Source organism: Carassius gibelio, chromosome B19 (assembly GCF_023724105.1).
Source record: "Carassius gibelio isolate Cgi1373 ecotype wild population from Czech Republic chromosome B19, carGib1.2-hapl.c, whole genome shotgun sequence".
In the NCBI taxonomy this organism is placed as follows: Eukaryota; Metazoa; Chordata; class Actinopteri; order Cypriniformes; family Cyprinidae; genus Carassius; species Carassius gibelio.
The window spans coordinates 29,776,721-29,844,204 of NC_068414.1; the positions used below are offsets into that span (position 1 = coordinate 29,776,721).

General features: G+C 35.5%; 1 protein-coding gene and 3 long non-coding RNA genes across 4 annotated transcripts; 2 read left to right on the forward strand and 2 right to left on the reverse strand.

Moving 5' to 3' along the window:
• The first annotated feature begins 9,632 nt into the window (after positions 1–9,632).
• Positions 9,633–23,558, forward strand: LOC127978934 (E3 ubiquitin-protein ligase TRIM39-like). The gene is made up of 8 exons (XM_052583953.1): positions 9,633–9,782; positions 10,683–10,772; positions 10,898–11,058; positions 11,170–11,265; positions 18,218–18,451; positions 20,066–20,213; positions 20,804–20,830; positions 21,225–23,558. Exons 2-8 carry the CDS (start codon positions 10,706–10,708, stop codon positions 21,734–21,736), a joined length of 1,245 nt encoding a protein of 414 aa, XP_052439913.1. The 5' UTR covers positions 9,633–9,782; positions 10,683–10,705; the 3' UTR covers positions 21,737–23,558.
• A 1,111-nt stretch (positions 23,559–24,669) lies between these two features.
• Positions 24,670–26,790, reverse strand: LOC127978940 (uncharacterized). Its single transcript, XR_008158676.1, has 4 exons — positions 26,737–26,790; positions 26,429–26,455; positions 25,936–26,019; positions 24,670–25,342 (listed from the first exon to the last, which is right to left on the reverse strand). It is a non-coding gene; the product is annotated as an uncharacterized LOC127978940 (long non-coding RNA).
• A 9,127-nt stretch (positions 26,791–35,917) lies between these two features.
• LOC127978938 (uncharacterized) lies at positions 35,918–38,225 on the forward strand. Its single transcript, XR_008158674.1, has 5 exons — positions 35,918–36,006; positions 37,006–37,121; positions 37,264–37,348; positions 37,619–37,746; positions 37,867–38,225. It is a non-coding gene; the product is annotated as an uncharacterized LOC127978938 (long non-coding RNA).
• Positions 38,226–50,319: 12,094 nt separating this feature from the next.
• On the reverse strand, positions 50,320–52,652 carry LOC127978937 (uncharacterized). The gene is made up of 5 exons (XR_008158673.1): positions 52,554–52,652; positions 51,439–51,554; positions 51,212–51,296; positions 50,814–50,941; positions 50,320–50,693 (listed from the first exon to the last, which is right to left on the reverse strand). It is a non-coding gene; the product is annotated as an uncharacterized LOC127978937 (long non-coding RNA).
• Positions 52,653–67,484: the final 14,832 nt, after the last annotated feature.

Sequence of the window (67,484 nt, forward strand, 5' to 3'; positions counted from 1 at the left end):
TAAACCTTCATAATCATCGGGAAGAAGGAGGCGGGAACCGGCGGACAATCAAATAAGATTTAATAATGACAAAATAAAGACAAAACAACTAAAACCCAGGCCTGGTCCTCTCTCATCCGTCACTGTCGTCGCTCCAGTTTTATATCCCTCCATCTCCTCCGTGGGACTCGAGACCAGTGGGTTGAGCAGGTATCACTCATTTCCAATCACTCCACCGGCCTCACTCCTGTTCCCACGGCTCTCGGCCCCGCCCCACTTGTCACAATCCCCTTAACCATTGAGAAGATATTGAAACAGATTTATAGATGATTGACCTGAAAAATGAAAGTTGTATAATATACTTAATATCATGCTCATAGCCATGTGAAAAAGCTCTTTATCTCAGATGGGCTGCGGTGTTAACTGTGTAAAATTTTGATATTGAAATCATATATATTATTAATACCTTTAATTAGGGATGCACCGATACCACATTTTGCAGAACAAGTCTGATACTGTCATTTTTGGTTCTAAACAATACCGATACCGTAAATGTAACCAGTCCCTGAATTTTCACTGCATTTGTAATTTTTAAATGTATTAGTAGATAAACCAAAAGAATATAAATCATATTAGTTGGCTTAATTTGTTCATCAAATATATATTTCTTTCAGTTATTTGCATGCTTAATTAATTGTTACTTTCACTATTCATTGTATTGCGAGATTATATTTTATCTTTCAATTCATAGTACATCACTATGTAGAGCTGCTCCAGAAGGTCAGTGATACTATTGTTTAGACAAGAGTGAAATATCAATTGTTTAATCCAATTTTGATACTACAACAATTAATGTGAATTTATTTTAATTATGTAGCTTTTTTACACTTTAGATTAGGGGATGCACATCATCTACGACATACAAAAAAAACAACTAACATCATTTATGAACGCAAAGTCACGTTTAAGGCTGCCCTAACATTTACAAACTATTGACTTTGAATGCATTTAATATTACTTTGAATTATATACTTACTGAAAAACAAGGTCTTCGTTGCCATCCTACTGAAGGGCTTTTTGTTATTAACACCCTTCCAGTTGATCTGATGAAACACCTCATCTGTGAAGAGCTGGCCCAGAATCTTCTATGTCACCCTCTTCACATCCTGGCCTCCAATGGTGGCTAAAGAAGAAATCTAAAAGGCAAAGACATCTTTTTTAAATAGTCAGGAAGGTAAACATTTCTGAGCTCAAGTTGAATTTAAAGGTGCATTTAAAATGTTTTGTTCCTTTTGAAAGCATCCAGAAATGTAGAAAGACATTTCTGTTCTATGTTTCTACTTTTATCTGTAAAGAAAAAAAGATGTTTTCTTCTAAATTATTAAGTTTGGGAGGACCACGTTCAGATAATTAAAATGAGTTGAGAGGTGGTTATAAAGTATAAAGATTTAGCAGTCTCACCTCAATCCACCGAGTTTGACAGCATCCCTCCTCCACCCCTTCTCCACACTTCTAGTCCTAACCACTTACATACGAGGGGGGAGGAAACTCTGGGTTTGGGCCGAACTCCGAGCCCTCCCCCCGGACAGCATGCCATATACACATTAACCTGTACCCCCTCTGATTGTATGCAAGTGTGAACTCGTGAAACATGTACCATATTTTCTGCACTATAAGGCGCACTTAAAAGCCTTTAATTTTCTCCAAAAACGACAGTGCGCTCTGTCAAAATGTTGACATTCCCTTTAGCACAGCTCCATCTAGTGGATGCATAACTGTCCGTGACACTAGGCTTATCTACATTCATTTTATGGTCAAAACCTAATTTAATGGTTTATACTGTAGGCCTCAGTCGGTGCAAACATAAAAAATATTTTATCTATTAGACCACAACTTCAATGAAATGTTGCACTGCGCAGCATCAGAAAATGAATAACTGGTGAACGACAAGAGGTTCAATAAAAAGATGGTTTATTGTTTAAACATTTCTTTTACTCTGTGTGGATGGAGGCGGGACACGTCTCCTCGTTGCCCGATCTGATGCCAGGTTGAACCACCTGATTGCATGCTTGGTGACCTCTGCATCTGTGGCTGACCGGGTCACGGTGTTTTTCCTCACAGCACCTGTAATCAAACAGACAGATATGTTTATGTTTATGATATGTAGCGTCCAAAGCCAAGTATGCTTACACAATACAATATTTGAGATAGGTATGAAGGAGATTAAATGAAAAAGAAATGTGGCTTATAAAAGTTATAAACGGTTGCTGAGGTTAAAATAAGAGGTGGTTAAACTATGAATTCATGATCCAGGTAAGGTGTGCCGAGCCTTTCGCTATCGGTCATTAAAAAACACATCCAAAATGTTCAAACAATATCAGTGGTATTAAACGGTCCCTTGATTAGAGCACATATTGTATGTGGATAAATCAATGTGGTTTTGTAATATTTTTAAGTTTGTTAAGGTCCTATAACAATCTATTTTGAGGTAAATTCTTAACATTACATTTCATAAACCGGTGGATAAATTCTATTTTTGACATTTGAGCTGTGGGTAAACTCCATTTACTTGCATTTAGTCTTGGTTTACATTACATTACATTTAGTCATTTAACTGATGCTTTTATTTAAAGTGACTTAACTATACTTAACTGCAACTATGCAAGCTATATGTTGCAGCAGAGACCTTAGGTGTTTAGGTTAACCATTCCAAAATCAACACTAAATTAAAATGCAACTCACATGGTAATTTACAACCCACACAACTCAAACAAAACGGCATTCCATCAGTGTGTATTATTATTATTATTATTATTATTATTATGGAGATCCAAGATAAATGTACACGAGCAAAGTTATCAGAACCACCAGGCAGCCAATACTTTTGCATGCATTTACTTTGATAACATGATGGGCCTGTTGCCCACACCTGGGGTGCGTTTCTCTTGACATGACAACCCACTGTGATTCCAATCCCTAAACTTCGACCGTAGTTGCATTTTTATGCACAAGTGCAGGTGCGCCACTGTTTCACCCCAAGACTGTGCCAGAAGTTGGCATCTCCACTTTCTAGAAGTGCACCTATGGTCAACACCGTTTACAGTGATGGCGAGAAACTGAAGGAATCAGACCGAGGGAGTCTCACAGCAATTTTGAAGATTTACTGCATGTCAAAAAGGTAGACTTTTTATTATTATTATTATTGCACTGCTTGATAGTTAACAGGAATATTTTTAGTAGCCTACTTTTTCCTACTAAATAAGTGACCGTGTCCATCCGTTTTCACTGATGCACGAACTAATGCACTGTGTTAAACATAACATCAGGCATAGGCCTACCCGATTGAACAATTTGTGTATGTAAAGTAGCCATCAGCTGCTCAGGGAGTTATGGTCATACCATGTTTGATTTTGAGTTGCCAAAGAGGTTAACACTTTATAATAACGTTCAGTTTTAAGTCATTTATAAGTCAGTGGTTAAATAATGATGAACTAATCATTTACAAAACATTCATAAATTATTAGCAAGTGATATACTATCATTTTAAGAATGTTTTGTAGATTCTGTTACAAGTCATTTGCAAATGGCTTGTACTTTATTAACTATTAGGGTTAGTACAGATTCTGTAATACAAAATTCCAGGACTTTCAAGGACCTTTCAAGCACTATTTGTTTGGATTTCGATCAGCACCTATCAAACATCTAACAAATATCTTAATTTTTTTTTTTTAACTCAAATTACATATACAGTATGTCATAGTATCTGATGTTTCACTGTCAGGCATGGGGAATCCCTGTAACAAATTAAACCTTCATAATCATCGGGAAGAAGGAGGCGGGAACCGGCGGACAATCAAATAAGATTTAATAATGACAAAATAAAGACAAAACAACTAAAACCCAGGCCTGGTCCTCTCTCGTCCGTCACTGTCGTCGCTCCAGTTTTATATCCCTCCATCTCCTCCGTGGGACTCGAGACCAGTGGGTTGAGCAGGTATCACTCATTTCCAATCACTCCACCGGCCTCACTCCTGTTCCCACGGCTCTCGGCCCCGCCCCACTTGTCACAATCCCCTTAACCATTGAGAAGATATTGAAACAGATTTATAGATGATTGACCTGAAAAATGAAAGTTGTATAATATACTTAATATCATGCTCATAGCCATGTGAAAAAGCTCTTAATCTCAGATGGGCTGCGGTGTTAACTGTGTAAAATTTTGATATTGAAATCATATATATTATTAATACCTTTAATTAAGGATGCACCGATACCACATTTTGCAGAACAAGTCTGATACTGTCATTTTTGGTTCTAAACAATACCGATACCGTAAATGTAACCAGTCCCTGAATTTTCACTGCATTTGTAATTTTTAAATGTATTAGTAGATAAACCAAAAGAATATAAATCATATTAGTTGGCTTAATTTGTTCATCAAATATATATTTCTTTCAGTTATTTGCATGCTTAATTAATTGTTACTTTCACTATTCATTGTATTGCGAGATTATATTTTATCTTTCAATTCATAGTACATCACTATGTAGAGCTGCTCCAGAAGGTCAGTGATACTATTGTTTAGACAAGAGTGAAATATCAATTGTTTAATCCAATTTTGATACTACAACAATTAATGTGAATTTATTTTAATTATGTAACTTTTTTACACTTTAGATTAGGGGATGCACATCATCTACGACATACAAAAAAACCAACTAACATCATTTATGAACGCAAAGTCACGTTTAAGGCTGCCCTAACATTTACAAACTATTGACTTTGAATGCATTTAATATTACTTTGAATTATATACTTACTGAAAAACAAGGTCTTCGTTGCCATCCTACTGAAGGGCTTTTTGTTATTAACACCCTTCCAGTTGATCTGATGAAACACCTCATCTGTGAAGAGCTGGCCCAGAATCTTCTATGTCACCCTCTTCACATCCTGGCCTCCAATGGTGGCTAAAGAAGAAATCTAAAAGGCAAAGACATCTTTTTTAAATAGTCAGGAAGGTAAACATTTCTGAGCTCAAGTTGAATTTAAAGGTGCATTTAAAATGTTTTGTTCCTTTTGAAAGCATCCAGAAATGTAGAAAGACATTTCTGTTCTATGTTTCTACTTTTATCTGTAAAGAAAAAAAGATGTTTTCTTCTAAATTATTAAGTTTGGGAGGACCACGTTCAGATAATTAAAATGAGTTGAGAGGTGGTTATAAAGTATAAAGATTTAGCAGTCTCACCTCAATCCACCGAGTTTGACAGCATCCCTCCTCCACCCCTTCTCCACACTTCTAGTCCTAACCACTTACATACGAGGGGGGAGGAAACTCTGGGTTTGGGCCGAACTCCGAGCCCTCCCCCCGGACAGCATGCCATATACACATTAACCTGTACCCCCTCTGATTGTATGCAAGTGTGAACTCGTGAAACATGTACCATATTTTCTGCACTATAAGGCGCACTTAAAAGCCTTTAATTTTCTCCAAAAACGACAGTGCGCTCTGTCAAAATGTTGACATTCCCTTTAGCACAGCTCCATCTAGTGGATGCATAACACAAACCCAGTCAAACGTTTGACTGCAGTATCTTCTGTTCTATGTGCCTTATAATCCGGTGCGCCCTATATATGAAAACAGTTCTAAAATAGGCCATTCATTGAAGGTGCGCTTTATAATCCGGTGCGCCTTACAGTGCGGAAAATACGGTACTTGGATCACACCCTCATGGACCTGTGCCACCTTTACAATAATAATGATGGACAATCAATTAACCTAATGGCACCATCCAGTAAGAAAACTCACCAATCTCTGTCGAGCTGGGCCATTTGATGGTTCCTTTAGAAACATTTCAAATGCCTCCACGGCCTCCAATTGTTCCAGGGGAAACTGGATATTTTCAGGCATCTCAACATCTGGCCCTGAGGTGCTGTTCAGCCTGCTGCTGAGGTAGTTCACCTTTGCCACAAGCTGGTCTTGTTGCTGTTTAATGGTTTCCAGCAGGCTAAGGATGTTATATTGGGTGGTTGTTCTGCACGCTAAGTTAACAAACTACAGCTAGTCCAAAATGCAGCAGCAAGAGTTCTTACTAGAACCAGGAAGTATGACCATATTAGCCCGGTCCTGTCAACACTGCACTGGCTCCCTATCAAACATCGTATAGATTTTAAAATATTGCTTATTACTTATAAAGCCCTGAATGTTTTTGCACTTCAGTATTTGAATGAGCTCATTTTACATTATAATCCTCTATTTAATAATACCTAGAATATCAAAATCAACTGCGGGCGGCAGATCCTTTTCCTATTTGGCGCCTAAACTCTGGAATAACCTACCTAACATTGTTCGGGAGGCAGACACACTCTTGCAGTTTAAATCTAGATTAAAGACCCATCTCTTTAACCTGGTTTACACATAACATACTAATATGCTTTTAATATCCAAATCCGTTAAAGGATTTTTAGGCTGCATTAATTAGATAAACTGGAACCGGGAACACTTCCCATAACACCCTTTGTACTTGCTACATCATTAGAAGAATGGCATCTACGCTAATATTTGTCTGTTTCTCTCGTTCCGAGGTCACCGTGGCCACGAGATCCAGTCTGTGTCCAGATCAGAGGGTCACTGCAGTCGCCCGGATCCAGTACGTATCCAGACATGATGGTGGATCAGCACCTAGAAAGGACCTCTACTGCCCTGAAAGACAGCGGAGACCAGGACAACTAGAGCCCCAGATACAGATCCCCTGTAAAGACCTTGTCTCAGAGGACCACCAGGACAAGACCACAGGAAACAGATGATTCTTCTACACAATCTGACTTTGCTGCAGCCTGGAATTGAACTACTGGTTTCGTCTGGTCAGAGGAGAACTGGCCCCCCAACTGAGCCTGGTTTCTCCCAAGGTTTTTTTCTCCATTCTGTCACTGATGAGGTTCGGTTCCTTGCCGCTGTCGCCTCTGGCTTGCTTAGTTGGGGTCACTTCATCTACAGCGATACCGTTGACTTGATTGCAAATAAATGCACATACACTATTTAAACTGAACAGAGATGACATAACTGAATTCAGTGATGAACTGCCTTTAACTATCATTTTGCATCATGGAGACGCAGTTTTCCAAATGAATGTTGTTCAGTGCTTTGACGCAATGTATTTTGTTTAAAGCGCTATATAAATAAAGGTGATTGAATAATTGATAAACAACCTACTTCAACCCCATGAATGGATTGAAATTGAAAATCTGAGATGGTACTGCAGATGCAGTCTATTGATTTGAAAAAAAGGGGCCATTGCTGTGTTAATATAGATGGGGCCACTGTAGTCAATATTATTTCGGAGACAAGTTTTACCTAGACAGTTTTCTCCAGGTTGAGGAGTAGTTACTCTGCTGCCTGGCACTCTGCAAGATGATGGAGCTGAAGGAATAGGTTACAAGGAGAGGGGAATATCTTTAGCACTAGGAATGTTAACCATATCTCTAATATTAATATTATGATTTGTTTTTTCGATGTTAAGATATTATTCTTTACTCTTCCAGTGCAATTGGCTTGAGGATGAAGCTTCAAATGCACCAGGCAAGTTGGAAGGTCGTGGCATCCTCAGAGATGCAAAGTCACCATTTTCTGGCTCTTCTTCACTCTCATCAGAGTCCCAAAATGAGTAACCATTATGGTTATTGCAATCCCAAAATTTAATTCATCTTAAAATATAATTTCCCCTGCAATTGAGGGATAATATGTCATCATCCAGAGTAATATAAGTCATAATCAGAAGTCAGTAGACAAATATATTTTTAGAGTTTTTAACTTGAACTGATTGTTTAAACTGATTGATTTTATTTTTATTTTATTTTATTTTTCATTTAGTGGAGGAGGGGTGTGGCCACAAAACCATCCTGGTATGGCAAGGCTACACATTTTTGTCGCAGCGCTGAAACCTCAACTGACTTCAGCTCATCAGATGCATAATTTACAACAAATATGTTCATTCTGTCAGAGATGAAGGGGTAGGTATCGAATGGAAAATTGCCGGGAAAATTCAGTGTAAATAGCGTACACAACATTATCATTTTGGATAAGCTGAAGAGGGTGGGGCAGTGTTCTCAGAAATTCAATTCAATTCAATTCAAGTTTATTTGTATAGCGCTTTTTACAATACAATCGTTACAAAGCAACTTTACAGAAAATTATGTTTCTACAATATTTAGTAGTAGCTTATGGTGGTGACTGTCAGTTTGTGCACAAAAAATTAATACAAGATGTAGTCAGCTAGACAATGAACATTATTAATATGATTATTTAATAATTATTATATGATGCAGTCACACTTGTAGCAATATTTGTTAGTTCTGTTTGTTGATTCAAGGTTAGCATCATCTGAGGTCCTCCATCATCTCTTCTCAGGTGTTCTGGATCCAGACTGGAGCTTGTGTAAATCCTAGTGCAAAACATAGAAACAAAATAGAGACATCATTAGCATAGCTGCTGATCCAACAAACTAAAATTAGTTTAACCCAAGCTAATGAATAAAAATGCACATTTGATCAGTTGCAACTACCCTCACAATTTAAAAGATACATTATTCGTATGCTTGGCGAAATAGATGTGTTTTTAATCTAGATTTAAACAGAGAGAGTGTGTCTGAACCAGGAACATTATCAGGAAGGCTATTCCAGAGTTTGGGAGCCAAATGTGAAAAAGCTCTACCTCCTTTAGTGGACTTTGCTATCCTAGGAACGACCAAAAGTCCAGCGTTTTGTGACCTTAGGGAGCGTGATGGGTTGTAGTGTGGTAGAAGGCTAGTTAGGTACGCTGGAGCTAAACCATTTAGGGCCTTATAGGTAAGTAATGATAATTTGTAACTGATACGGAACATAAGTAGCCTATTGTATTTTTTTTCTAAATTTTTCTAAACTAAACTATAACCCTATTGTTGAAGTTAAAAGTAACAACTGATTATATTATTTTAAAAAATATAAGTTATATCGTTACATTATTAATTACAATAAACAGTTTTATTTACATAAATGCTATTTTAAATGTTTAATTAAACATATTTTTTGCAAAATTCTTCTCTCTAGTGTACATTTTCCTCACTAGTTTATAGACATTTAATGGTGGTGTTTTTTTTTTTAGGTCCAGGGATGAGATGGAGTGGACGGGGTTCCAGAGACAGGACAATCCAACGACGAGAATCACAAACACAAAAATGGCAGAACATGACATGAGAAACACTGAGAATGACTAACAACACTCTGACAAACACAAAACGCCAGACAGGGTAATATAAGGGGAAGGGTAATGAGTGGCAGCTGGTGATAATGAACAATTAGCAGAGACGCCCACATGAAACAATCAGTGCTGACGCAAAACATACACAACTCCACACACATAGCGCAAAACCCGAGATCACAGTTTACCAACCGTGACACCGACACTGCTTGCTGTCTGGAGACTGACTGACATCTGTATGTTATGAGATTTGTAATAATATTTATTAAATCTTAATAAATTATGCCAGTCTTTTATAAGTCTGCTGATATCTCTTCTTCAGGGGCTGATAGAAACATTAGTCCCAATAAAAACATAAACACATAAAGCCAACTCACCGAAGACAGGGACAAAGTCAAACTTGTCCATATACAGGAGGAGCTCTGACCTCACTGTAGTTTAGTGAGAGACTCAAAGTGAAACTCAGTCAACAACAATACGAACGTGTGAATCGACACGATCAACCTCCTTAAGCAAAATAATATTTATTGAGCCATTCAGAGACCCTTGAGGACACATTTTATGATCACTGGTAAGTGATGGAAATAATAAGAGAGATTTACCTTAACAGGTTTCTAGTATAATGGAAATGAAATACGTTGAACAGAACCAGGCGCTGTTTGCATAAACTGCTCAAAGTAGTCTTAAGTTGGTACATTTTATTTATCTTTAAGACTGCTCATAACCTTTTTTTTCATGTCAGTTACAGAGATACGTACATTGGTCTAACATGACACTGAAAAGTAAGATTGTTTACCCCTAGCTAACTGCTAGTTGGTCATATCAGTTCTTAAGACACTCTTAACATGGGTTTATGTAACATGCCCCAGGGTTTGATCATGTCACATATTTAACAACTTCAGTTGTTTACAGCACTGAAATGGCAACTACAGCAACTATAGACTATAGCGTGACTTAAACACTAGGGAAACATCAAGGACATATGACCTTTACTTCAACACAAACAAACCTGACCCTGCTATAGCGTATTAAAACAGGTCTGTCAACTCTCAGATGTTCATCCCCAAGAGGTGACTCAGGGTGTGACAGATGAAGAGACATGAATTAGACATGCTTAACAAGATTAAATAAAACTTGACCTTGCTTCAGTTTATTTTGTGGGAAGACATTTTGTCAGAAATTACAAAAAATATATTACAAAATTATTTAATATAAAAAGCAAATGTTTCCGGTGTTTGGTTTGGAAATGATTTTTTTATCCCACAAAACAAAGTATTTACTACAATTAAATACAATTAAAAGGATTACATTTGTAGCAAAAATAAATAAATAAATAAAAAATCACATTTCAACAAAATTAAATATCCATTTGCTCATTTTAAATAAACAGCATTAATTAATTAAAAAATCTGTTTGTTAGTTTGTTTGCTGATTATTTATTTATTTATTTAATTTCCCAATCCTTGCAAAGGCATGAGGCATAAGTGAAGAACAATGGCAGAATCTTCCTCAACACCACCGTACAGACGAGGAAGGAGAGGAAGTATAGAAGAACGTCCATGTAAGTCAATAACTTCCTCACTATTTATACTTTATCTTCTTGAAATCAGCAACTTTACATTCAAGCTCTACACATGTTGACTTTACACTAGAGCAGGTTATTATTGTCATAATTTCTCCATCCAGCATTCTCAGATCAGCCTGTGAGAAATCTATGTCAGAAACATGAGAGACCTCTGGAGATGTTCTGTAGAGATGATCAGCTGACTGTGTGTATAGAGTGTGCTGTGAAAAGCCACATGTACCACAACACTGTTTACATAAAAGAAGAGAGTAAAAAGAAGAAGGTAGATGTTACTAACAAAACCATTTTTAAAAGCCTCATATCATGTGAAATCACTTTTTTTATTTTGTGAAATAAAGGAATCAATTATTATTGTGTGTTGTACTTTTTCTAGACTCAACTGATGGAGACACAGAAAACAAACAAACAGATGATCCAGGACAGAGTCAAGAAGATTGAAGACATCAAACACTCAGCAGAAGTCAGAAAAGTGAGCAAATTTAATACAAAGTTAAATATTTATTATAGATCATTTAGTTCTGGTCCTCCAGGACTTCTGATATACAGTCAGCACTGGGGTTTTCACTGTTTTGTATCACTCTGCTTGTCAGTGTTTGTTCAGTCAGACTACCAGCCTGTGTCTTTGTCAGATGACATCAAACTACTGATTACCAGATTACATTGTGGATAGTAGCATTTTTTGTGATGTTCTGTGGTTGTGGTGTTGCAGTTGCTGCCTTTTATCTGTAAAATGGTATGCTCGAGTTATGTAAAAAGCTGCAATAATAAGTCACATGATGGGAAAGGCTGACAACTTGAACACAAAGCAAGATTTTTCAGGCTTCCCAACTGTAAAAAAAAAAAATGAATGGACTATCAGTGTCCAATCAACAAAAAGGCCTGGGTTTTAAACATAGTTAAAGTCACCTCCCATAATCAGCTGGTAAAGATTCAAATCAGAGAGTTTAGAGAAAAGTTTAATAGAAAAATTCTGGATTATCCCAGTTAGGTGCATAAACACTTGCCAAGGTGACTTGATTATTATATAGGGTGCCTAAGAAGATCACACACCTACCATTAAGGTCTAATTAACATTTTCATAAAGGTAAGTAAAGGATTTACAGATGTGCTTGTTTTCTATTTTCTAAAGTAGCTAACATTATACCCATGTGTAGTTTTAGAATATCCATGCTATTAAACAGAACACAACCAGGAAGCAGGGGAGCAGAGATGGGTTAACATGGTCTTGCTAATACCATAAAATATAATCTATTCATCTGATACAGCGGTGTACAGTACTTGAGGTTTACTGACTAAGGGAAGTCGTGGCCTAATGGTTAGAGAGTCGGACTCCCAATCGAAAGGTTGTGAGTTCGAGTCCCGGGCCGGCAGGAATTGTGGGTGGGGGGAGTCCATGTACAGTTCTCTCTCCACCTTCAATAACAGGACTGAGGTGCCCTTGAGCAAGGCACCAAACCCCCAACTGCTCCCCGGGCGCCGTATTTATGCTTTTATGGAGTGCTCTGGGCTTTTATGGAGTTCACTGTGTGTGTGTGTGTGTGTGTGTGTGTGTGTGTGTGTGTGTGTGTGTGTGTGTGTGTGTGTGTGTGTGTGTTCACTGCTCTGTGTATGTGTGCACTTCGGATGGGTTAAATGCAGAGCACAAATTCTGAGTATGGGTCACCATACTTGGCTGTATGGCACGTCACTTTAAATTTCACTTTCACTACGTCTTTGAATTAGACGTTAATACTGACTAGAGGTGAATACTGACTACGTTTTTGTACATAATTTCTTTTTCATATTCTTGTGAATAACAGTAAGTGGGAGCAGTTAAGGAAAACCCACTGCAGCCAGCTGAGATGATGGGGACCTGGAGAAAGTGGTCAGATTCACACTAAGTAGACATCGAAAACGGCTCTTTTACCGCCGCACGTACCGCGGCGGCGGCGGTATAAAGTGAATTTGCAGCCTTTGACCGCTGAGTGGCGCTTTAACCACAAGTTATCAAACAAGCGCATCAAAGCACATTTTCGCAAATAGACGTCAGTTTTGCCACACTGATGTGTTACATTTAACTGCTTCAGTCACGGAAAATGAAAGAAAAACACTATAGTTTAAATATTTAATATATTTAATATTTAAAATTCACAGATGAAAGTTTGGTATTTATGAAGTTATGTGCATTTCTTTGAACGAATTCAAGCAGGATAAATGTCAAGCCTGTGCCTGAGTCTGTGCTTATATTTTCTAAGCGACATGGTATTAAACCATATTTTAGATTTGACACATTTAAAAGGTGTGCAGTATTATTTATATTATATTAATTATGTGTTATATTATTCAAAAGAAATTGTGGTTTACTTTGCATCGGAGCATTAAAAGTAGTAGACTATTTTAGGGGGGGTAGGCTACATGGATTAATATGCAAAATGTCAATATTTTAATATGTCATGCCTATATTTGAATTCATATTTTAAAAATATATATATTTTTTCCTTTAATAAAACAAAATGCATTTTTGTTATTCGTTACCTGTCCTTTATTTTGACATTTGTTTTGACAAATGTCTTTTTCGGAAAAAGACATTTGTCTGTAAACTGATTAAGAAATTGTTGCATGTTTAAATGTGAAGCACTGTATAATTTCATTCCCATTATTTAGGCCTAATTTGCCTAAAACAATAAACGAATAAAATTAAACCGGCACGATCAAATCTTTGAAACTCTAAAGAATTAATAAAACGTCCTCATGATTAAACTCAAGTTCTCTCATTATAATCAACAACATTCACACGATGTAAAAAAAAGCTTTAGTAATTGACAACTTAAGTGATTTTAAAGGGAACCTTCTTTACTTGCTTTTAAAGTAGGGTAATATCATAGGGCCTAAAAAAAAATCCCTTTTTTTTTTTTTTAGAAAAAAAAATCAGATTTATGATTTAAACCGATTTTTAAATCAACATTCAAATGACGAAGAAATTTTACAAAACAAGTTTTAATATAGTTCTTTATCATTCATCTAGCAGTCAAATTTATAACTGCAACAAGATGATTTAAAAAAACAGTACTGTTATACCTAAATGCTGGAAAGACCTTTATTTTTTATTTATTTTTTTTTTTTTAATACTAGCCCATCATGCATCTAACCATCCACTCAGCTTTAAGAGCTGTTCAGATTAAAACTGGCAGCTCAGCAGTGAGTCAGCGTCATGGACGGAGGACCTGTTAATATATTTTTTAGTTTATATTTCCATCTCGTTATGCCACTGGTTTAGATTTTTTTTTTTTTTTTTTTTTTTTAGAACTTGTTTGTAAATGGAGCAGAAACTTTCTGTGTGTCTACACTGGACGCCAAAGTTGTCATCTGTGCCCCACAGCGAAAAGTGTGTCTAAACTCGATGACATCACACTATAGTGTAAAAATGACTGAACACAGTGTCAGAACATTTCATCATAAATAGAACGAGCATCATTTCACTGATGGGGATCGTGTCCAGTGTATCCATCACTGGTTTCTGCTGTCTTTTGTTGGATCGTTCAACTTGTGTCCGGTGTAGATCTGGCGTGCGTTTTTTTATTGTTTTATTTTACAGTCCTGCTTGTTTTAATGCTTTTATTAAATATCTGTATTGACTGCATGGTCATATTATCGAATTATTTACTGCCATACGACCTACAAAAGTAAAGCTTGGCGAGTCGATGAATGAGCATTGCTGCAGGTTGATTTTTGGCGGATGTGCTGTGCTTGTGTTCCCACGGTCGTCTTCATTTCGTCAGGTGAAACGTCTCTCTCACTGGCAGCAGAGTCTGTGAGAAGCAACAACTTCCCCTCCACGTGCACTGATACCAGAAACACGCTCCGCCTTCACTCCGTGAACAAAGTATTTCAGTATGTTTGAAATGTTATGTTAGCAGATCGATTAACTTCTTCAAGATTTCAAAATCAGATAGCATGCTGATAATGTAGTAGCACTGTAAGATTACATTTGTTTGAACGCATTATTGCGAAAGTGATTGAGTGTGAATCTGTTTAAATCATGCTTTAACCCGAAAATAATCAGTAAAAGAAACAGACAAACTCTTAACATCCCGCTCGACTCTTGCAGTCATTGTAACCTTCTGATCAAGCTAAATATGTTTAACATGAATTCTTGCTGAATATGCAGTTATATGGCTGTTGGCATGAATTGTACTCATGATGGAGCACTCTTGGAGCGGGTGAAAACCACGACACTCATATTCAAGTGTTTGTGCAAAAATTATTAATGTGCATTAATGACAGGGAGGCGCCATCTCATCACTTTAATTTTTACATGATAATGAATGTTTAATTTTTTAATTAACATAATATCGTGGTGTCACACATACATTAAAAATATATCTACAGAAAGCTTGAAATGTTTTAAATGAAAAGGAATAGTGTAATGTTTGAATGTCGGAGAGAGCCAGCACTGTGAATATAACCAAAACAACAGTCCTATATAAACCGGTTCAGCAAGTGAAAGCCACTGTCCATATGAAAGAGCAATTCACACCTTTATCTCAACCCCCACAAGCCATACATAACTATCCAAAACCCAACAACCTCCAGCTGAACAGAATTCGGTCTGTGTTTTGGCTCTGAGGAATGGTGTGTTACTGGGCTGAAACATGCCTGCACTCAGCAGCACTACTCTTTGTATTCATAATTTTCTCGCAGCCCATATTATTATTTTCACAAGACCATAATGATAATAACAAATCATCATCATTATTTTATGAAAGTCATTGTTATTTGTGATCGTGGTTGTTTGCGGAATGCTTTAAGACCAAGCGGAATCCTCTGTTCCCGCCTCACAGTGCACGGGTCTCCGAGGCTTCACTGTCTGTGGTTTGACTTTACTGAATCAGATTGAGGCGAATACAACTTATTGTTCATGAGCCCAACATTTAGCAAGGCAGGAAAACATTCATTCTAATGGAAGGAAGACGTATTTCACTGAGCTAATGCTGTTAGAGAGAGAGAGAGAGAGAGAGAGAGAGAGAGAGAGAGAGAGAGAGAGAGAGAGAGAGAAAGAAACGAGTCTAGGGCTATTCTTAAACTAGGAGCTCATTATATTGAAGTACAAATCTATTTTGTGTTTCTATTTGCCTGAACTTCTTCAAGTGAGTTGCGTGACAAAAAAAATGAAAATCCAGCACTTCTCCATACTGATACTGCGACTATTCACAGTTTGTAGCTACATGTTCATTCGCTGGCATTTTTTGAATTTCTTTTTTTTCTCCCTTAAAAAACCAATGTGTCCATTCTGATGCGCAATTTTACCTTAAAGGCAATTTACCTAAAGGCTGTTGATGACTATTTGAATTGAATTCTGCCAAAGTGCGTGCTTGTATGTGTATGTTAAATGCTAATGCGAGTACGTCTGCTCATGTCTGAAAATAATATAGGAAGAAAAAAAAAATCACATAAAAACATTAGGAGATAGCGTATATTTCATTAGTAGCGTATTTTTTTTTAATTGATGTAAAAAATAAAATTTTACAAACTGATAAAGTTTTTATTTTATTTTATTTTTTTAATTCAGCATGTGGTGCGGGCCGCATTTGAATTTGTGACGGCCGCGGGTTGAGAACCACTGCTGTATATCAAACATTTTTAAATAGTCCACAGCTGAGCATCGTGGGAGGCTGATCTGCGCCAGAGCACGTGAAGTGAATGTAATGAACAAAGTCATTTTCAGATGCAATGAAAAAAAAAAAAAAAAAAAACCTTGGTTAGCCTAGATTAGTCCCAAGCTCTCTGTTCTGAAGTAAAATAATTATAATTACTGTTAACCAAGAGTAACAAATTTTAACTGATTAATCGCCTATTTTCATTTGCTGAATGTTTTCTTTATTTTTTATTTTTTAAACAGCTAAAAATAAATTAAGTTTGTCAGAGGAAAAAAATATTTGAGTCATGTATACGTTTCATTTTAACGGATTAATCACCTATTTTCGTTTGCTACATGTTTTTTTTTTTTAAACACGCTTAAAAATAAATATATATTTATGGCTATAAGAAAATATTTTACAACAAATCCTTTAAATTTAACAAATTTATCAGAACAAAACAATAATTAAAAATATATAATTCTAATGGATAAATACAATTGCAGTATATAATAATATAGGCTTAGTAATAAAAAAATAAATAATAATAATTTAAAGCTAAGCATAAGGTAAGCTTGGACTCTCAGTCAGGAGAAATCCAAACGTTTCCATATTCGTGATGTTGCCCATTTGAAGCTTAATTATTATTCATGAGGTAAATAGGCTGTGTGCATTTCAGTATCAAAGGAAAAAAAAAATATGTCAAAGTGCTCACGCCAAATGTCTGGTGAATGACTGCTTTTTCCAGTGAATATGTGCGCGAGGCACCAGCGGTCAAACAGCTGAAACAAATAATGCTTAATTTTTGGTCACACATAAGGCATAATTCAAAAATGCAAAGTGTTGGTAGTTTGAAAAATCAAGAATAATAACAGAGTTAATACTAATTATTGCTAAATGCTGGACCGTTCCCAATTCGCTCTGCATATGGAGCCTGAAGATTTTTTTAAACCAAGAATGAACCGAAATGAAAATGAAATTAAAACATTTAGCTTTAAATTTAGCTATACATTTAGCTTTAAATATAAGGCCTATGTATATATATATATATATATATATATATATATATATATATATATATATATATATATATATATATATATATATATATATATATATATATATATACACATAGGCCTTATATTTATTTACTGTTTAATAAAAATAAGCCTAAGACTATCCTACATTTTAAAAATTAACAAATTGTAAAAAATGTTATGTTCTTTTTTTAAAAATGTTACAATGTTATATCATAATGTTAATGTTGTTTTACTTACTGCTATCTCATTTTATAATTACATTCATTTTGCAATCCATCCCTTTGCGCCACCTGGCGGTAGTTTCGCGAATGATTTCAACATGCGACTGAATTATGCGGCGGTAAGGCCCAGATAGGCTGGCCACCTACTGTAGGAGGCTAGAGGAAGGGGTCAGGGACACACTAGAGGAAGGGGTCAGGGACACACTGAAGACACACTTTTTGCAGTTGGAGCACATACAGACAAGGCAACTGAAAAGACACAAAAAGTCTAAAATTCAAGTTAATTTATAGTAACTTCACAATAGGAGTCCTGCTGTTGGTCTGAATATTGACATGGCTGTGATTAACTGCTCACTAAAGAAATAGCACATCTGTTTTCACTAAGACACATGATTTGAGGAATCGTTGAGTGTTAACAATGCAGGATCAAGTTTAAGTTTGGTTTTTGAAAACCCCCTAAATAAACTTTGGTATGGACAATAATAACACAAATTCTTGCCTTAGCAAACACGGCTAATAATTTGTTGATTGATTTGATTGAATAGAGAAAAACAGAGAAGAAGAAAGCTGCCAGTGTTGAGCTCTTTACTGATCTCATCCGCTCCATTGAGAGATGTCAGACTGAACTACTGGAGATGATGGAGGAGCAGCAGAAAGCAGCAGAGAAACAGGAGCAAGAGATCATTAAAGATCTGGAGAAGGAGATCACTGATCTAAAAATGAGAAACACTGAGCTGGAGAAGCTCTCACACACTGAAGATCACCTCCACCTCCTACAGGTCTGTCAACATCTCTCTGATTCAATTCAGTACATTTCAATTCAATTCAGTTCTGTTTATTTTGGTCCTTATAGACAACTCTTCACAAAAAATAAATAAAAAAATATATAACATAATTTCCAAAAAAAGGTATAAGCAGAAGCTTTTTTTAAATTAAGCCTACCCTTTGTACATATTTAATTGATGCACGTCACTTTGTCACTAAATTTGATAATACAAGATAAAAAAAGTTACATAATACAATTCCAAAAATATACATACTTAATTACAAACATACATAATTACAGAAATACACATTCCAACCATTACTTCAATATGCTAAATAACTTACAAGTTACAATTACTTACACAATTTATTGATAAAGAGTCATATAAATAATTAACACCATGTTTTTATACATTTTCTTAAATTTACAAAGTGAATTGCATAATTCCTTATCACAGTTATTCCATATACTTAACCCTTTGACAGATATACACATATTTTAGCATTAGTTCTTGCACTTACTTTTTTAAACATATAAATTCCTCTTAGTTTATTCTGACTTTCTCTTATTTTGAACTGCCTCTGAATACAATTTGGAAGTAAATTATTGTAAACTTGGTACATTACATGTGCTGTATATAATTATATATAATTATAGATATATATAAAATACAATTTGCTTGTTGGTTCTTAATAATCAACCTGTTTATAAGTGTTTTCTAATCATTAATACCTTCATGAGCAGTCATCTCAATTGCAAAAAGAGTTTCAAAAGACCTGAACTGACCCTATTTACACATCTTTACTATTCATTTATTTATCATTTGTTTCATGTTTTTGCAGTAGCCAATATAAAGTAGAAACTATTCATAATTTATAAATGTTTATAAATGATTCCTAATCATTGGTGATTTTTAACTAATGTAATAAAATTTATGTAAAGGGTGGCTGGTTAAGATGCTTGCTAAATACATAACAGATTGTAATTTTGGTGCAAAAAAATGTTTTTGTTGCCTCAAAAAAAAATCTTATTAGTATACTACTGTGCTTTAAATCATTAAACATGATATTTTTTGAATCATACATAAACAGGGAGAAACATTTTTTTTTAAACAAAATACTTGTTCATTTATCAGAACAATGTAATCAAAACAGACTGAACTGTTCCCTTATAATACTCAAATTGACTCCTGTACACTGTTAACCCTTTAACCAACCCTTAAACCTCCCCAAACCACCAAACCTGTCCCTAACCTTATCCGCATCACACCTCAATAACAGCTAAAGTGTTGTGCATTAACACAAGTTTTTTTTATCATTTTATCTGTTAAAATCATTTGTAGATTTTCAATAATTGCTTGATCATATGGAATTGAAAGTTTAATGACATTCATAAGCATTTCACTTACATGAAATAATGTTTGTTTAAAACATGATATAATGTTTAATACGTTTATTAACAAACACATTATCTCACGTTTATATATTTATATATTAAATAATGATCCACAAAAAATTATTTGTTAATGTTTTATTAATGAAAGTTATTATTAAGCGTTATCATTAATGTCGTATAAGACACCATAACACTCCCCATGCTGAAGGATTTTTCCTCTCTCCTGCTGTAGATTTCCTCATCCCTGGACAGCTTTACAAAAACTAGGAGTGACAGGAACTTGCCAGAGATCAGAATGAAGGCAGATGAGAGTCTGGAGCCTCTGAGCAGAACTCTGACTCAACTGCACGATACTCTTCATGAGAAACTCACGGAAACTGGTGTGTCAATACATGATAAGATAAATACACAATGTTGTACACAATTATTTAAACTTAAATGGGTTATGACACAAGAAATATATATATATATATATTTTTTTTAACGAGAGAGGAGTTAATTAAGTCAAGTGCAGAGAGGTTTTCAGATCACGTCAGACATTTCAGTAACACTTCTAAACTATAGCGGTTTGATAGTGAAACTGAAGGACTGGCCATTATAGTGTAGGAGGATTCATGATTTTATATGCACAGCCTGCCGGCCAATCAACACTCATCTGACATCATCAGTAAGAGCAGAGTGTGAAGACTGAATTAGCAGAAGAGTAACTCAACTATACAAAAAATATTGAAATCCATTCAACAAAGTGAGACATTTCAAAAGATGACCAATTGTTGGTGCACGTCCTGCCCAACTAAAGGACAGCAATTCTTTGTGATCGACAGCCATGCTAGGGTAATGTCAGCATACAAACTTGATGGATGAACCATATCCAATAGGATTTAACAATGCAAGAGAAATACAAAGCTTGTCTAATTCCACACACAAAACATCTCAAAGATCTAATAATGTGTTATTGTCTTGTTTCTAGAAGTGAAGCTAAAGCAGCAGTTTGCAGGTACAGTGTGCTGTCTGCACTCATTTACATTCAATTACTCAGAGCTTTATCACTGCACTTTCATTAAAACATAACTAACTATTAAAACGACATCACAAAACATCAAAACGTTTTTTCAGTTTTGATAATCACTGTGACTGTATTGTCTACATTTGTTTATTCTTATGAATTTTTTTTTTTTTTTTTTTATGAAGTGAAACCAGATTTGGCTTGAATTATTATTAAATTACCTTTTTTATTTTGTTGTTTTATATTTCTCTTTGCTCTTTTCCTCACCATGAATATAGCTGTGGTAGTTGACATTAAATTATAAACAATTAATCAATCAATCAATAGATCAGTCATTACAAAATATCTATTTTAAGGTGGTGATTCATATTCTCTGTTTTCTCAGTGGATGTGACTCTGGATCCTGACACAGCTCATCCAAACCTCATCCTGTCTGATGATGGAAAACAAGTGAGACATGGAAACACTGAGCAGAAACTAGCAGACAACCCAGAGAGATTTGATACATGTCCTTGTGTCCTGGGAAAGGAGGGATTCTCCTCAGGGAAGTTTTATTTTGAGGTGCAGGTGAAAGGAAAGACTGACTGGACTTTAGGAGTGGCCAGAGAATCTGTTTACAGGAAGGGAAAGATCACACTGAATCCTGGGGATGGATACTGGACTGTGGACCCCTCCATCTCCCGGTGTCTGAGTGACACAACGCAGCGGATCGGTGTGTTTGTGAATTATGAGGAAGGTCTGGTCTCCTTTCATGATGTGGAGTCCGGCTCTCTCATCCACTCTTTCACTCATCAGGCATTCACTGACAAACTCTATCCATATTTTAACCCAGGCTTCAATAATGGAGGTCAGAACTCAGGCCCACTGATCATCACATCAGTCAGTTACAATAAATAAATTTCCACCACTTGTATAAAATACTGGATAAATATTTTTTTATAATTAAAAATCAAAATGTATTAATTATGCATGTTAATGGGTCTGGTGTGCTTTAAAAACAACATATATGAACAGTTAATCCTTTGAATAGTAGCGCTATAATCTTTTATATTTTTACGTACAAATATTGCTTACTTTCGAATATTCAATAAATTATTTTATTGCACAAAATGTTCTGTGATAGTGGTAGGGCCTTTCGTCTGAGATTAGATAAAAATACCTTAATATATTATAAAACTTTGATTTCCATATTTGTGGTATATACCACAGTACTTCAAGGTACCAAAAAAATACCAAATCACAGTTTTTGTTTGAAGTGTCAAATCCAATGATGTGCCCACTGACTTTGAGAGTCATGGTAAATAATCCTGACGTGTGTTATGCGTTTATTTTTTGGTTCACTATAGGTTATATATAAACACTGAGATTAATCTGATAGAAACATCAGGCTCAATACAAACTGATACACATGAACCCAAGTATCTGTATTTTACTGGAGTAGTTTTAATTTGAGTAATTTACTTCACTACATTCCAAACTATAAGATTATACTTTTTACTTCACTGCATTTCATATTGTTTCTCCTTATAGTACTGTAATATATCATGTGCTCTGACAAGCAGAAGCGGTTTCTGATTCATGAACGAACTGGGTCTTTTCAATTAACCTTTTAAATCAGTTTGCAAATCGCACCAAACGACTCGTTTACGAATTAGAATGATCAGCCCAGAGTGCAGTCTGGACGATGGGGTGGGGCGACACGTTGGGGTGGAGCGACACGTGTCGCCCCGCCCACCTCAGCGGTAATTGGTTTATGATTAAGATAAGCTTATTGGTGTACAGATGAGTGACGATTTTACAGCTTATTGGTATAGAGAATTATGACGCTGTGAGCAGGATTGGAAAGCGGAAGTAGACACTCAGATGAATAAACTTTTTATATAAATTAAAAAGCGAATATAAATGTTGTGTTTTTGCATTTATTGTTGCGTTTCCACAACACCCCGTATAAATACAAAGAGTTTTGGATTACGACGAACAGAATAGAAATAAATGGTCCACTCCCTCAATGGCTGTAGACGCTACCTAGGCATTACTTGCTGGTTTGAAAATGACACAGCATTATAATCAGGGTTCTAAATTATCACCAGCCAATGTGGCTAGTAACTTTCTAAAGTTACCAGCCAATCAGAATTTCCACTAGCCATTTTTTTTTTCCGGTAAAAATAACAAATTATGAGTGCCTCTAAATGCATTTGATCATTTTATTAACATTGTTGGCATGAAAAACATCAGTTTATAAACCGTACTCACGAATTCATAAACTGTTACCTTGGTTTAACAAATTGTGCCCACGAATTTCCAATCCGTGCGCTCAGTTTTTGTAAACTGTACCCCTGGTTTTTGAATCCGTACCCACAAATTCATAATCCGTGCGCACACTTTCGCAAAACGTTCCCACGGATCTGTGAACCGTAGGCTACTCACGGATTCATGCAGCAAGCTCCTGTTAACATACAGTTTTATTGACTATTATTATGTGGAATAGGTTTAATAATAATAAAGGAATAATCTTATAATAGCAACTGATTATTATTGTAAAATAAACCTGGCATTGTGACTAACTCTGGAGTAAATTTTTCCAGTTTTTTCCTGTTCCTGTTGTAAATTGTTTTGGATAAAAGATTCTTATGCATAACCTGTATAATAATATATAATAATGATAAAAATAAAAATAAAGTTATTTTTATCATTTTAATTTGTATCATTTTAATTCATGAATTGCTTTATTTTTAAATAAACTTTGACAGTTTTGTAAATGCTTGTCTACAATTCTTTCTTAACATGCATGAAGACTTATTTTTCTGATTTTATTATACTAAGCTCCATCCACCCCACCTGCCTGAGTTAGATGCATGTTTCACTGTTAATGTTATTAATAAATAATGAGGCCGAAAATAACATTGCATTCAGTTAGAGAGAAAAGGAATGAAAACATAACCGGCATATTATTTGTTTTGTATTGCTTTTTACCCTTATTTTCTTTTTAGCGTTTTTTTTTTTTTTTTGGTCATAAAACAGTGCGGCTGTGTCTTATCCTATAGACGGTTTCAACGGCATCAACATAAACAAACGTTAATGCGCGTGAGCGCTTTTGTTGACCTAACTTAACTTCCGGTAGACTCCAAATAGAATCAATAACAACCAAGTAGGTATCGCTGCAGCCCGGAGACCTCCAAGTGGGAGGAGCTTTTGCCGCAAGTGGGCTGGACTTCACGGAGAGCTCCAAGTGGGAGGGACTTTTGCCGCTAGTGGGCGGGATTTTACAAATGGGCGGGGTTTAAGCGGAAATTTCACATTGCGTCTTTGCCGGGGTGCGCGCGAATGAGGATGGCATAAAGAAGCGATACTAATGAAAAACAGATTTATTGTTCTTCATTGTAGTTTAAATTTTATTAACAAGGGGTTATATAATTTTGTGACAACTGCAAACATACAAGTATATTAAATTATATTAATTTTATAATTATATCAGTATCAAGAAAATGAATGAGTAATTTAGAGCAATAAAATGTTTACTGTATGTGAATGTTTTTCTTTAATGCAAGTTTGAAATCTGAGGGAGAATTATATTGTTTAGATTGTTACAACCCCCTTGGCTCTAGGTGAAACAACATTACAAAAGGCCACACCTGGAAGTACATTTTACAAATAAACATTTAATTTAAAAAAAGAAAACAAATCTAAATAGTAATACAAGAGTTAATAATAATAATAAAAAAACATTCCAAGACTTAAGAGGAAAATATTATTGGTACCAAAGTCCAATTTAAGACACTCATTTCCCCATCTCCTTTTTATCACCAACTCAATCACAGGTAACGCTCCAAACCATTAAAAATTCAAGTTTTATTTGTTATATGACATGCAAAAAGCAGTGAAATGTAGGTCTGGCATACTCTTTTTAGACCGTGCAAAAAAAATAAATAAGAGAAAATTAAATACAAATAATGAAACAACAGGAAAAAAAATACGTTTTTTTTTTTTTTTGGAGATAATTAAATACAAATAATGAAATATTCACAATATACTGTATTACTACACAGATGATTTGTAGAGGTGCTACACAGAAACTGCTACACAGATAATGTGCAGAGATGTACACAATGTGCAGTGAGGATGAAATACCTAGTTAGGTTGTCAAAAAAGCGCAGTGTGCAGAGAGTTATTGGGTAGCCCTGAACAACCAGTCTATAAAGTGCAGTGTGTTTAATGTCCATGTTTAGTAGTCTGATAACATGAGGGAAGAAACTCCTCCTGAGCCTCTCCGTCTTTGCCATCAGACTGCAGAAGCGTCTGCCTGACTGTAGCAGATGGGTTGGTGGGGTCTTTAAGGATCTTAACAGCCCTAGATTTACATCTCCTGGTTTGGATGTCTTGCAGAGAGGGGAGAGATGTTCTGGACATGTGCTCAGCTACTCTTTGCAGGGCATTTGAAGGTATTTGAAGCTGCTCACTCTCTCCACTGTGGTCCCGTTAATGATGATTGGGGCAGATCCGCTGCTGCCTCAAATAGAAAAGAGTTATTGTAAAATATTATTACAATTTACAATATGAATGTTTCTACTGCATTTCTGAACAAATAAATGAAGGGCTGGTGAGCATCAGACTTCAAAACCATAACAAAATCTGTCCAACCCAAAAAAGTCCTGTAGAACAGATATTTAAGGAACCTGAGGTTTTAACCTGCTTGAATTTTATCAGCATTGGAACACTTTGCTGCTGCTTTCACTCCAAGGCTATGGATTATATTTTTAATGGAATGAAGTGTCATTAGTCACTAAACATTCAGTCCAATGACATCGTAAAATAATTCACTGTTGACAAGTTAACATTAACTAAAGTACAATGCACATTTATGTAAGATGTCCACAGAATGTAATGTCATTTACATTCCAACATTTGTCCTTTAGGACAGTCTCTGACCATACCCCTGGAGCAATTTTAGGGACAAGCGCTGTTGCAAATGTCCACCTTTAAAGTATGAACATAATTTATCCACACAAAGACCCACATACACACACACATCAGTCAAAAATCTTCAGAAAAAATAAATTACACATCTTGATGCATAGAAAGAACAAAAACAAGTTTACAGGAAAGTGATCCTTTGGGTTTGCAGAGAGAGGCGGTAACTAGATCACTGAAATGTAACTTTTGGCCACCCAGACTTGAACTTTCTGTAACACAAAGTTTACACATAATGTTTTTGTTTGTTTGTGTTTCCTACAATGTCAAAATTAATTCTACACCTGTTGATATGTAATGCATGGTAGTGGACACTGCAGTTATCCTCATATATCCACTCTGTTATGATTATTAAATTGAAAAATGAATTTGGTAATTAAACCAAATGTTTCAATTGCATTACATTATTTGGATTAACGTTACACGTAAAAATAGATAACATTTTAAAATTGTTTTGAAACAATGACCAGCTTTGTTAAAGTCAAGCATTATCAGTTAGGAGTTTTAACTATTATAGAACACTGTACTAAATCTATTAATAGTTATTGATCGCTTAAATATCAGTGCAGTTATAATACATAGGTCTGCATATTTTACGTAACGTTAGTAACAATAGCCTACCTGCTTAAAGTCTTCAGTGTCCGTAATCTGCAGCGTAAATGTATTGCAGAAATATTTAGCACAAAAGGGTAACAGACAAAATAAAGATGTAATTTACCTGTGCTGCTAATGCTGTCTTAACGTGCTCTTGGAATAATCGTAAATATGAGTTTTGAAGGTAAAAAATTGCACATGAATGTCCTCCCATTTTCAAACTTGAATGCAATGAGCTTGTAATCATGATTTAACTACGTCAAGACTATAACATCAACCGCCAAGATACTGCACTTTTTCGCAACTTGTAATACGTTGTACAAGTCTAAACTTACCCCTTCAAACTCCTCTTTCTTGACGCTGAAAAGCCTTGGGAAGTTGACGTCGTCTTTTTTTCTCTTTTTTTTGGTGGTGGTGGGGGGGGGGGGGATTCGCAGCGTGCATTAACCCCATGACATTAAATAAACCAATCAAAAGGCTCTGGAGGTTTGTACAGCCCACTTGGAGCTGAGGTCCCACCCATTTGGAGCTGACCCGCCCATTTGGAGCTGGCTCCGACCTCCGTTTATACCTATCTCATAACAACAGCCAAGTCCCTCTAGAGTAGACATTTTTTGATAACAAACAAAATGTGTTTTCTGTGTGGATCAGGCGGACTTAATGAAAATGCTAATTCATTATTTGCCAGCAGGAGATGTTTTAAAGCATAGACATAAACCGCGAGAAATAGAGGTTTCCCCAGTAACAGCTGTAAACAAAGCAGAGCTGGTACGCTCACACGCTGCTTTATCACGCATATAACATGCACGTCTTCTTTCAGAAATACAGCGATATAAAAACACCCGTGCCTTGTTTTGATATTTCAACATAAATGTAAGGAATTATTATTATTAAACGTGCAGTACGTTACGTAACGTTACGTTACTCATGTTTATTTAACGAAGCCTTTTTGAAAATCGATCAGTTTTAAAATTGTGGCGAGTCTCCAAAAATAAATAAATGTATGGGAAACACATCCCGCAGCACAACCACCTAAGCCCAACTTCAGTCTACTCATCACCTTGGCTTTAACTGCGTTTGTAGATGGCACCGCAGCCAGACCGATATACACAACACAGACCGGAAGTTAACTTAGGTCCAGGCGCGTGCGCCCGATGAAACCGTCTATTGGTGATTAATATAATAATCACTATTAAAATAAACGCTAAAAAGAAGACTATTTGTGAATGCTGATCGTAGACTCATTGGATACTAAGAAAAATAATGTTTAATAAACAGAAATGAATCTGCCGGTGGGGGCGGAGCTAAATGCGTGTCAGTTTACAAATACAAATCCGAGGGAACGGATTGTGAAAGTGTGCGCACGGATTATGAATTCTTGGGTACAGATTTAAAAAACCGAGGGTACGGTTTACAAAATCTGAGCGCACGGATTGGGAATTCGTGGGCACGGTTTGTTAATCCGTGGGTACAATTTGTTAAACCGAGGGAACAGTTTATGAATTTGTGAGTACGGTTTATAAACTGAGGGGACGGATTGCAAAACCGTCGTCACGGATTGATTTTTTTTCTCCTACAGGTGACGTGCGGGGCTCTCCAATATCCTCATCCCCTGCCTCGTTCCTCTTTTCGCCCCCAGAAATCTGTCCCAACCACCGCCACATTTAGTTTAATCTTATTTTTTTTCTTTAATAGCTAACTCCCTCCTCTTTCAGTCTATGCTCCCTGCTCTGGCTCCATTCATTCTTCTTCCTTGTGTTTTCTGATGGACGCTATTCGTTTCCATGTTTTTTCGCGCTGGTTTCACAGCAAACTGCGTGCAGCCAATGAGCATATGAAACGTCATCACGTAGCATTACAGCACAGTGTTCGTGGGAAATGTAGGAAGTGCTGCCAGGGGGATAAATGACCAAGAACAGAACCTCATGTCATGCATCACCAGCCAAACTGGCTAGTAAGTTTTAACACCTGCCAAAATGAATTTTAACCCGCATTTTGCGGGTTGGCGGGTGTTAATTTAGAACCCTGATTATAATGCGAAGCATGGTTATGTATATAGTCATGGAGTACCTTGATTTATATATTCAAATTATATATACACATGTGTGTAACAAATTTTCACCAGTCTCTAAAATATGGTTTTTATAATTACAGCACATGGTAATTAATATGCCAACAAATATTTTTACTACAATTAATCCATGGTTACTTTTGGCAAGGAAGGAACTATACAGATTCTAAAGCACGTGCCCAAAAACACTCGTCACTGTTAATTGTTTTCTGAACTGCACTACTGAAAACCTCATTAATCCTGAATTTTAGTTACCCTTTTCTGTATAAAAACATAATACATTTAATCACCCCTTTAAACACTTTATAAAATCATTGGTAATTGAAATAAATATTGCACCGAATTGTCACAACTAAATTAAAAATTCATTATGAGCAATGCGTAGCAAATGATGTCACCATCAAGTATGAGAAACCTTAAAGAATGGTAGACTGATGTAAATGACTGAAACCTGTTGTCATGCACGTGACACGTGAGCTTGCCATAGCTTTTTTATTAAAACATTATACACTGCAAAGTTTAACTTTAAATGACATCAATTAATACATCAAAACCAGTTCATTTCAGTTCATTCTCTATTTCCCTTCAATTAACTTAACACACAAATGTGTTTCATGCCGCCAAAAAAAAAAAAAAAAAAAAAAACCCATCCTTGGAACAAAATCCTGTGTACACAAAAGCCCAGAAGATCACCATGCCGGCCTCTTCCCTGTACCCTGGTGGGTTCAACTTGAAAAGGGCTCTGCACTGCAAGCATTCCCTGATGCAGTACATCCGTCTGAACTCGTTAGACAGGAGGACAATTCTTCCAGTTGGCCACAACTTATAGTGTAAAGACAAAATACAGGAAAGATAATTAAAAAAAAAAAAAAAGTTTAACAGCCTCGTACTACGAAATTCAATTGAAGAATGAGCATTAAACAGGGGGAAATCTTACTGTCTAGCCAGGCAAAGTGTGCCGCTTTCCGAAAAACTTCTTGAGTGAGCACATCCCTAAACCATCTGCAAACCTGAGAAAGTGTCAAATATGCAGAGTCACCCGCCGACAAAATAACTTCCCTGAGGATTTCCAGGGGAAGATGTTGAATCAAAAAACATACATAGGTTTATTTATACATGTATATAAAAGTTATTAAACATTATATAAACACTGACTACAGACAACCCTGCTTTAAACAAACTCTATAGATTGTTGTCACAACTGCATACTCATTTTATAATACCACTAATAAAATGTTAATATATACAGTACTGTCCAGAAGTATTAGGCATGTTAGTATTTTCACATTGAAAAAAATAGTTTTAAGCCAATTATTTATATCTTTTGCTGTAGTGTGTCAGTAGGATATATTAGTTTACATTTCCACACATTCATTTTGCCATTAATTGTAATAATCCAGTGAGATATTTGTATATATTTTTATGCATGATCCACATTAAGATCTTTTACATTTAATATAAATATTTCTGTCTTATATGGTGAACAAAATCCACATTAGATCGCAAACAGAAGTTATTTCAAACACTCGCTGCTGTCTGAAAATGAATTAAGCTGAAATGTTTTTAAATGTCTTTGATGCTGATGTTAACTGATAGCTATATATGAAATAATCCACGGTGCTGACCAATATAGTAATTGTACATAATCCCAATTTCATATCTGAACAACTATGTAGCTGTAATAACTAAAATACCTCTGCATGTACACACATGTAATTATTAGTTCTTAATGAATGTCCTGTATGTGCACAAATAACCTGCTTTGCTGGACTCTGCCTGAAGACATTGTCTTTTGAATGGTGAAGTTCCTCCCCTCAGTGGTTGAGCTCTAAAAGAACAAATGTCAAGAGGTAGGTATATTGCTAGATATAGTACAGAGTAATGTTTCATGTAGCAACATTCAAACAGCTACATACATCTGCGGAGTGAAGCTGTCCAGGAGAACAGAACACCACCACCTCCTGATCATGTCATCCTGAAAAATAATAATAAACACAATAATCATGCATGTCTATTCAAATAACTTGACAGTGTAATGGCATACCTCTGTAAAATCAAACCGAAGAACTAAAGCCATGTACAGAGTGTACCGTTACAATCCACAAAGAACAATAAAATGAGCAATTTCTAACAATTATTAACAATAATTATTCAAATTGAACGTACCATGGATAAATAAATGATCGAAAATGGCATTTAATATTATAAAGATATTTACACAACCACTTTTACTCACCTCATGCAGTCAACGTGGAATAGCGTTATTACTCTGCTGCAGTTGCCACAGTTTTGTTTGTTTCAACGCAAACTGCCACCTGCTGGCTCGGAGCAAAATGTCAAAGGCGGGGAAAACAAATATGGGCGGGGCGACACCCCATCGTCCAGACTGCACTCTAGGGTTACTCGAATGATCTGATTGCAGGTATTTTGGAGTTGACAACTAACGGATTTAAATGAACCGTTTATCTAGGATAAGAAAGATAAAATAAGTAGAAACAGACAATTAACAAAGCGGTGGCTCTCACTCACCTTCTCCAGTTATTTTTTGTAGAAATTTTGAGTGGTAAATATGTAATTTACTTTTTCCAACTTCATTTAAAGGGCTACTGTTTGGATATATTGGGTTAGACAATATTTTGAGGGACAAAAACCTTTATTAGAATTATTTTTTATAAATACACGTAAATATTGCTGATATACCAGAAAACTTACATATAACGCATATGTGCACACAAATATAGCTATAGTCACGGGGTGAAGAATCACTCGACAAGAGGTGTGTGAATTAAATGCCCCATAAGGTGGATTTATTGATAAGTATAGGGTGCCTGGTGAAGTGTGCTGACCATCTCACGGGCCGGTACTTGGCGAGTGTCTCCATGCACACAAGTAATTGGTAGGAAGTTTTTCTGGCCGCTTCGAGGGGCGCATGGCCCGACTGGATGAGGGTGACCGCAATGCCTGAGAACAGTCTTCCATCCACCTTCACCTCTGCTTCGGGGGCTCCCGCCGGCACTCGTTGGTGAAGGATGCAGCTCTCGGTGGGCAGTGTTTTCAAAGACCTGAAGGAAGGCTTCCACATCGTCATCGGCCGTCATCTTAGGTAACAGACGGGTGGCTTGTGCTCGAGGCTCAGGTAGCGGAACGCGCTGGGCTGCAGCCACCCGACGGCGGCGAGCTCATCCTCTGTCCTGCCCAGGTGAGTGGCGAGGCATTTTGCTATTTACTGCTGGCGGATGCCTACTTCGGCAAGGCGTTGTAAGACGTCCTCCATTGCGGGGACACGCACCTTCCGTGGTGCTGGTGAAAGAAACAGGGGGAAAAAAAATAAAATAAATAAATAGATATATAGCGTTGGGGCGGTGATTCTTCACTGTTCTGCCCGCATTCTCCACCACTGTCACGGGGTGAAGAATCACTCGACAAAAGGTGCGTGAATTAAATGCCCCGGAGGGTGGATTTATTGATAAGTGTAGGGTGCCTGGTGAAGTGTGCTCTCCGTGCCCTTCAGTGCCAATCAAGGTGAAAGTGGGTGTCCTGACGTGCTCCAAAGTGGGTGGGCTGTCGGCAGGGGCGGCATTAGGGGTGGGCTAAGGGGGCTGGAGCCCCGAATGTTTTTATTACTACCATGCCATCAATGAGTTTTCATGCCCAATAAAGTGATTTATATTAGAATTTAAATAAATATCTCTCGACTCGTCCACAGTGTCTGTAAATTTACCCAAGTAAGTTACGCGTTGTCATTCACACCCAACGAAAACCGCCCACTGAGTCTAGTGCTTCTGACTGACATGTAAACTGGCCAACCATCGAGGAGCATCTGTACGATCCAGCCAATGAAATGAGCAGGCGGTTTGTTGGCGTGTAGTATTTTACTAGATCAATTTATTTGAAAATGGAAATCGCAAAATTCATCTTAAAAAAAAAAACCCCAGCCAAAACACTTGAACGCCAAGATACAACAGCTTCAGGTATCTGTAACTTTTAATCTTAGTATTATTTCTTTTCGGTTTTAAATTGTGTCTGATTTAACGTTACATTTTGAACATCTAACGGTTGCGCAACACAGTCTTTAGGAAACACACACCGCTCCGAACTCCCGAACTGACTCAAATGATTCACGAACCCGCTATGAACTCCCGAGCTGATTCAAATGATTTGCGATTCCCAAACTGACTCAAATGATTCGCGATCCCGCTCCAACTCCCAAACTGGAGTCAGATGACTCAAATGATTTGCAAACCAGCTACGAACTCCCGAACTGACTCAAATGATTTGCAATCCCCAAATTCACTCAAATGATTCGCGATCCCGCTACGAACTCCCGAACTGACTCAAATGATTCGCGAACGAGCTACGAACTCCCGAACTGACTCAAATGATTTGCGATCCCACACAATGCTATAAAAGTGTGCACATCGAGAGAAACAAACAGCAGATGTTCATGTTAACAACTTCTTTAACTTGAGCAAACGCTGCTAATACATATACATTTGTTAATAAAGTAAATAAAACGAAAACCTGAAGGTTTTAATGCTACTGAATAAAAATAAACGATCCACTCGAAAGTCTCTGCTCATCATGACAGCACCTGGATCAGTGAGCTGCGTCTAGGGCCGATGACGTCACTTCCATTGAGGCATGTTGTACACGCCCCCGTCCATTGACTCCGCCCCCACGTCAAAACAGTGCCACAAAGAGAGACGTGTAGAAAAGTGAAGCGCAAAGGAAAAATGGCATCGCAAGCTCAAACTAGACTGACAATAAAAGCAGCGTTGCAAATAAATTAATAGATATGACCATGGAAAATATGTATTGCAAAATCATTGCTTTCGCGCGGTTTCATTTGTTTTGCAGTTCTTAATTTTTGTTTGCATAAGGCAAGTGTATTTTCCTCAATACTTTAAATAAAACGTTTTAAGTTGGTTTTTGTATATTTTAAACAAGGTAAATCGTTCTGATTTATTAAAATAAAAAAGTCACATACATGAATTTTTCTGGGCTAAGCCCCGGATCTCCAATCACCCTAGAACCACTCCTGGCTGACGGTCACTCGCTGCTTTCTGCGAAGAAATGAGAGAGGAATTAGACCAGCGTTGCATTCTGTTCGAGACCGTCATTTGAGGGCAGCGTGTGCTGCTTAAGAGCGTGTAGGCTGATGGGGAGCATCTGTGACCGATCAGCCTGTGACGAGGACTTGCAGGTGTTCTCTGTTGGTTTCCAGGGCGACGCTGTGCTCGTCACATTATATATATATATATGCACACACACACACACGTGCATCTAAAACATTTTTGAATATTGTAAAAAAGTTATAAGATTAAATTAAAAAAAGTATTTGCAATAAAGGAAAGATCAGTGCCCGGTTGCATGAAACTCCTTTAGTGAGGGTTTCCCTGAGGGAGAAAAAATTCCTGAGGTAAGGGATTACATTAAGAGCGTTGCAAGAAACCTCTTAACGGTCACCCTTAAGTGTTTATACTAAGTGTTTCACAGTAGTTTCTGACAACATACGGCAAAGATCACAACGGTTGCTATAGTTACTACCTCTATGTTACGCTCCACGTGTATTCTGTTTTCATTTATCTGTGCACGCTGGTGTATTGAGCACGTGTCGGTTGTTGTGCTCATTATCTTCTCTGTCTCTAGTTTACTCTCTCTGCTCACAGGTTGCTGTGATTGGCCGAGTTGGACGTCAATCATCATTAAGGCGCCGCTTCAGAGCCAATCGGAGGCTGCCCAGCTGGTTAAAAGGGGTTACGTGTTCATTCATGCTTTCTCTCCGGAGTACATTGATAACTTCTCTGTAGTAAATCGAGCGCTTTGCAGTGGAATGAGTTTATCTGCTGTAAACTGAGGTTTTGACTGTTTCTGTCCGCGAATTAAGTTGTGTGCCTTGTGTTTCTAAGTATTTGTTACGCCTTAACATGGGCGAGATTAGTTTGTGTCTAGCTTTTTATTCGCTCGGAGATATCTGTTAAAAACTGCCATTCTGGGAAGAGAACGCAGGTTAGTATATCTCGATATACACTGCACCTGTAGCCAGACATGGGGACTTGTGACTTGGTGACTTGGACTCGAGCCGTTATTTTTATGACTTGAGACTTGACTCGGACTTGGAAGTTAAAGACTCGGGACTTGACTTGAGACACGATGACTTGAATGACTTGAGTGTTAATCAAATCATGTTTTCAGTTTGAATATAAAATATATAAATTATTTTTTTAAATAAAGTTGATTACTCAGCTGGAGCGCAGGCTGAGAATAGCGTCGTGACTGGATCAGGACAATCATCAGTCATGCCCTCTCTACCTTACACACACCACGCCCACTTAAATCAGATATCACATCAACATGTCAGCCTGAGAGGTACGGAGGGTCATCGCTTTTGTCTTCAATAGTTCGCGACTGAAAACGCAACCCATTCTCACTCCAAAGGCGTCAAAAACCGAAGCATGGTCAAGCGCCCCTAGCGTCACTTTTATGACGCCAAATGTGCCTCTCGGCGTCGAATATCGAAGCACTACGACCTTCATTGCTTTCAATGGGAAACTTTTGGCGTCAGAATTCGACACGAGGACATGAGATGTTTATCGCTATGAAATCACGTTCAAGAAGTCTCATTCAGCACACATCGCGATACTTGCTATCAGTGACAGTTCCACAGTTTGGGTGAGTAGTCGTATATACGCTCTTTTAATGCCTTTTATAAAATGTATTCTGTCTTATTTATTAATCAAATTAGTGCCATATGTTTAATCGCTGTATTATATCGGTCATCCGCGGCTGTCTTTGAGTTTCATTGCGTTTAAATAAATGAACACAGCTGCTAATTAGTCTGATTAAACTCTATCTGTCACGTGACGTGCCATAGACCTTCGATCCGTTTTATATTATTATTAATTTCAGGATCAATGATGTAAGTTGTATTTGTAGTAAAATCATGGTAATCACGACACTTACAATAGTAATAAATGAAATGTGAAGTTAAAACACAGTAAACAGGACATTAGTAACTGTAACTGTAGTTTTACTATAGTATATTAATAATCAATACAACAATACAATAATCACCAAACCAGCTATGTTTGTATCACTGTAATGTTAGTGTTTTTATGTGCTTTTATATGACAGATATCACAGTAATCATATGTTCTGTACCATGCTTTTAATACCTTTTAATGTAAATCCAAAAAAAAAAAAAAAAATCCAATTAAAAATAAATAATAAAACATGCATTTTTCCATCTTGCAGTTCTTTCATATCAGTTTATATATATATATATATATATATATATATATATATATATATATATATATATATATATATATATATTATATCTAAATATTTTGCTCACAGATCATTATTAACATTCTGTATATAATTCAATTTTATTTACTCTCCCCTTTTTATTATTTTTATTTTTATTTTTTGCTGAAAAGACGTAAAGGCAGTCAGCCCAGTGGTGTTTCTGGAGAGGGATTCCTTCAGAAATGGAGAAGACAGAAAGCTGCGGAGGCAGATATTTGCAGCAGTAAGTCTGTGATAGTTTGTCCCTTTTATCAAACGTTCCTGCTGTTATAATTTGTACAGCATTTGTTGTTTCTTAAACTGTTGCACTGTCCAAATACCCACACTTGCCATCTTTGCACTTGACCACTTGATTACTTATTTGAAGTCTTTCCTGTATTTGGCCTAGTGTTCGAGTGAGCATGATAACCACAAGTGTGTGTCGAACTTTTCATGACCTGATGACTGTGTTTCCCAATCCTGATCCTGGAGAACCCCAGCACTACACGGTTAAGGTGTCTCTCTTATCTGCCTTGGAGTCTTCACTGATGAGCTGATGAGTTGAATCAGGTGTGTTTGATCAGGGAGACATCTCAAATGTGCAGTGTTGGGGTTCTCCAGGACCAGGATTGGGAGCCACTGCCTTATGGGACACTTATGTGTTTACAGAGATTTTTAATAACTAATTATCAATATTTCACATACTGTACATTGGACAGCTTCCCATGACCTCTTGTGAGATCTCGGCAAAAAGTCTGACGATTTATTCCAAAACATGATGCATGATGGGATACACTAAGCTTGGTATAGCGCTCCGGAGCAGTATTGGAGAGGTTTAGTGTGTGTTAAGGACGCTGTGCTTTGGCATTATTAAGACAGTCTCGTTCACACACTGTCACGTACACACACTCTCAAGTGGCCAAGACTGCAAGTGTGGGTATCTGGACAGGGTCAAAGTCTTAAAAATGATCCCTAAACACATCACAGTCTTAATAATCCAGTTTAACACTTGTATGATATTGTACAAGCCCCAGGACGGTCTCATCTGACACTATCAAAAGAATTCATATGACTATAGCTTGCTATTAATTACTTGCTTTCAATAATGGATGCATTTAACTTTTAATTATACAGCATCTTTACAGAGGTGTAATGTACAAGTTGCACGTAATTAATAATATTTCCTTCTTTCTGTCTTACAGGATTTTTTGCAGATAATCCTAATGCTGTTCTTCTTTTTCAGGTCTAAAATATCAAGCTCAACAACTCACTCAAGAGCCAACCCTCACAAACCTTCCTAAAAACTAAAAGAGCTATTACTGAGTCTCAGCGAATCTTGCCATGATCAGCTCTTCCCAGGTACATTTGTTTAGAATATTTTTTTAATCAACATTTACTCCTCAAATGCTCTGGTCTGAATCTTACTTTAAATTAACTTAATTATGTTTAATGAGCAATATTATTTGCACACAGAGTAAGTAGAGATTATCTTGTTTCACAGAAGAGAAGGAAGACCAAGGAAATGATTTGCTCAGGATGAGGAATGAAGATGGCCATCTTGTGCTCAAACAAACAGAAGTCCTCTGGTATGTGTGTGTTGAAGCAATGCTGTGTTATACAACATTTTATGATGATCTCTCACAGAACTGTACACTGCACAGACTAAAACACATTTGTGAGAGAAGTCAGGAACTTTGGAGAAAGATTCTAGAGGAAGAAAACACATTTACTGCAACAATAGATGAATTCTAGAGTCTCTGAGAACTACACATGCTAATGTCTCATGAGCAAGACCTTTGCTTCTGTAACTTTTTCTTAATTCTTTAATTTTTATTGCAGTATTTTAATTTGTACAGATGATCTCATCAGCCAAATGAGGGGTTTTGACCAAGTGATGCTCTTGAAAGGAGTGAAAGAAGAGGATGTGGTAAATTGTCTTCAGAGAAAAAGCTTCTCAAAAGGTCTCAAAACAGCTTGAAGAATGGTAAGTGTACAGTACTACAAGGGTCATAGTTGCTCACACTGCTAAAATCACACAGAACATAAGCTGAGCTCTCTGTCCATTAAACAACTTCATCTGGATTGTTTGTTTCACTTTGACCAGGTCTGGGATGTTAGGACTGAGAGATCCTCTGGGCTGAGAACAAGCTACACCACATCAGTGCTGGATATCAACCACAAACTGTTTCCAGACACGAGAGAAGAAGATCACGATGGGGAGATGAAACCAGTTTAGATGTGATGATGGGAATCATTATTTTCTGGAACAGTACCACATGTCTTATATGTATCACATGATCTGTATCACAGTTGACTGGATGGGACTGTGTGACTTTTAAGGACATTTCATCACTCATCTGTGTGAACTGATTTATATATGAAGTTAATGTATTTTTGATGATAATTATTTTCATTGAATCTTATTCGTCTTGATGCTACTTTATCAACTTTATAGTCTATGCTTCAATAAAATGAAAATGGTGAATATTGTGTTCTGAAGATTCTTGTTAAATACATAATTTTACTAGGTAGGCTGATATGTGTTTATTTTAGACTTGGAAAAACTACATATTAATTATTGGGATTATTTTTTTATTTAAGACATAAACATTTTTGATCAGATTAATAACATCTGGGACATCAGTACACCAGAAAGTAATTTTTTTATATTTTAGTAACAAATATGCAAATTTTTTAGTGAAATAAAGGGAGTTACGAGATTAACTATTCTGCATTACAAGATGGTGCCATGGGCTTTATTGTTACAAACACTTGATGGATAACTGAGAATGTAGCAGGAATGATCAATGGGATCTTGTACTGCATTAAAACCAAGAGCACGCACATGATGTCCAGCACCTGAGGAGCAAGATACGGGGGTGAGGAGGACATTTTTACACTGATTTTTGCTAAATAGTTATATATATATATATATAAATTAATATTCTTAGCACTGCATGAATTTGTCCTTGTGTAATAGTGAAGTATCACAATGTGTATACATTGTCCTTGATTACTGCTTTACAGGTGGGGAATAGATAAAGGCAAGTTGTTGCAGGTTCATCCATTATATTTCTTGCCATATACTTCAAAAATCAAATAAATAATCTATTATTTTCATTATTAAATCATTTCTTTCTAATTTTTCAATGTTTCATCAGATGGCCTCACAATGTCCTGTCAAAAGGTATAATAGTCATGATGAATAGAATAAAAAACAGAGGACTGTGAAAACTGTCAGATATAAATGTGACTCAGCTCAGTTTGTTGTCCATGATGAGTAGAATACATATATGTAGGTTTTACTGCCCTTCTACCCCCAGGGGCCCAGTAGCACCCCCCGGAAGAGCCCAAAACTGTACTTTTCAAATGGCTGTAAATCAGAGTCCAATTAACATATCAAAGAGAAAATGGGCAGGATTATTACTTATGCTATGCTGATAAAATAATGTTGAGCTCAGTTTTCAGAAATAAATGGAAAGCTGACATAAAGGCATTTTAAATATTGCTCACTGTAAAATACCACATTTCAGTCTGCCTCTCAAATATATCATAGAGGTTTGCACAATAAACATATTTAGATATCCAGTTTTCCTTAAAATAAATAATTTATTTCGTTTCGTTAATAAAAAGTTTTAAACTACATTACCCACAAGCCTCCGTCGTTCTATCTATGCAAAGGCAACACTAGGGGGCTGTTTTTTGTAGTTCATTGAAGTTATGCTTAGGGTTAGGATTAGGATCTCGCTAAAGATGTCATTTTTGTCAAGATAGCAACACTCCATTGTTGACTTAATATATTACTAATGTGATGATAGCAACAAAACATATTTTTTTACATGATGCGCTGTTTAATATGGGTTAAAAGATAGTCCAACCACAGACTGTCCTGAAAATTCATAGCCAATGACATCAAAGCTGAGCAGCAGCGACACACTTCCTTATCCATGTATGACCGACGTCTTTCGTTTTTCGGCTGAAGGGATAGATTCGGTTAACAATAGATTAAGCTTGCTACTTATTAGATTCTGTTTTATTAACGTCTTCACCTTCCTCCGTTGTTCAGCTTGACAAACATTGGGCAATATTGATGTGCACATGCCCAGCAGTCGCAGACAGACAGACAGATTCCTCTATAATAAATATAAGACACATTTTTAAGATTTGTATTTTTTTTTTTGACCAAAGACAAATATATTTACTAATCAAATGACGTGCTTCTAAAATTTACATTGTATATTACATTGTGTTTTAAAGTTAAAATTGTTCACATTTGTGTTTCTGTGATTTACCATTCTCTACCATTTGAACTCTAGGAATAAAAACTGAAATTATAAATGAATGAATGAATGAACAAATAAATACATAAAGCATAATAAACATGCATATTTTTGTAAGGATCTTCCATTATTTATTTAAATGTCAAACTCATTTAAAGACAACATGCCCAAATTACTACACTGCATCCTCTGTCACCAAGCTCGTTTTTGCCACCATAAAGAATAAAAAGGCAGTTATGTTGTAAACATTAACTATTTTCAGTATGCAAATGAAAATGCTTTTATTAAAAAACAAAACAGTAAATACAGTATGTCTTTCAGAGAACACTGGAAAAAGTGTTGTGACCAAAATGTTATACAACACAATGTAAATGTTTCAAACTCACAAAAAAACACCATGAAGACATGCATGTCAAGTGTGCAATATATTTTTAATATGGAGCACTTTTTTTAACTATTGTTTTCATCACTGGTTCTGTAATGTATTCATTATGAGCTTATAATTAAAACAAAGTTACATCTTCTGCAAAAATCAAACCACTGCAAAGTCTAATCACTGATCCAGGGACCATTTCTGTGTGTGTGGGTGATAAAGAGTAAACGAGGTGAGTCCTTGTGCATGATGGAGCTACAGCGTTATCCTCAAACAATCCTGTAAGACAGAAAGGAAGGAAATATTAAATTACATTCAACTTATACATTACACTGTGTTTTGTTTAGACCATAAAAGCAGCCTCTGTAAAAACTTGAGAGTGTGTGTATGTGACAGTGTGTGAACGAGACTGTCCCCGGTCTTAATAATGCCAAAGCACAGCGTCCTTAACACACACTAAACCTCTCCAATAATGCTCCGGAGCGCTATACAAAGCTTAGTGTATCCCATCATGCATCATGTTTTGGAATAAATCGTCAGACTTTTTGCCGAGATCTCACAAGAGGTCATGGGAAGCTGTCCAATGTACAGTATGTGAAATATTGATAATTAGTTATTAAAAATCTCTGTAAACACATAAGTGTCCCATAAGGCAGTGGCTCCCAATCCTGGTCCTGGAGAACCCCAACACTGCACATTTGAGATGTCTCCCTGATCAAACACACCTGATTCAACTCATCAGCTCATCAGTGAAGACTCCAAGGCAGATAAGAGAGACACCTTAACCGTGTAGTGCTGGGGTTCTCCAGGATCAGGATTGGGAAACACAGTCATCAGGTCATGAAAAGTTCGACACACACTTGTGGTTATCATGCTCACTCGAACACTAGGCCAAATACAGGAAAGACTTCAAATAAGTAATCAAGTGGTCAAGTGCAAAGATGGCAAGTGTGGGTATTTGGACAGTGCAACAGTTTAAGAAACAACAAATGCTGTACAAATTATAACAGCAGGAACGTTTGATAAAAGGGACAAACTATCACAGACTTACTGCTGCAAATATCTGCCTCCGCAGCTTTCTGTCTTCTCCATTTCTGAAGGAATCCCTCTCCAGAAACACCACTGGGCTGACTGCCTTTACGTCTTTTCAGCTAAAAATAAAAATAAAAATAATAAAAAGGGGAGAGTAAATAAAATTGAATTATATACAGAATGTTAATAATGATCTGTGAGCAAAATATTTAGATATTATATATATATATATATATATATATATATATATATATATATATATATATATATATATATATATATATATAAACTGATATGAAAGAACTGCAAGATGGAAAAATGCATGTTTTATTATTTATTTTTAATTGGATTTTTTTTTTTTTGGATTTACATTAAAAGGTATTAAAAGCATGGTACAGAACATATGATTACTGTGATATCTGTCATATAAAAGCACATAAAAACACTAACATTACAGTGATACAAACATAGCTGGTTTGGTGATTATTGTATTGTTGTATTGATTATTAATATACTATAGTAAAACTACAGTTACAGTTACTAATGTCCTGTTTACTGTGTTTTAACTTCACATTTCATTTATTACTATTGTAAGTGTCGTGATTACCATGATTTTACTACAAATACAACTTACATCATTGATCCTGAAATTAATAATAATATAAAACGGATCGAAGGTCTATGGCACGTCACGTGACAGATAGAGTTTAATCAGACTAATTAGCAGCTGTGTTCATTTATTTAAACGCAATGAAACTCAAAGACAGCCGCGGATGACCGATATAATACAGCGATTAAACATATGGCACTAATTTGATTAATAAATAAGACAGAATACATTTTATAAAAGGCATTAAAAGAGCGTATATACGACTACTCACCCAAACAGTGGAACTGTCACTGATAGCAAGTATCGCGATGTGTGCTGAATGAGACTTCTTGAACGTGATTTCATAGCGATAAACATCTCATGTCCTTGTGTCGAATTCTGACGCCAAAAGTTTCCCATTGAAAGCAATGAAGGTCGTAGTGCTTCGATATTCGACGCCGAGAGGCACATTTGGCGTCATAAAAGTGACGCTAGGGGCGCTTGACCATGCTTCGGTTTTTGACGCCTTTGGAGTGAGAATGGGTTGAAATACAGCTGCACATCACATGAATAAATTACACCCTCATGTATATTAAAATAGAAAAATGTTAATAATATTTCACAATATTACATGTTTTCCAGTATTTTTGATCAAATAAATGCTGTCTTGATGAGTAAAATAAATTCCTGTAAAAAAAACATTAAAAATCATTCTGATCCTAAACTCTGACCGGTAGTATGAGTATGTGTGTGTGTTTATATATATATATATATATATATATATATATATATATATATATATATATATATATATATATATAAAAGCCCACTAACACACTGGGCAAGTTTATTTATATAGCACATTTCATACACAATGGTAATTCAAAGTGCTTTACATAAAAGAAAGTAAAAATAATCATAAAGAAAAATTATAACAAAAATAAAACAAGCAATTTTAAAACTTTTATAATGATTAAAAAATGTACTTAATTAAAATGAATTTAAAAACAGTTACAAAATTATTTTACATTAAAAAAAACTGTGAAAATATAGTGCAATCAGTTCGGACATTGCACAGTGCTCATTCAATAAATGCACAGCTAAACAGATGAGTTTCAAGTCTAGATTTAAATGTACTAGTGTTATAGCACATCTGATCTCTTCTGGAAGCTGATTCCAACTGCGAGCGGCATAGAAACTAAAAGCAGATTCCCCTTGTTTTGTGTGAACCCTTGGTATTTCTAACTGTATTACTTGAGGATGTGCTAATCGCCTTCTTGATATTGATGATCTTCTCAGAAAAAAAGGATGCAAACTCATTGCATTTGCTGTCTGAGAGCATTTCACTGGGAATCTGACTTCAGTCTATGTCTCGTAACTTTGAACGCTCCTCTGGTTTCAGTTGTGTTTTTGTTTATTTTGGTGACGTATAAATAAAGTCTTCCCATCTGCCTGCTCTTGAGTCTTCGCCTCTTGCGATCCGTGACACTACGTCGTTAATAACAATGGATGAAAAGTTTAGAGCCCTACTGATGATTAAGTCTAGAGTGTGTCCACCTTTGTGTGTGGGTCCATGTACATACTGAATCGACAGGTAAAAAAAAGCCTCAAGTCCAAATTTTCATTTATCACCTGTTTGACAAACACTTCCTGGTTCGATGTCCAGATTTGAATAAAAAAAAATCTCAAACATGCTCCAAAGTCCCGATCTGAACCAACCGAGTCGCGAACAGGCTCCGAAGTGCCGATCTGAATCAACCGAGTCGCGAACAGGCTCCGAAGTGCCGATCAGAATCAACCGAGTCGCGAACAGGCTCCGAAGTGCTGATCTGAATCAACCGAGGGCGCAAACATGCTCCGAAGTCCCGATCTGAAATCAACCGAGTCGCGAACAGGCTCCGAAGTGCCGATCTGAATCAACCGAGTCGCGAACAGGCTCCGAAGTGCCGATCTGAATCAACCGAGTCGCGAACAGGCTCCGAAGTGCCGATCTGAATCAACCGAGTCGCGAACAGGCTCCGAAGTGCCGATCTGAATCAACCGAGTCGCGAACAGGCTCCGAAGTGCCGATCTGAAAACTTTGACCAAAGAATGTAAAAAATAACTCTATTTCTCTAATAACTCTACAACTCTATGAAAGACTCACATCACGTATCTAAAAATAAATCGCTATAGTAAAAGAGAAATAATAAGAGGAGTGAAGTTTCCTACCATTCTGCTGTGTTTGGTCCTCACAGGCGTCTCCGCCCCTCACACGCGCGTTTACAGCACTAAATTAATCATCTTTGCTAATTATTATACATTTACTTCATTGTCAGCTTCAGGTAATTCATTTATTATTGTTCAATGAACTGTTTGAAACAAAAAAGGTTGTATTTCAGTAATAATTCAAAATTATCAAAATAAAATATATAAAATAATGGTTTATATTTTAATATCCTTTAAAATATAATTTATTTCTGTGATGTGCAGCTGTATTTTCAGCATCATTCCTCCAGTCTTAAGTGTCACATTATCTTTAGAAATCATGAAAATATGATGATTTATTATTAGAACTATTAATAGTTGTGCTACCAAATATTATTTTGGAATCTGCGATACTTTTTTAAGGATTCTTCGATGTATAATTTTTTTTTTAAAAGAACAGCGTTTATTCAAAATATAAATCTCTTCTAACAATATTTATCTTTGATATCACTTCTCATCAATTTAACACATCCTGAATAAAAGATTCTAAAGTCTAACAAAGAATACAATTTCTTATAAAAAAAAGAAAGGATAAAATTTGACTGACCCCAAACTATTGAACTGTAGTGAATATTGTTAGAAAAGTCTTCTATTTTAAATAAATGCTCTTCTTTTTAACTTTTCATTCATCAAAGAATCCTGAAAGAGGTATCACAGTTTCAGCAGCACAACTCTGATAATAAACCATCATATTATTCTGATTTCTGAAGATCATGTGACACTGAAGACTGGAGGAATGATGCTGAAAATACAGCTGCACATCACATGAATAAATTACACCCTCATGTATATTAAAATAGAAAAATGTTAATAATATTTCACAATATTACATGTTTTCCAGTATTTTTGATCAAATAAATGCTGTCTTGATGAGTAAAATAAATTCCTGTAAAAAAAACATTAAAAATCATTCTGATCCCAAACTCTGACCGGTAGTATGAGTATGTGTGTGTGTTTATATATATATATATATATATATATATATATATATATATATATATATATATATATATATATATATATATAAAAGCCCACTAACACACTGGGCAAGTTTATTTATATAGCACATTTCATACACAATGGTAATTCAAAGTGCTTTACATAAAAGAAAGTAAAAATAATCATAAAGAAAAATTATAACAAAAATAAAACAAGCAATTTTAAAACTTTTATAATGATTAAAAAATGTACTTAATTAAAATGAATTTAAAAACAGTTACAAAATTATTTTACATTAAAAAAAACTGTGAAAATATAGTGCAATCAGTTCGGACATTGCACAGTGCTCATTCAATAAATGCACAGCTAAACAGATGAGTTTCAAGTCTAGATTTAAATGTACTAGTGTTTTAGCACATCTGATCTCTTCTGGAAGCTGATTCCAACTGCGAGCGGCATAGAAACTAAAAGCAGATTCCCCTTGTTTTGTGTGAACCCTTGGTATTTCTAACTGTATTACTTGAGGATGTGCTAATCGCCTTCTTGATATTGATGATCTTCTCAGAAAAAAAGGATGCAAACTCATTGCATTTGCTGTCTGAGACCATTTCACTGGGAATCTGACTTCAGTCTATGTCTCGTAACTTTGAACGCTCCTCTGGTTTCAGTTGTGTTTTTGTTTATTTTGGTGACGTATAAATAAAGTCTTCCCATCTGCCAACCCATTCTCACTCCAAAGGCGTCAAAAACCGAAGCATGGTCAAGCGCCCCTAGCGTCACTTTTATGACGCCAAATGTGCCTCTCGGCGTCGAATATCGAAGCACTACGACCTTCATTGCTTTCAATGGGAAACTTTTGGCGTCAGAATTCGACACAAGGACATGAGATGTTTATCGCTATGAAATCACGTTCAAGAAGTCTCATTCAGCACACATCGCGATACTTGCTATCAGTGACAGTTCCACTGTTTGGGTGAGTAGTCGTATATACGCTCTTTTAATGCCTTTTATAAAATGTATTCTGTCTTATTTATTAATCAAATTAGTGCCATATGTTTAATCGCTGTATTATATCGGTCATCCGCGGCTGTCTTTGAGTTTCATTGCGTTTAAATAAATGAACACAGCTGCTAATTAGTCTGATTAAACTCTATCTGTCACGTGACGTGCCATAGACCTTCGATCCGTTTTATATTATTATTAATTTCAGGATCAATGATGTAAGTTGTATTTGTAGTAAAATCATGGTAATCACGACACTTACAATAGTAATAAATGAAATGTGAAGTTAAAACACAGTAAACAGGACATTAGTAACTGTAACTGTAGTTTTACTATAGTATATTAATAATCAATACAACAATACAATAATCACCAAACCAGCTATGTTTGTATCACTGTAATGTTAGTGTTTTTATGTGCTTTTATATGACAGATATCACAGTAATCATATGTTCTGTACCATGCTTTTAATACCTTTTAATGTAAATCCAAAAAAAAAAAAAATCCAATTAAAAATAAATAATAAAACATGCATTTTTCCATCTTGCAGTTCTTTCATATCAGTTTATATATATATATATATATATATATATATATATATATATATATATATATATATATATATATATATATTATATCTAAATATTTTGCTCACAGATCATTATTAACATTCTGTATATAATTCAATTTTATTTACTCTCCCCTTTTTATTATTTTTATTTTTATTTTTAGCTGAAAAGACGTAAAGGCAGTCAGCCCAGTGGTGTTTCTGGAGAGGGATTCCTTCAGAAATGGAGAAGACAGAAAGTTGCGGAGGCAGATATTTGCAGCAGTAAGTCTGTGATAGTTTGTCCCTTTTATCAAACGTTCCTGCTGTTATAATTTGTACAGCATTTGTTGTTTCTTAAACTGTTGCACTGTCCAAATACCCACACTTGCCATCTTTGCACTTGACCACTTGATTACTTATTTGAAGTCTTTCCTGTATTTGGCCTAGTGTTCGAGTGAGCATGATAACCACAAGTGTGTGTCGAACTTTTCATGACCTGATGACTGTGTTTCCCAATCCTGATCCTGGAGAACCCCAGCACTACACGGTTAAGGTGTCTCTCTTATCTGCCTTGGAGTCTTCACTGATGAGCTGATGAGTTGAATCAGGTGTGTTTGATCAGGGAGACATCTCAAATGTGCAGTGTTGGGGTTCTCCAGGACCAGGATTGGGAGCCACTGCCTTATGGGACACTTATGTGTTTACAGAGATTTTTAATAACTAATTATCAATATTTCACATACTGTACATTGGACAGCTTCCCATGACCTCTTGTGAGATCTCGGCAAAAAGTCTGACGATTTATTCCAAAACATGATGCATGATGGGATACACTAAGCTTTGTATAGCGCTCCGGAGCATTATTGGAGAGGTTTAGTGTGTGTTAAGGACGCTGTGCTTTGGCATTATTAAGACCGGGGACAGTCTCGTTCACACACTGTCACATACACACACTCTCAAGTTTTTACAGAGGCTGCTTTTATGGTCTAAACAAAACACAGTGTAATGTATAAGTTGAATGTAATTTAATATTTCCTTCCTTTCTGTCTTACAGGATTGTTTGAGGATAACGCTGTAGCTCCATCATGCACAAGGACTCACCTCGTTTACTCTTTATCACCCACACACACAGAAATGGTCCCTGGATCAGTGATTAGACTTTGCAGTGGTTTGATTTTTGCAGAAGATGTAACTTTGTTTTAATTATAAGCTCATAATGAATACATTACAGAACCAGTGATGAAAACAATAGTTAAAAAAAGTGCTCCATATTAAAAATATATTGCACACTTGACATGCATGTCTTCATGGTGTTTTTTTGTGAGTTTGAAACATTTACATTGTGTTGTATAACATTTTGGTCACAACACTTTTTCCAGTGTTCTCTGAAAGACATACTGTATTTACTGTTTTGTTTTTTAATAAAAGCATTTTCATTTGCATACTGAAAATAGTTAATGTTTACAACATAACTGCCTTTTTATTCTTTATGGTGGCAAAAACGAGCTTGGTGACAGAGGATGCAGTGTAGTAATTTGGGCATGTTGTCTTTAAATGAGTTTGACATTTAAATAAATAATGGAAGATCCTTACAAAAATATGCATGTTTATTATGCTTTATGTATTTATTTGTTCATTCATTCATTCATTTATAATTTCAGTTTTTATTCCTAGAGTTCAAATGGTAGAGAATGGTAAATCACAGAAACACAAATGTGAACAATTTTAACTTTAAAACACAATGTAATATACAATGTAAATTTTAGAAGCACGTCATTTGATTAGTAAATATATTTGTCTTTGGTCAAAAAAAAAATACAAATCTTAAAAATGTGTCTTATATTTATTATAGAGGAATCTGTCTGTCTGTCTGCGACTGCTGGGCATGTGCACATCAATATTGCCCAATGTTTGTCAAGCTGAACAACGGAGGAAGGTGAAGACGTTAATAAAACAGAATCTAATAAGTAGCAAGCTTAATCTATTGTTAACCGAATCTATCCCTTCAGCCGAAAAACGAAAGACGTCGGTCATACATGGATAAGGAAGTGTGTCGCTGCTGCTCAGCTTTGATGTCATTGGCTATGAATTTTCAGGACAGTCTGTGGTTGGACTATCTTTTAACCCATATTAAACAGCGCATCATGTAAAAAAATATGTTTTGTTGCTATCATCACATTAGTAATATATTAAGTCAACAATGGAGTGTTGCTATCTTGACAAAAATGACATCTTTAGCGAGATCCTAATCCTAACCCTAAGCATAACTTCAATGAACTACAAAAAACAGCCCCCTAGTGTTGCCTTTGCATAGATAGAACGACGGAGGCTTGTGGGTAATGTAGTTTAAAACTTTTTATTAACGAAACGAAATAAATTATTTATTTTAAGGAAAACTGGATATCTAAATATGTTTATTGTGCAAACCTCTATGATATATTTGAGAGGCAGACTGAAATGTGGTATTTTACAGTGAGCAATATTTAAAATGCCTTTATGTCAGCTTTCCATTTATTTCTGAAAACTGAGCTCAACATTATTTTATCAGCATAGCATAAGTAATAATCCTGCCCATTTTCTCTTTGATATGTTAATTGGACTCTGATTTACAGCCATTTGAAAAGTACAGTTTTGGGCTCTTCCGGGGGGTGCTACTGGGCCCCTGGGGGTAGAAGGGCAGTAAAACCTACATATATGTATTCTACTCATCATGGACAACAAACTGAGCTGAGTCACATTTATATCTGACAGTTTTCACAGTCCTCTGTTTTTTATTCTATTCATCATGACTATTATACCTTTTGACAGGACATTGTGAGGCCATCTGATGAAACATTGAAAAATTAGAAAGAAATGATTTAATAATGAAAATAATAGATTATTTATTTGATTTTTGAAGTATATGGCAAGAAATATAATGGATGAACCTGCAACAACTTGCCTTTATCTATTCCCCACCTGTAAAGCAGTAATCAAGGACAATGTATACACATTGTGATACTTCACTATTACACAAGGACAAATTCATGCAGTGCTAAGAATATTAATTTATATATATATATATATATATATATATATATATATATATATATATATATATATATAACTATTTAGCAAAAATCAGTGTAAAAATGTCCTCCTCACCCCCGTATCTTGCTCCTCAGGTGCTGGACATCATGTGCGTGCTCTTGGTTTTAATGCAGTACAAGATCCCATTGATCATTCCTGCTACATTCTCAGTTATCCATCAAGTGTTTGTAACAATAAAGCCCATGGCACCATCTTGTAATGCAGAATAGTTAATCTCGTAACTCCCTTTATTTCACTAAAAAATTTGCATATTTGTTACTAAAATATAAAAAAATTACTTTCTGGTGTACTGATGTCCCAGATGTTATTAATCTGATCAAAAATGTTTATGTCTTAAATAAAAAAATAATCCCAATAATTAATATGTAGTTTTTCCAAGTCTAAAATAAACACATATCAGCCTACCTAGTAAAATTATGTATTTAACAAGAATCTTCAGAACACAATATTCACCATTTTCATTTTATTGAAGCATAGACTATAAAGTTGATAAAGTAGCATCAAGACGAATAAGATTCAATGAAAATAATTATCATCAAAAATACATTAACTTCATATATAAATCAGTTCACACAGATGAGTGATGAAATGTCCTTAAAAGTCACACAGTCCCATCCAGTCAACTGTGATACAGATCATGTGATACATATAAGACATGTGGTACTGTTCCAGAAAATAATGATTCCCATCATCACATCTAAACTGGTTTCATCTCCCCATCGTGATCTTCTTCTCTCGTGTCTGGAAACAGTTTGTGGTTGATATCCAGCACTGATGTGGTGTAGCTTGTTCTCAGCCCAGAGGATCTCTCAGTCCTAACATCCCAGACCTGGTCAAAGTGAAACAAACAATCCAGATGAAGTTGTTTAATGGACAGAGAGCTCAGCTTATGTTCTGTGTGATTTTAGCAGTGTGAGCAACTATGACCCTTGTAGTACTGTACACTTACCATTCTTCAAGCTGTTTTGAGACCTTTTGAGAAGCTTTTTCTCTGAAGACAATTTACCACATCCTCTTCTTTCACTCCTTTCAAGAGCATCACTTGGTCAAAACCCCTCATTTGGCTGATGAGATCATCTGTACAAATTAAAATACTGCAATAAAAATTAAAGAATTAAGAAAAAGTTACAGAAGCAAAGGTCTTGCTCATGAGACATTAGCATGTGTAGTTCTCAGAGACTCTAGAATTCATCTATTGTTGCAGTAAATGTGTTTTCTTCCTCTAGAATCTTTCTCCAAAGTTCCTGACTTCTCTCACAAATGTGTTTTAGTCTGTGCAGTGTACAGTTCTGTGAGAGATCATCATAAAATGTTGTATAACACAGCATTGCTTCAACACACACATACCAGAGGACTTCTGTTTGTTTGAGCACAAGATGGCCATCTTCATTCCTCATCCTGAGCAAATCATTTCCTTGGTCTTCCTTCTCTTCTGTGAAACAAGATAATCTCTACTTACTCTGTGTGCAAATAATATTGCTCATTAAACATAATTAAGTTAATTTAAAGTAAGATTCAGACCAGAGCATTTGAGGAGTAAATGTTGATTAAAAAAATATTCTAAACAAATGTACCTGGGAAGAGCTGATCATGGCAAGATTCGCTGAGACTCAGTAATAGCTCTTTTAGTTTTTAGGAAGGTTTGTGAGGGTTGGCTCTTGAGTGAGTTGTTGAGCTTGATATTTTAGACCTGAAAAAGAAGAACAGCATTAGGATTATCTGCAAAAAATCCTGTAAGACAGAAAGAAGGAAATATTATTAATTACGTGCAACTTGTACATTACACCTCTGTAAAGATGCTGTATAATTAAAAGTTAAATGCATCCATTATTGAAAGCAAGTAATTAATAGCAAGCTATAGTCATATGAATTCTTTTGATAGTGTCAGATGAGACCGTCCTGGGGCTTGTACAATATCATACAAGTGTTAAACTGGATTATTAAGACTGTGATGTGTTTAGGGATCATTTTTAAGACTTTGACCCTGTCCAGATACCCACACTTGCAGTCTTGGCCACTTGAGAGTGTGTGTACGTGACAGTGTGTGAACGAGACTGTCTTAATAATGCCAAAGCACAGCGTCCTTAACACACACTAAACCTCTCCAATACTGCTCCGGAGCGCTATACCAAGCTTAGTGTATCCCATCATGCATCATGTTTTGGAATAAATCGTCAGACTTTTTGCCGAGATCTCACAAGAGGTCATGGGAAGCTGTCCAATGTACAGTATGTGAAATATTGATAATTAGTTATTAAAAATCTCTGTAAACACATAAGTGTCCCATAAGGCAGTGGCTCCCAATCCTGGTCCTGGAGAACCCCAACACTGCACATTTGAGATGTCTCCCTGATCAAACACACCTGATTCAACTCATCAGCTCATCAGTGAAGACTCCAAGGCAGATAAGAGAGACACCTTAACCGTGTAGTGCTGGGGTTCTCCAGGATCAGGATTGGGAAACACAGTCATCAGGTCATGAAAAGTTCGACACACACTTGTGGTTATCATGCTCACTCGAACACTAGGCCAAATACAGGAAAGACTTCAAATAAGTAATCAAGTGGTCAAGTGCAAAGATGGCAAGTGTGGGTATTTGGACAGTGCAACAGTTTAAGAAACAACAAATGCTGTACAAATTATAACAGCAGGAACGTTTGATAAAAGGGACAAACTATCACAGACTTACTGCTGCAAATATCTGCCTCCGCAGCTTTCTGTCTTCTCCATTTCTGAAGGAATCCCTCTCCAGAAACACCACTGGGCTGACTGCCTTTACGTCTTTTCAGCAAAAAATAAAAATAAAAATAATAAAAAGGGGAGAGTAAATAAAATTGAATTATATACAGAATGTTAATAATGATCTGTGAGCAAAATATTTAGATATAATATATATATATATATATATATATATATATATATATATATATATATATATATAAACTGATATGAAAGAACTGCAAGATGGAAAAATGCATGTTTTATTATTTATTTTTAATTGGATTTTTTTTTTTTTTTTTGGATTTACATTAAAAGGTATTAAAAGCATGGTACAGAACATATGATTACTGTGATATCTGTCATATAAAAGCACATAAAAACACTAACATTACAGTGATACAAACATAGCTGGTTTGGTGATTATTGTATTGTTGTATTGATTATTAATATACTATAGTAAAACTACAGTTACAGTTACTAATGTCCTGTTTACTGTGTTTTAACTTCACATTTCATTTATTACTATTGTAAGTGTCGTGATTACCATGATTTTACTACAAATACAACTTACATCATTGATCCTGAAATTAATAATAATATAAAACGGATCGAAGGTCTATGGCACGTCACGTGACAGATAGAGTTTAATCAGACTAATTAGCAGCTGTGTTCATTTATTTAAACGCAATGAAACTCAAAGACAGCCGCGGATGACCGATATAATACAGCGATTAAACATATGGCACTAATTTGATTAATAAATAAGACAGAATACATTTTATAAAAGGCATTAAAAGAGCGTATATACGACTACTCACCCAAACTGTGGAACTGTCACTGATAGCAAGTATCGCGATGTGTGCTGAATGAGACTTCTTGAACGTGATTTCATAGCGATAAACATCTCATGTCCTCGTGTCGAATTCTGACGCCAAAAGTTTCCCATTGAAAGCAATGAAGGTCGTAGTGCTTCGATATTCGACGCCGAGAGGCACATTTGGCGTCATAAAAGTGACGCTAGGGGCGCTTGACCATGCTTCGGTTTTTGACGCCTTTGGAGTGAGAATGGGTTGTGTATTTTCAGCACCATTCCTCCAGTCTTCAGTGTCACATGATCTTCAGAAATCAGAATAATATGATGGTTTATTATCAGAGTTGTGCTGCTGAAACTGTGATACCTCTTTCAGGATTCTTTGATGAATGAAAAGTTAAAAAGAAGAGCATTTATTTAAAATAGAAGACTTTTCTAACAATATTCACTACAGTTCAATAGTTTGGGGTCAGTCAAATTTTATCCTTTCTTTTTTTTATAAGAAATTGTATTCTTTGTTAGACTTTAGAATCTTTTATTCAGGATGTGTTAAATTGATGAGAAGTGATATCAAAGATAAATATTGTTAGAAGAGATTTATATTTTGAATAAACGCTGTTCTTTTAAAAAAAAAATTATACATCGAAGAATCCTTAAAAAAGTATCGCAGATTCCAAAATAATATTTGGTAGCACAACTATTAATAGTTCTAATAATAAATCATCATATTTTCATGATTTCTAAAGATAATGTGACACTTAAGACTGGAGGAATGATGCTGAAAATACAGCTGCACATCACAGAAATAAATTATATTTTAAAGGATATTAAAATATAAACCATTATTTTATATATTTTATTTTGATAATTTTGAATTATTACTGAAATACAACCTTTTTTGTTTCAAACAGTTCATTGAACAATAATAAATGAATTACCTGAAGCTGACAATGAAGTAAATGTATAATAATTAGCAAAGATGATTAATTTAGTGCTGTAAACGCGCGTGTGAGGGGCGGAGACGCCTGTGAGGACCAAACACAGCAGAATGGTAGGAAACTTCACTCCTCTTATTATTTCTCTTTTACTATAGCGATTTATTTTTAGATACGTGATGTGAGTCTTTCATAGAGTTGTAGAGTTATTAGAGAAATAGAGTTATTTTTTACATTCTTTGGTCAAAGTTTTCAGATCGGCACTTCGGAGCCTGTTCGCGACTCGGTTGATTCAGATCGGCACTTCGGAGCCTGTTCGCGACTCGGTTGATTCAGATCGGCACTTCGGAGCCTGTTCGCGACTCGGTTGATTCAGATCGGCACTTCGGAGCCTGTTCGCGACTCGGTTGATTCAGATCGGCACTTCGGAGCCTGTTCGCGACTCGGTTGATTTCAGATCAGCACTTCGGAGCCTGTTCGCGCCCTCGGTTGATTCAGATCAGCACTTCGGAGCCTGTTCGCGACTCGGTTGATTCAGATCGGCACTTCGGAGCCTGTTCGCGACTCGGTTGATTCAGATCGGCACTTCGGAGCCTGTTCGCGACTCGGTTGGTTCAGATCGGGACTTTGGAGCATGTTTGAGATTTTTTTTTATTCAAATCTGGACATCGAACCAGGAAGTGTTTGTCAAACAGGTGATAAATGAAAATTTGGACTTGAGGCTTTTTTTTTACCTGTCGATTCAGTATGTACATGGACCCACACACAAAGGTGGACACACTCTAGACTTAATCATCAGTAGGGCTCTAAACTTTTCATCCATTGTTATTAACGACGTAGTGTCACGGATCGCAAGAGGCGAAGACTCAAGTGCAGGCAGATGGGAAGACTTTATTTATACGTCACCAAAATAAACAAAAACACAACTGAAACCAGAGGAGCGTTCAAAGTTACGAGACATAGACTGAAGTCAGATTCCCAGTGAAATGCTCTCAGACAGCAAATGCAATGAGTTTGCATCCTTTTTTTCTGAGAAGATCATCAATATCAAGAAGGCGATTAGCACATCCTCAAGTAATACAGTTAGAAATACCAAGGGTTCACACAAAACAAGGGGAATCTGCTTTTAGTTTCTATGCCGCTCGCAGTTGGAATCAGCTTCCAGAAGAGATCAGATGTGCTAAAACACTAGTACATTTAAATCTAGACTTGAAACTCATCTGTTTAGCTGTGCATTTATTGAATGAGCACTGTGCAATGTCCGAACTGATTGCACTATATTTTCACAGTTTTTTTTAATGTAAAATAATTTTGTAACTGTTTTTAAATTCATTTTAATTAAGTACATTTTTTAATCATTATAAAAGTTTTAAAATTGCTTGTTTTATTTTTGTTATAATTTTTCTTTATGATTATTTTTACTTTCTTTTATGTAAAGCACTTTGAATTACCATTGTGTATGAAATGTGCTATATAAATAAACTTGCCCAGTGTGTTAGTGGGCTTATATATATATATATATATATATTAGTGCTGTCAAAATTAGCGCCTTAACGCATTCGATTAATTTGAAATATTTAACGCGTTAAAAAAAAATAACGCAATTAACGCGGTTGCAGTTTTTTTTATTTCCAGTTGTGGCCTATGTGTGTTCAACGTGCAAAGAAATATGGATAAGACCAAGGAAGGACTTTTAGACGGAAAGTTTCAGTATAAAACTCTGCCGGATTACTCTTCAGTCTGCCACAAGAAACAGCAACATTAAAATCATGAACTCAAATGTCATTGTTTAAAAAACAAAAAAAACAATGACTGTAACAGTGCGTAAATCAGACCTTTCTGTAACGCTAACGTTAATAAGCTTAAACGAAAATAAAGAAATAATTGTGTAGCGGAGTATTTTTTGTACACAGTGCCGCGAACTGTCAATCACTCCTGTGCGCGTGCATCACTGTCCTTGCAGCTGCAGCAACTTGCGCTCTCTCTCTTCATCAAGCTTTAAAACAAAAAGGGGACAAAAAGATCATATTGTTTTTGTGCATAGGCTATAGATTAATTAGATAAATGAATATCTAAATTTGTGCCTTGCCGTCTACGGTATTTTTTTAGAACTTAGAAAAAAGATGCTGCAGCCAATGAGCAGCCAGCGGGGGCTGCAGGACGACTCAACCTCCGCAGACAGTTTTTAATGTTTATCAGACAATAAATACTCAAGATTTTGCTTTAGTATAACTCACAACGAGTTTCACACACCTTCTCCGGCCACGTTGAGTTGTTGACACTTAACAGTGGGAAAAGCGACACATGCGCTATTCACTTGTATAACTTATGGGTGAATGGGTAATGTAGTTTCTGCTCTGGGTGGGATGAATTAGGAAGCTTGCATTGTGAAGGGCGCTCTGAAAATCGGCAGTGCAGGTGAAAGATTAAAACCTCTATTAAAACAGATGTCCAAATGAGCGTACCGGTACGCTACAAGCACGTTCTGGGCGCACGGAGAGGTGGCGGTATGCTCAAGAGCTATATTTGGAAGTGGCGGTACCGGTGCATACTGGCCCACTTAAAGCACTGGCAATGACTATACTTTGGAATTTTTTGCAGTCCACTTAGAATTCAACATGGAAATCATTTTTGTCTATTATTGGCATTGATTGTTTTGAAATTCAAATGGTACTTACATGCCTGTGTTTTTATATCTGTAATAAATATGGCTTTCAAGCCAACAGTTAATTTGGAAGATATTGATGGTTTATTGCAGGTATGTTGTTTACATGAGAAAATCTGTGTTACAAGTTAAACAAAAATTCCAATAAACAATCATATTTTGAATTTAAATAGTTTCTTTGTCTTGAGTTTACATTAATTATTTACATTTTACATTTACATATCCAAAAATATTACATTAATTATTTACAATTTACATTTACATATCCAAAAAGTTTCAGTCTTTTAATTGCGATTAATCGCGATTAATCGCGATTAATTTTAAAAAATTGTGCGATTAATTAGTTAATTTTTTTTAATCGATTGACAGCACTAATATATATATATATATATATATATATATATATATATATATATATATATATATATATATATATATATATATATATATATATATATAAACACACACACATACTCATACTACCGGTCAGAGTTTGGGATCAGAATGATTTTTAATGTTTTTTTTACAGGAATTTATTTTACTCATCAAGACAGCATTTATTTGATCAAAAATACTGGAAAACATGTAATATTGTGAAATATTATTAACATTTTTCTATTTTAATATACATGAGGGTGTAATTTATTCATGTGATGTGCAGCTGTATTTTCAGCATCATTCCTCCAGTCTTCAGTGTCACATGATCTTCAGAAATCAGAATAATATGATGATTTATTTTCAGAGTTGTGCTGCTGAAACTGTGATACCTCTTTCAGGATTCTTTGATGAATGAAAAGTTAAAAAGAAGAGCATTTATTTAAAATAGAAGACTTTTCTAACAATATTCACTACAGTTCAATAGTTTGGGGTCAGTCAAATTTTATCCTTTCTTTTTTTTTATAAGAAATTGTATTCTTTGTTAGACTTTAGAATCTTTTATTCAGGATGTGTTAAATTGATGAGAAGTGATATCAAAGATTAATATTGTTAGAAGAGATTTATATTTTGAATAAACGCTGTTCTTTTAAAAAAGATTATACATCGAAGAATCCTTAAAAAAGTATCGCAGATTCCAAAATAATATTTGGTAGCACAACTATTAATAGTTCTAATAATAAATCATCATATTTTCATGATTTCTAAAGATAATGTGACACTTAAGACTGGAGGAATGATGCTGAAAATACAGCTGCACATCACAGAAATAAATTATATTTTAAAGGATATTAAAATATAAACCATTATTTTATATATTTTATTTTGATAATTTTGAATTATTACTGAAATACAACCTTTTTTGTTTCAAACAGTTCATTGAACAATAATAAATGAAGTACCTGAAGCTGACAATGAAGTAAATGTATAATAATTAGCAAAGATGATTAATTTAGTGCTGTAAACGCGCGTGTGAGGGGCGGAGACGCGCGTGAGGACCAAACACAGCAGAATGGTAGGAAACTTCACTCCTCTTATTATTTCTCTTTTACTATAGCGATTTATTTTTAGATACGTGATGTGAGTCTTTCATAGAGTTGTAGAGTTATTAGAGAAATAGAGTTATTTTTTACATTCTTTGGTCAAAGTTTTCAGATCGGCACTTCGGAGCCTGTTCGCGACTCGGTTCATTCAGATCGGCACTTCGGAGCCTGTTCGCGACTCGGTTGATTCAGATCGGCACTTCGGAGCCTGTTCGCGACTCGGTTGGTTCAGATCGGGACTTTGGAGCATGTTTGAGATTTTTTTTTATTCAAATCTGGACATCGAACCAGGAAGTGTTTGTCAAACAGGTGATAAATGAAAATTTGGACTTGAGGCTTTTTTTTACCTGTCGATTCAGTATGTACATGGACCCACACACAAAGGTGGACACACTCTAGACTTAATCATCAGTAGGGCTCTAAACTTTTCATCCATTGTTATTAACGACGTAGTGTCACGGATCGCAAGAGGCGAAGACTCAAGAGCAGGCAGATGGGAAGACTTTATTTATACGTCACCAAAATAAACAAAAACACAACTGAAACCAGAGGAGCGTTCAAAGTTACGAGACATAGACTGAAGTCAGATTCCCAGTGAAATGCTCTCAGACAGCAAATGCAATGAGTTTGCATCCTTTTTTTCTGAGAAGATCATCAATATCAAGAAGGCGATTAGCACATCCTCAAGTAATACAGTTAGAAATACCAAGGGTTCACACAAAACAAGGGGAATCTGCTTTTAGTTTCTATGCCGCTCGCAGTTGGAATCAGCTTCCAGAAGAGATCAGATGTGCTAAAACACTAGTACATTTAAATCTAGACTTGAAACTCATCTGTTTAGCTGTGCATTTATTGAATGAGCACTGTGCAATGTCCGAACTGATTGCACTATATTTTCACAGTTTTTTTTAATGTAAAATAATTTTGTAACTGTTTTTAAATTCATTTTAATTAAGTACATTTTTTAATCATTATAAAAGTTTTAAAATTGCTTGTTTTATTTTTGTTATAATTTTTCTTTATGATTATTTTTACTTTCTTTTATGTAAAGCACTTTGAATTACCATTGTGTATGAAATGTGCTATATAAATAAACTTGCCCAGTGTGTTAGTGGGCTTTTATATATATATATATATATATATATATATATATATATATATATATATATATATATATATATAAACACACACACATACTCATACTACCGGTCAGAGTTTAGGATCAGAATGATTTTTAATGTTTTTTTTACAGGAATTTATTTTACTCATCAAGACAGCATTTATTTGATCAAAAATACTGGAAAACATGTAATATTGTGAAATATTATTAACATTTTTCTATTTTAATATACATGAGGGTGTAATTTATTCATGTGATGTGCAGCTGTATTTTCAGCACCATTCCTCCAGTCTTCAGTGTCACATGATCTTCAGAAATCAGAATAATATGATGGTTTATTATCAGAGTTGTGCTGCTGAAACTGTGATACCTCTTTCAGGATTCTTTGATGAATGAAAAGTTAAAAAGAAGAGCATTTATTTAAAATAGAAGACTTTTCTAACAATATTCACTACAGTTCAATAGTTTGGGGTCAGTCAAATTTTATCCTTTCTTTTTTTTATAAGAAATTGTATTCTTTGTTAGACTTTAGAATCTTTTATTCAGGATGTGTTAAATTGATGAGAAGTGATATCAAAGATAAATATTGTTAGAAGAGATTTATATTTTGAATAAACGCTGTTCTTTTAAAAAAAAAATTATACATCGAAGAATCCTTAAAAAAGTATCGCAGATTCCAAAATAATATTTGGTAGCACAACTATTAATAGTTCTAATAATAAATCATCATATTTTCATGATTTCTAAAGATAATGTGACACTTAAGACTGGAGGAATGATGCTGAAAATACAGCTGCACATCACAGAAATAAATTATATTTTAAAGGATATTAAAATATAAACCATTATTTTATATATTTTATTTTGATAATTTTGAATTATTACTGAAATACAACCTTTTTTGTTTCAAACAGTTCATTGAACAATAATAAATGAATTACCTGAAGCTGACAATGAAGTAAATGTATAATAATTAGCAAAGATGATTAATTTAGTGCTGTAAACGCGCGTGTGAGGGGCGGAGACGCCTGTGAGGACCAAACACAGCAGAATGGTAGGAAACTTCACTCCTCTTATTATTTCTCTTTTACTATAGCGATTTATTTTTAGATACGTGATGTGAGTCTTTCATAGAGTTGTAGAGTTATTAGAGAAATAGAGTTATTTTTTACATTCTTTGGTCAAAGTTTTCAGATCGGCACTTCGGAGCCTGTTCGCGACTCGGTTGATTCAGATCGGCACTTCGGAGCCTGTTCGCGACTCGGTTGATTCAGATCGGCACTTCGGAGCCTGTTCGCGACTCGGTTGATTCAGATCGGCACTTCGGAGCCTGTTCGCGACTCGGTTGATTCAGATCGGCACTTCGGAGCCTGTTCGCGACTCGGTTGATTTCAGATCAGCACTTCGGAGCCTGTTCGCGCCCTCGGTTGATTCAGATCAGCACTTCGGAGCCTGTTCGCGACTCGGTTGATTCAGATCGGCACTTCGGAGCCTGTTCGCGACTCGGTTGATTCAGATCGGCACTTCGGAGCCTGTTCGCGACTCGGTTGGTTCAGATCGGGACTTTGGAGCATGTTTGAGATTTTTTTTTATTCAAATCTGGACATCGAACCAGGAAGTGTTTGTCAAACAGGTGATAAATGAAAATTTGGACTTGAGGCTTTTTTTTTACCTGTCGATTCAGTATGTACATGGACCCACACACAAAGGTGGACACACTCTAGACTTAATCATCAGTAGGGCTCTAAACTTTTCATCCATTGTTATTAACGACGTAGTGTCACGGATCGCAAGAGGCGAAGACTCAAGTGCAGGCAGATGGGAAGACTTTATTTATACGTCACCAAAATAAACAAAAACACAACTGAAACCAGAGGAGCGTTCAAAGTTACGAGACATAGACTGAAGTCAGATTCCCAGTGAAATGCTCTCAGACAGCAAATGCAATGAGTTTGCATCCTTTTTTTCTGAGAAGATCATCAATATCAAGAAGGCGATTAGCACATCCTCAAGTAATACAGTTAGAAATACCAAGGGTTCACACAAAACAAGGGGAATCTGCTTTTAGTTTCTATGCCGCTCGCAGTTGGAATCAGCTTCCAGAAGAGATCAGATGTGCTAAAACACTAGTACATTTAAATCTAGACTTGAAACTCATCTGTTTAGCTGTGCATTTATTGAATGAGCACTGTGCAATGTCCGAACTGATTGCACTATATTTTCACAGTTTTTTTTAATGTAAAATAATTTTGTAACTGTTTTTAAATTCATTTTAATTAAGTACATTTTTTAATCATTATAAAAGTTTTAAAATTGCTTGTTTTATTTTTGTTATAATTTTTCTTTATGATTATTTTTACTTTCTTTTATGTAAAGCACTTTGAATTACCATTGTGTATGAAATGTGCTATATAAATAAACTTGCCCAGTGTGTTAGTGGGCTTATATATATATATATATATATATTAGTGCTGTCAAAATTAGCGCCTTAACGCATTCGATTAATTTGAAATATTTAACGCGTTAAAAAAAAATAACGCAATTAACGCGGTTGCAGTTTTTTTTATTTCCAGTTGTGGCCTATGTGTGTTCAACGTGCAAAGAAATATGGATAAGACCAAGGAAGGACTTTTAGACGGAAAGTTTCAGTATAAAACTCTGCCGGATTACTCTTCAGTCTGCCACAAGAAACAGCAACATTAAAATCATGAACTCAAATGTCATTGTTTAAAAAACAAAAAAAACAATGACTGTAACAGTGCGTAAATCAGACCTTTCTGTAACGCTAACGTTAATAAGCTTAAACGAAAATAAAGAAATAATTGTGTAGCGGAGTATTTTTTGTACACAGTGCCGCGAACTGTCAATCACTCCTGTGCGCGTGCATCACTGTCCTTGCAGCTGCAGCAACTTGCGCTCTCTCTCTTCATCAAGCTTTAAAACAAAAAGGGGACAAAAAGATCATATTGTTTTTGTGCATAGGCTATAGATTAATTAGATAAATGAATATCTAAATTTGTGCCTTGCCGTCTACGGTATTTTTTTAGAACTTAGAAAAAAGATGCTGCAGCCAATGAGCAGCCAGCGGGGGCTGCAGGACGACTCAACCTCCGCAGACAGTTTTTAATGTTTATCAGACAATAAATACTCAAGATTTTGCTTTAGTATAACTCACAACGAGTTTCACACACCTTCTCCGGCCACGTTGAGTTGTTGACACTTAACAGTGGGAAAAGCGACACATGCGCTATTCACTTGTATAACTTATGGGTGAATGGGTAATGTAGTTTCTGCTCTGGGTGGGATGAATTAGGAAGCTTGCATTGTGAAGGGCGCTCTGAAAATCGGCAGTGCAGGTGAAAGATTAAAACCTCTATTAAAACAGATGTCCAAATGAGCGTACCGGTACGCTACAAGCACGTTCTGGGCGCACGGAGAGGTGGCGGTATGCTCAAGAGCTATATTTGGAAGTGGCGGTACCGGTGCATACTGGCCCACTTAAAGCACTGGCAATGACTATACTTTGGAATTTTTTGCAGTCCACTTAGAATTCAACATGGAAATCATTTTTGTCTATTATTGGCATTGATTGTTTTGAAATTCAAATGGTACTTACATGCCTGTGTTTTTATATCTGTAATAAATATGGCTTTCAAGCCAACAGTTAATTTGGAAGATATTGATGGTTTATTGCAGGTATGTTGTTTACATGAGAAAATCTGTGTTACAAGTTAAACAAAAATTCCAATAAACAATCATATTTTGAATTTAAATAGTTTCTTTGTCTTGAGTTTACATTAATTATTTACATTTTACATTTACATATCCAAAAATATTACATTAATTATTTACAATTTACATTTACATATCCAAAAAGTTTCAGTCTTTTAATTGCGATTAATCGCGATTAATCGCGATTAATTTTAAAAAATTGTGCGATTAATTAGTTAATTTTTTTTAATCGATTGACAGCACTAATATATATATATATATATATATATATATATATATATATATATATATATATATATATATATATATATATATATATATATATATATATATATATATATATAAACACACACACATACTCATACTACCGGTCAGAGTTTGGGATCAGAATGATTTTTAATGTTTTTTTTACAGGAATTTATTTTACTCATCAAGACAGCATTTATTTGATCAAAAATACTGGAAAACATGTAATATTGTGAAATATTATTAACATTTTTCTATTTTAATATACATGAGGGTGTAATTTATTCATGTGATGTGCAGCTGTATTTTCAGCATCATTCCTCCAGTCTTCAGTGTCACATGATCTTCAGAAATCAGAATAATATGATGATTTATTTTCAGAGTTGTGCTGCTGAAACTGTGATACCTCTTTCAGGATTCTTTGATGAATGAAAAGTTAAAAAGAAGAGCATTTATTTAAAATAGAAGACTTTTCTAACAATATTCACTACAGTTCAATAGTTTGGGGTCAGTCAAATTTTATCCTTTCTTTTTTTTTATAAGAAATTGTATTCTTTGTTAGACTTTAGAATCTTTTATTCAGGATGTGTTAAATTGATGAGAAGTGATATCAAAGATTAATATTGTTAGAAGAGATTTATATTTTGAATAAACGCTGTTCTTTTAAAAAAGATTATACATCGAAGAATCCTTAAAAAAGTATCGCAGATTCCAAAATAATATTTGGTAGCACAACTATTAATAGTTCTAATAATAAATCATCATATTTTCATGATTTCTAAAGATAATGTGACACTTAAGACTGGAGGAATGATGCTGAAAATACAGCTGCACATCACAGAAATAAATTATATTTTAAAGGATATTAAAATATAAACCATTATTTTATATATTTTATTTTGATAATTTTGAATTATTACTGAAATACAACCTTTTTTGTTTCAAACAGTTCATTGAACAATAATAAATGAAGTACCTGAAGCTGACAATGAAGTAAATGTATAATAATTAGCAAAGATGATTAATTTAGTGCTGTAAACGCGCGTGTGAGGGGCGGAGACGCGCGTGAGGACCAAACACAGCAGAATGGTAGGAAACTTCACTCCTCTTATTATTTCTCTTTTACTATAGCGATTTATTTTTAGATACGTGATGTGAGTCTTTCATAGAGTTGTAGAGTTATTAGAGAAATAGAGTTATTTTTTACATTCTTTGGTCAAAGTTTTCAGATCGGCACTTCGGAGCCTGTTCGCGACTCGGTTCATTCAGATCGGCACTTCGGAGCCTGTTCGCGACTCGGTTGATTCAGATCGGCACTTCGGAGCCTGTTCGCGACTCGGTTGGTTCAGATCGGGACTTTGGAGCATGTTTGAGATTTTTTTTTATTCAAATCTGGACATCGAACCAGGAAGTGTTTGTCAAACAGGTGATAAATGAAAATTTGGACTTGAGGCTTTTTTTTACCTGTCGATTCAGTATGTACATGGACCCACACACAAAGGTGGACACACTCTAGACTTAATCATCAGTAGGGCTCTAAACTTTTCATCCATTGTTATTAACGACGTAGTGTCACGGATCGCAAGAGGCGAAGACTCAAGAGCAGGCAGATGGGAAGACTTTATTTATACGTCACCAAAATAAACAAAAACACAACTGAAACCAGAGGAGCGTTCAAAGTTACGAGACATAGACTGAAGTCAGATTCCCAGTGAAATGCTCTCAGACAGCAAATGCAATGAGTTTGCATCCTTTTTTTCTGAGAAGATCATCAATATCAAGAAGGCGATTAGCACATCCTCAAGTAATACAGTTAGAAATACCAAGGGTTCACACAAAACAAGGGGAATCTGCTTTTAGTTTCTATGCCGCTCGCAGTTGGAATCAGCTTCCAGAAGAGATCAGATGTGCTAAAACACTAGTACATTTAAATCTAGACTTGAAACTCATCTGTTTAGCTGTGCATTTATTGAATGAGCACTGTGCAATGTCCGAACTGATTGCACTATATTTTCACAGTTTTTTTTAATGTAAAATAATTTTGTAACTGTTTTTAAATTCATTTTAATTAAGTACATTTTTTAATCATTATAAAAGTTTTAAAATTGCTTGTTTTATTTTTGTTATAATTTTTCTTTATGATTATTTTTACTTTCTTTTATGTAAAGCACTTTGAATTACCATTGTGTATGAAATGTGCTATATAAATAAACTTGCCCAGTGTGTTAGTGGGCTTTTATATATATATATATATATATATATATATATATATATATATATATATATATATATATATATAAACACACACACATACTCATACTACCGGTCAGAGTTTAGGATCAGAATGATTTTTAATGTTTTTTTTACAGGAATTTATTTTACTCATCAAGACAGCATTTATTTGATCAAAAATACTGGAAAACATGTAATATTGTGAAATATTATTAACATTTTTCTATTTTAATATACATGAGGGTGTAATTTATTCATGTGATGTGCAGCTGTATTTTCAGCACCATTCCTCCAGTCTTCAGTGTCACATGATCTTCAGAAATCAGAATAATATGATGGTTTATTATCAGAGTTGTGCTGCTGAAACTGTGATACCTCTTTCAGGATTCTTTGATGAATGAAAAGTTAAAAAGAAGAGCATTTATTTAAAATAGAAGACTTTTCTAACAATATTCACTACAGTTCAATAGTTTGGGGTCAGTCAAATTTTATCCTTTCTTTTTTTTATAAGAAATTGTATTCTTTGTTAGACTTTAGAATCTTTTATTCAGGATGTGTTAAATTGATGAGAAGTGATATCAAAGATAAATATTGTTAGAAGAGATTTATATTTTGAATAAACGCTGTTCTTTTAAAAAAAAAATTATACATCGAAGAATCCTTAAAAAAGTATCGCAGATTCCAAAATAATATTTGGTAGCACAACTATTAATAGTTCTAATAATAAATCATCATATTTTCATGATTTCTAAAGATAATGTGACACTTAAGACTGGAGGAATGATGCTGAAAATACAGCTGCACATCACAGAAATAAATTATATTTTAAAGGATATTAAAATATAAACCATTATTTTATATATTTTATTTTGATAATTTTGAATTATTACTGAAATACAACCTTTTTTGTTTCAAACAGTTCATTGAACAATAATAAATGAATTACCTGAAGCTGACAATGAAGTAAATGTATAATAATTAGCAAAGATGATTAATTTAGTGCTGTAAACGCGCGTGTGAGGGGCGGAGACGCCTGTGAGGACCAAACACAGCAGAATGGTAGGAAACTTCACTCCTCTTATTATTTCTCTTTTACTATAGCGATTTATTTTTAGATACGTGATGTGAGTCTTTCATAGAGTTGTAGAGTTATTAGAGAAATAGAGTTATTTTTTACATTCTTTGGTCAAAGTTTTCAGATCGGCACTTCGGAGCCTGTTCGCGACTCGGTTGATTCAGATCGGCACTTCGGAGCCTGTTCGCGACTCGGTTGATTCAGATCGGCACTTCGGAGCCTGTTCGCGACTCGGTTGATTCAGATCGGCACTTCGGAGCCTGTTCGCGACTCGGTTGATTTCAGATCGGGACTTCGGAGCATGTTTGCGCCCTCGGTTGATTCAGATCAGCACTTCGGAGCCTGTTCGCGACTCGGTTGATTCAGATCGGCACTTCGGAGCCTGTTCGCGACTCGGTTGATTCAGATCGGCACTTCGGAGCCTGTTCGCGACTCGGTTGGTTCAGATCGGGACTTTGGAGCATGTTTGAGATTTTTTTTTATTCAAATCTGGACATCGAACCAGGAAGTGTTTGTCAAACAGGTGATAAATGAAAATTTGGACTTGAGGCTTTTTTTTACCTGTCGATTCAGTATGTACATGGACCCACACACAAAGGTGGACA

Coding starts and splice junctions, on each gene's coding strand:
- LOC127978934 (XM_052583953.1), top strand. CDS start 10,706: ATGGCAGAATCTTCCTCAACACCACCGTACAGACGAGGAAGGAGAGGA. Junction 11,059..11,169: donor AAGAGAGTAAAAAGAAGAAG/GTAGATGTTACT, acceptor TACTTTTTCTAG/ACTCAACTGATGGAGACACA. Junction 18,452..20,065: donor ATCACCTCCACCTCCTACAG/GTCTGTCAACAT, acceptor CTCCTGCTGTAG/ATTTCCTCATCCCTGGACAG.